Genomic DNA, 72,089 nt, shown 5'->3' on the forward strand with positions numbered 1-72,089 from the left:
TTTTTTTTTTTTTAGCTTTGGCCTTTGCAAGCTCTTTCAGTTAGCTCCTATGACTCTAACATACCTCCATCAGTGTCATTTTGGTTTTTTGTTTGTTCATTTTTTTTCCTTTGTTTTTTGGGCATTCCTTACTTTCCGGAACTGTAAGATGATCCTGGCTCATCTTGTATATCCCTTTTCCAGTTCTAGAATCATCTGTATCTACAAAAGAGCTCTGATTCCTTTTACTGGAGAATGGTAATTGAAGGTCTGGGCACTGAGTGTGCTCATTATTGATGGGCTGTCATTGCTTCTAAGGACTTCCTGACAATTAGGATACAAATGTGTATATACTAAACTGTGTATGTACACTTATCTATAATATCTGTCCCTAAGTATCTACTAAACAAAAAGAGAAGTACATTGTGACCTCTCCAACTCTCATCTTTTACCACCTGCATCATTCCAGCCTTGTTCCCATTGCTTATCTGCAGTCCTCTACTCTGAGAGCAAGAATCCACCAGCCACTTACTTAATTCTTCAGTTGCAGTATATATGCATAGTTGTTCCAAAATTATTAACCTGTACCTAAGATATATTTTTCAAAGAGTTATAACATAGCTAAAAGCTAATAGCTAGAAGTTTAAATGACCAATAAATACATTAATTAGTATTCTATTTACACTTTGCTCTTCAACTTTCCTCATTTATATTAAATAATACTTCTATACTTTTTATTCAGTCTTCAGTGGTCATCAATTTATATTAGTGTGCCTCAATTCCACTTGTCAGCCAGGACCTAGAATCAGTCAATATTTTCATGTAAGAATGATTGTAATCACTACACAGGATCTCATTTAAATTAACAAATTGATGTTTCTCACAATAGATGTATAGATAGCATCCTGATGCCTCAAATCACTAATTCTCCCAAGCTTAAAATAGTAACTTTAGATACTTGGAAAGAGACACAAAAAATGATGTTTTTGTGTGCTTCAAACATTTTTCCTGCCATCATAATGAAAGCATTTCAAATTTTTAAAAATAGGGGTGCCTGAGTGGCTCAGTCGGTTGAGCGTCTGACTTTGACTCAGGTCATGATTTCGCGGTTTGTAAATTCAAGCCCCGCATAGGGCTCTGTGCTGACAGCTTGGAGCCTGGAGCCTGTTTGGTATTATGTATCTCCTCCTCTCTCTGCCCCTCCCATGCTCATGCTCATGCTCTGTCTCTCAATAATGAATAAACATTTAAAAAAATAAAATAAAAATAAACATTTGGGAAAAAATTTAATCTTTTGTACTGCTATAAATTCAATGCTACTGTGTAATCTCTTTAAGAATAGCAACATGTTTTCTTTTTTTAATGGAGAACATACTATTGGCCAGATGTTGTTCAGATGTTTTATTTAGTATGCACAATCCTGACACCAGGCCTACAAGGTAAATATACCATCCCTATTAAGAAAAAAAAAAAGAAATACAGAAATTAAATTAGTTTTCCAGGTTGAACAGCTAGTAAAAATCAAAACAAGTCTATGATTTCAAGGCTACACTCTTTCCACTGTGGCAGATGGAATATTACAAAGAGTATCCTGGGACACCAATGTCCATTTGTGCATACCCAACTCCTGTTCATCTAAGCAAAGAGACAAATTTAGAATGAAATAACATATTCACTCTTTCCCTAATTTCAGTTGGGACCTTGTGCAGGGAATAAGCTCAGCTCCCAGAAACAAGTAATTCTCACAAATGACTTTGGCAAAATCAGTCAATCAGTGACTCTATCAATATTCATTTTCATCGTCTCTAATTCAAACTGGAAAATAATTCTGGCAACACAATAAAATGGTTCCCACTAAAAGTTGAGTCTACTTAAATTCATCAACACTTTCCTGAGGTTTGCTTTCTGAAAAACTCCACAAGGGAATGAGAATAGCTGAATGAGAATTTCAGCGTTAAAAAAAAAAAGTACAAATATCTCAAGCAAAGAAGTTTTTTAATTACCACTTGCTTACAGTGCAAGCTAATTTTAATTTCCTTGCTTTTTTATTCCTTAACAAATAGCTTCTGTTTTGTTTGGGCCAAAATAAAATATAAAGTATATAAATGAATTAAAATGGTTTCTCTTCACACATTTAGTGTGAATAACCTCATTGTACTAAAAACTTGGGAAGAGGAAGGACAAAAACATGTCAGCTATAAAGCATGAACTCTTCTCCAAATTAATTCAAAAAGCATTATGAATTTTGTTTGCTCTTATGAACAGAGTATTCATAAACTGCCTTTAACATTACAACCAAATCTTTTTCTTTACATAAGAAAGAAAAATAAAGGAGATGCAATCTTGGGCAAAGTAGATAATAGCTGTGTACCTGGATACACTGAGAGTGCCAGGGTCTAGTTAGAAGCCCAGTGTTGTTTCATCTATAATTAAGAAGAAAATCTCAGATAAACTCACATTCTTGGATCCTTTTTGACTATGCCAATTATGAGTCTAATCTTCCATTTAAAATGACTAATCCAGGGTGAAGAAAATGTTTTTTTATACTTGCATAAATAAGCTACATTTCAAACTGGGTAACTGTGAAAGGCCACATGAAAAGAACCCTATAATAGAGGATTAGAATAGACCCCATGAACTCAGTTTCTGGATGCCCGTGCTATTTAAAGAGCTTAGTCTCTTCTGTAGTTGTGCTTGACTCTTCGGGGGTGGGGCACAGAATTTGAAAGGTACTCACTGTAGACGTACGCTTAAGGGAACAGTCTGGTTAGATAAAAGAGAAAAATGGTAACAAGCATATGGAGACAGTATAAATTGGGGAAATTAAACAAAAATTTGCCAGATCTAAAAATAATTAATCACAGATGTAAAGATCTACAGCGTCAATGGAAGCAGCTTACATTTTTTTTTTAATTAAAAACAAACAAAAAACCCCAGCTCATTGTCAGTGAATGGCAATTCATTATTTAAAGCTATTTAAAATAGCTTTATTATTTGATGCCTTTTTATTTGATGTAAAAGGAAAGTTTTAATTGTTGAGTGTAGCCTAGAATATCCTTGTCCAATAGAACTTTCTGCAGTAATGGGAATGTCTGGTAACAGCTATGCTACACTGAGCCCTTAAAACATACCTTTTGTGGGGCACCTGGGTGGCTCAGTCGTTGGGAGTCTGAATTCTGCTCAGGTCATGATCTCACATCTCATGGGTTCGAGCCCCACGTGGGGCTCTGTGCTGACAGGTGGGAGCCCAGAGCCTGCTTCAGATTCTATGTCTCCCTCTCTTTCTGCCCCTTCCCTGCTCAAGCTCTGTCTCTCTCTCTCAAAAATAAATAAACATTTTAAAAAAGTAAAAAAAAACAACAAACATGTAGCTGTTGTGACCAAGAATCTGAATTTTAAATTTCAATTAGTTTAAATTAAAATACCAACATATGGCTAGTGGCTATCATTTTGGATAGTGGCAGCCTATAAACCAACTATAGTTTTATCTCCTAAGGGGAATATAAACATATATTGAACACTAAAATCCCAATTACAAAAAAGAGCAATACCTTTGTGTTAATAATATAGATTAATATAAATAACTAAGCCTTACCAGAGTTATTTATTCATTTCATTCATCTTTTCCTTCCTTCAATAAATATTTATTGGGCACCTACTATGTAAAAGTTGATGGCCGGGCACCCAGATCATTTTGTTAAGAGAAGTAAAAGTATGTAGATTAAAATTTTAAGACATGTTGATTATCTGGTTGAATGAAATGCAAAATATTCTATTCAATACCGTCAAAATTCTGATCAAGACAGAAAACTTGCTTATTACCCACATATGTCAGTTTTTCTCTTTAAAGACTCCATGACCTTTCTCCATACTAATGCTATTGTTTCACAAAATTTTACTTCCCAACAACAAGCACTGGTGATCAGATCTTAAAATGTTCACAAGGAGACACCCAGTAGCTCCACATGCATTCAGTCTAAAAGAGGCTTATAAGCAATCCTCCTGGATTTCTATCATCTTTTGAAATATAAATACAAAGTGCTCTAGGAAACCATTCCACCAGCAGATTTACCTCACCCTTCTAGTAGGTGATTAAATAAAATTTGAGGCTCTGTCAAAGCTGTGGCCTCAATAGACTATATAAATTTGCTGTGGTGAATGGAACTTTTCCAGTGAGACATGTATTAAGAAAAAAGCTACTTAGTAGTCTAGACGAAAAACTTGAGAGACCTTGGCTAGGAGTTCTACCAAACTTATACTCTTTAGTGACACCTGAAAAATCTTTCTGACCCTGAGTTTTCTCATTTCAGAAATAACCTTATCTAGAAATCCCACTTAAGAGACTTCAGCAGAAGAAAAAAACACATAAGAAGAAAATGTAATTTTAAGGGGTAGGATTTCATAGTAGCCCCACATGTGTACACTATCAAAAATTGGAAAGAACCTATACGTCCATGAAATTCTATACTTCATTTTAAATTACCTGTATGTATTATCATAGGAAAAAAAAACACCTCATGATATATTGTTGACTAAAAAAAAAAAAAGTAGGCCATAAAGAGTGTGGAGAGAGAAAGAGAAAGTTTCAAAAAGATGTTCACCAAAATAGTAACAGTGGTTATCACAGGGTTGTGATACTTAGGGTAGTTTTTACACATTGCTTTTACTTCCCTGCATTATCTGAATTTTTATATCTAGGATAAATCATTTTCTTCAAAATTCATAATACTGTGTTCACAAATAAGAAAGAACGAAACACATGCTTATTGGCTGTATTAGACAGGCCACTCCAAACAAATAGGACCAACAGTATATGGAAAGAGAGAGAAAGAGATTGAGATTTATTTTAAAGTACTGGATCACAATTTAAGAATTGTGGAGGCTTGGTTACTCCAAAATCTGTATTTAGACCAGCAGGGTGGAGACCCAGGGAAGAGTCAGAGGTCAAGTCCAAAAGCACACTGTTAGTAGAATTCTTTCTTTTTCAGGAATGATCAGTACTTTTCCTACAAAAACCTTCACTGATTGGTTGAGGCCAACCCACATTAAGCAAAGATGTCTGCTTTACTCAAATTACTCAGCCATTAAGCCACCAATTAATCTCATAAAAAAAAAACTTTTACAGAAACATCTAAAATAGTATTTTACCAAATATCCTGACACTGTAGCTTAGTCAAGAAAATTAACCATCACACTGGTTTAAATCCTCTATGGTTCCAATGGAATATAAACATTAGAGTAATATAAAAATATTAATTGAGTTTCACACAACCCTGTCAATGCTTAGAAGAAATATCAGTTTGTATTAAAGTCTTATTCAAACCTTTTATCATTAAAGAATTTCAAAACTGTGTTTCCTATATTTTCTCTCCTCTCTTTAAACCTCCAACTCCATCCTCACACCTATCCCCATTCCCTTTACTTCCAGAGGATGCTCTTGTCAAATATTTCATAGAGAAAACAAAAACCATCGGGTAGTGTATTTGTTTGCTAGGGCTGCCATAACAAAGTACCTCAAACCGGGTAGGGTAACAATGGAAATTTATTGTCTCACAGTTCTGGAGCCCAATATCTGAGATCAAGGTGTCAGAACAGTTGGTTCCTTTGAGAACTATGAGAAATAATTTGTTCCATGCCTCTTTCCTCACATATGTGGTTGTTTGCTGGCAATCTGTAGTGTTCCTTGGCTTATGGAGGCATCACCTCAATCTCTGCCTTCATCTTCAAATGAACATTCTTTTGTATGTATGTCTTTGGGTACAAATGTCTCCTTTTTATGAGGACATAGTTATGTGAGATTAGAACACTTCTAATGATCTCAACTTCATCATCTACGTTCAAGGAAAGTCACATTCACTGGGACTGGAGGTTAGGACTTCAACATTTTTGTGGGAAATACAATTCAACCCAAACATTCCCTTAACCTGGAGTTATCAACTCTACTAGCTTCCATCTTTTCAGCTTTCTTTCTGTCTCCTGCTGTAATAGAAATCATGCCCACCCTCCTAAAGAAACCAATCCATTCAAGTGTGTTCTTGATCCTATCCCTCATTAATCCATTTATTAAATCTCCACTATCCTGTATTTTCACTTTTTGCCTTTTTATTGGATACTTCTCATATACCTTCCCATCCATCTTGAATTTACGAAAAGAAAAAGCTCATCTTTCCTGAATCCCCCAGCTCTCCTACTATCTTTCTCCTTCAAGTCTGTGCCACCTTTCTTAACAACGTTTCAACAAAATGCTTTTACTCCTTCAAATTACATTTGCTCTTCATCCTACTCTAATCTTGCTTCCATTAACACACCTCCATTGAAACTACTCTGGTTCAGGTCATAAATGACCATGTTACTAAATCTAAAGAACAAGTTTCTGTCAACTTACTTGATCACTGATAATCTTTAGGCCAGAAGTTTATCACTTGTAATTGTAGGACCACTCTCTTTATTTGGCTACCCTATCTTGGTTTTCATCTTTCACATTCACTATATGCTTGTTCATTAATAACTTTTTTAAATAATAGTTTTAGATTTGTATAATAGTTGCAAAGACAGTACTGAGAATTTCCATAGACCACATACCCAGTTTCCCTTACTATTAATCAGGTATAGGGGTGCCTGAGTGGCTCAGTTGGCTGAGCGTCCGACTTCAGCTCAGGTCATGATCTTACAGTTTGTGAGATTGAGCCACACATCTGTCTCTCTGCTGCAGCTCGGAGCCTGGAGCATGCTTTGGATTCTGTGTCTCCCTCTCTCTCTGCCCCTCCCCCTCTCATGCTCTGTCTCTCTGTCAAAAATAAACAAACACTAAAAAAATTTTTTAATTAAAAAAAACAGGTGTATTTGTTATAATCAATGAACCAATATTGATATGTTATTATTAACTAAAATTCATACTTTTTTCAGATTTCCTTGGTTTTTACCTCAGGTCTTTCTTCTGTCCCGAGTCCCACCCAAGTTATCACATGCATTTTGGATATCATGCCTCCATAGGCTCTTCTACATGAGGTCAGTTTACCAGACATTACTTGTTTTTGATGACCTTGGCAGTTTTGAGGAGTACAGGTGAATATTTTTAGAATGCCTCTCTATTGCAATTTTGCTGATGTTTTCCTCATGATTAGACTTGGGTTATGTGTTTTGAGGAGGAGTACTACAGAAGTTAAGTGACATTTTTATCACATTGTATCAAATTTACTGTCAACATGACTTATCACTATTGATGTTGACCTTTATCACCTGGCTAAAGTAATGTTTGTCAAGTTTCTGCATTGTAAAATTACTCGTTTTATTTACCTCCTTCTTTGGAAGGAAAACACCATGGACAAGCCACATTTATGCAGTAAGGAATTATGTTCTATGTCTTTGATGGCAGAGTATCTACATATATTATTTGGACTTCTTTTGCACAGGGGAGTTGTCTCTTTTTTCTTTCTTTTTTATTTATCTTAACAAAATGATCTGGGCGCCCGGCCATCAACTTTTACATAGTAGGTGCCCAATAAATATTTATTGAAGGAAGGAAAAGATGAATGAAATGAATGAATAACTCTGGTAAGGCTTAGTTATTTATATTAATCTATATTATTAACACAAAGGTATTGCTCTTTTTTGTAATTGAGATTTTAGTGTTCAATATATGTTTATATTCCCCTTAGGAGATAAAACTATAGTTGGTTTATAGGCTGCCACTACCCAATATGGTAACCACTAGCCATATGTTGGTACTTAAATTTAAACTAATTAAAATGTAAAATTCAGATTCTCAGTCACAATAGCTACATTTTAAGGGCTCAGTGTGGGATAGCTGTTATCAGACATTCCCATTACTGCAGAAAGTTCTATTTGACAAGGATATTCTAGGCTACAATCACTAAAATTTTTCTTTCTTTCTTCCTTCCTTCCTTCCTTCCTTCCTTCCTTCCTTCCTTCCTATCTTCCTTCCTCTTACTATGGGCTCATAGTTTTTTTATTTTGGGACATTATAATCCAATACCACTATATTTATTTTGTTGCTCAAATATCCAGCTTTGTTGATTACTTTAGGGAACTACAAATTACTCCAGGCTCACCACATATATTTCCTACAACCAGCCACTTCTCCAAGGAACGTTTCTTACTTTTATTCTATTCACTTTTTAGGAGCCACTGGTCCCGTGATCTCTAAAAGTTACAGTTTTGGAGGATCTTTCCATAGCCTATCTTAACTTCTCTGTTTATATTCTCTTCCTTGTCATGTCTCAACCACTTCTATGACCTCTATCTAAATGAATTCCAATTGGATATCTTTGAGACCTCTCTTCTGAATTCACCTATGGATTTAACTTCCTATTCACTTTTGCACTGATATGCCATCAATAACTAGAACTAAGCTTAGGTCTTCATAACTGCTTCTCCTGTTCCTTTTCTATTCTTCTTTCATTGTTTGCTATCTTGCCACTATCCATCTAGTCATTCCCGCCAAAAATATAAAATTAATTTCTGATACATTTCTCATTATTATCACATATAATCATTACCCAGTCCTGTTTATTCCCATTCTCTGATTCCATTACAGCTACCCAAATTCAAGGTACAATAATCTCTAAGAGAATATTAAAATGTTTTTCTAACTTGTTTCCAATGTCACAGTTTTGTCCTTTATTTCCCACATGTCAACCAGAGTATTCTTTCAAAAATCTAAATCTTATCATACATGATAAGTCAGCTTTTGCTATGTTTTGCTGCAGTAACAACCCAAAATTTCAATGGCTTGAAACAATTATATGTCAGCTGCAAGTCAGAATTTCTCTGCTCTACATGTTTTTTTTATCCTCAACTCTCCTGTACTTATACTCCACACCTAAAGAAAGCCTCATTAAGAAAACTCCTCATCAGTAGGATAGAACAGTGTACACCTCCCACAGAAGGCACTACAAATTTGAGGCAACGCAAATTATGTTACAAACAGTGAATATGCACAATTCTTTCTCAAGAAAGTCAGCAAATGACTGGAGTCAATAATACAATTCACTACAATCCATCATCTTACACACCAATGTTTGAAGACTTCCCTTTGGCATCCACAAAGTTTAAAAGTTGCTAAGAGAGTAAATCTTTAAGGTTCTCACCATACACACACGCACACACTCACACACACACACACACACACATACACACACACACACACAAAAGTAACTATGTGACATAATGAATGTGTTAGTTAACCTTATTGTGGTAATCATTTTTAAATATATACATATATTAAATCATGTTGAGCAGCATAAATTTACACAATGTTATATGTCAATTATATCTCAACAAAGCCAGGAAAATAATTAAGTAAAATAAGGTTTTCTAAAAAGAAAAGAGAATGCAAGGCACATAGCTATTCCTGACCCACAGCAGTTTTGAAATCAAAATAGGGTAATTTTGTCCTCAGGGTCCTTCTCTAGGGGTAAGAAATAAGAAATGTTCCCTTTTAGACCCTGGTCTTATCACCATAATCTGTTGTTGTCTGTGATTCTTAGCTTTACACTTTGGTACCTTCTTCCACTTCCTTTTTTTTCTTGATCATATCTATGAGGAGCATTACAAGGCTTCTTGCCTGTATAATGTTGGAGGCTCAAAGGTTATTTTAAACCTAGAATAGTCACAGCCCCTTTAATACAAGATAGAGGATTTTTTTTTTGGCTATATACATTGTGTCAAAAGCTTGATTTCTTTTTTAATTTTTTTTATATTTGTTTATTTTTTAGAGAGACAGAGGGTGAGTGGGGATGGGGGCAGAGAGAGGGGGACACAGAATCCTAAGCAGGCTCCAGGCTCTGAGCTGTCAGCACAGAGCCCGCACCCGGGGCTCGTACTCACAAACCATGAGATCATGACTTGAGCCAAAGTCAGATCCTTAGTTGACTGAGCCACCCAAGTGCCCCAAAACTTAGTTTTTTAAACTATTTGATTCCATGTACCTCAGTTTGCCCAAAGATGCAACCACATTTCTTTGTGAAAGTTGTTGCTTTTTCACCAGACTTAATTTTAAATACTTTGAGCTCATTAACCATCTGTGAATTATGCCCTTAGTCTGTTTTCCTGATCCATTTACTACACATGAAAGCATTTATACTTAAAGTTGTCTTTATCAATTAAGGGGTCTTAATAAAAGGCAAGATTCCTGTCTCTCAAAGAATTTCTTAATTTTGGATATAAGAAATAGTTGTATTTTGCAATGACCCAGAAAAAAAAAGCGGGGGGTGGGGGCGGGGAGGGAGGGAAGGAACTAGGGAAACAAATCATATATATGTTTTAGTCATTTCCTTGCAGACCATGCCCTAATATGCCCCAAATTCTTTTCTCATTTTCAGATTTAGCATGGACTTGCTCTTTCTACAGGTGATTTTAAACCAACCTTAGGCCAATTGCTAGCTCCTCTCTCCTCTTTCCTGCAGTTTTTTAAAGCCTGTCTCTTAATGCCACAAAGCCTTGCAGGAGGGCAGGAAGATAAGAGATCACTCACTGGGATTTGATCTTTCTCTTTTTTTTTCCTTTTTTCTTTTTACTTTTAGTTATTTTGAAATTTGGGCATTCTCTGACTTCAAGTTATTTTAAGTGATTTTTGTACAGTTTTATTTTTTTACCATTCTGTGTTATTTGGGGATGAAATTTGTATTATAGGGAACTAGGCAGCTAGAATTGTCTTTGGCTACCCTACTACTACATTTAAATCTGTATATACATATATATTATCTTATCAAATCTAAAAATCCATCAAATGTAAGGGGCACCATTATTCTATGTACTACTGAGAAATAAAACATGTTTCCAATTAAGCCACAACATGACATGAAGCCATTTTTAGTAATGTCAAAATTGGTGAAAGGAGGAGATATGTCTTAGAGCAGTGAACAAGTGTATATACATTTTAGAGGTATATATTAATAAAATTTTATGGTAATACATCAAAAATTCATCTCTTACATATTACCAAAACCAGGACCTAAAAGGCATGTTGTACCTTTTTGAGTATTGTTTATTAATATTCCATTTGAGCTTCAATACCACAAGAAAAACCAAACATCCAATAGGATTATTGCAACTTCCAGCACCACTGAGACACCCAAGGTGAGGGGTTAAGACTGAATTCTACAAATATTCTCGAGCAATGAGACTGGGGATATTCTGGATTTGTGAACATATATACATTCTGGGAAGATGATATACCCCATATCCACGGAGACAAAGGCTCCTGCATTCAAGACCCTTCCAGAGCCCACTCTAAGAAGTACGTCTTCACCCAATTGTTCATTTGTATCCTGTATAATAAGCAAGTAAACGTTAAGTAAAATATTTTCCTGGGTTCTGTGAGTATTCTAGCTAATTAGTATATCTTAGGGGGGAATTATGGGAAACTCCAAATCTGTAGTCAATGAGACCTAAGTTTCACACACTTCCATGTGGGTAGCCTAGCACACCCTTTGCAGCTGGCTTCTGAAGTTGCAGGCAGCCTTGTGAGGTTTGATGTTAACTCCAGGTAGATACTGTCTAAAGTGAATTAAATTTTAAGACCCTTGGCGTCCAAGAATTTGAGAATTAGTGTAATAAGACACCACATATTTGGTGTCAGAAAGAACCTCAGAGGGCTATAAAAAGAATAGTATCTTTTGAATCCTCCAGGAAGTATTCTTAAAGTGAGGAGGCACACCATTATCCTTTCCTCTTTTCTGATGCCAGGAAAGCAAACATAATGTTTGGAGCTCGAGAAGTCATTCTGTAGCCTGTCCTTAAGAATAGAACTTATATGTGGCAGACTCATAGGATGAAAGGAACCTGGTCTATAAACTACAACTGCCATACTAGCTCTCAAGTGCCTATTCCTATATGATATGGAAAGAAATTTTATCTTGCTTAAGCCAGTATTTGTGTAGATTTGTGTCAGATACAGAGCCAAATAAAAACCAAGTGATAAAGCAAACCCTAGAACAAAAGCTTTGAGACCTTAATATGGGATTTTTTACTACCCATGCAATGCTCTAAGTATTCAGCACAGAAAAAGGTCCATGAACAAATTCAAGTTAGAAGAAAGGAAGAGCATACACAGAATCTTCCTAAAACACTAGAGTATGCTTTGTTTTTATTTGGTTTCAGTTGTTTTTTGTTTCTTGGGGTACCTGGCTGTCTCAGTGCACACAGCATGTGAGTTTTGACCTCAGGGTCCTGAGTTCAAGCCCCAAGTTGGGTTTAGAACTTACTTAAAACAAAACAACAAATTAAAAATTAAGAAATCAAGGGTTTTTGTTTCTTAATTATATCTATCTCTCACCCATTATATCTATCTCTCCATTGTATTCTATCAGCCCAGGAGTCCCAATAGCCTAACTCTATCTTGGTCCCCTGCTACAGAGGTCAAGAGAACAAAATCTAACTGGCAACACAAAACAATCAGTGAAGAGCCCAGCATGTTCAATAGCTCATACCCTAAGTATCTGTTGTTCTTAAGGAAATACTCAGCAAGACTCAGGAGCCTAAATAAATGTATCAATATTAATAATTATAATTAACATATATTGAGTAATGCCATGTGCCATGCACTGTACTTAATTCTTTACTTTTATTTTCTCATTTAATTCACAAAACAACCTGTTGAAGAGAGAGATATTATTATTTCCGGACAGAGAGGAATAAAATGAGAGATACAAAAAAGGCAAATCAAGATCTTTGCCCACGTGACAGAGCTAACAAGTCTTAGTACCTGACTCCACACAATCTGCCTCCAAAGACCACATTAGCCACTACACTACACTGCCTCCCTAAGAGAGCTGAAGATCATATCACATGGTCCTAATTAGCACTTGTACTCAGGAGCTTTATGGTTTTTTTAGGCCACCTTCATTTTCTAGACAATTTTTTTCTCAAAATGTGTTCCACAGAGTAGTGGTAGTTCCAAGGGTCAAGCAGTCCTCAGGCAATTTTATTTCATAGACAAAAGCAATGGAACAATGCTGTTCACATTCATTTAATTACTTTCACAGTGTGCATAAAAGATGGCCATAACATGTTTGACATTTCTGCCACTAAGAGGTAGTATAATTCTACTGCCCTTGAAGCCAGCCAGGTCTTAGTGACTTATTTCATTAATAGAACATAAAATTGACTATCAGGGACCTTTAAGTCTGTGTTACACTACAAGTCTTAAATGTTTCACCTGCATCTCTTGAAACAGTCACTCTTGCGTCCTTAAACCACTTTATTAGAAACCACCTACCTACTCTGTTTTACACCCCACAAGCAAAGATTTTATGACACTTGGAAAAAGAGGAGGTCCCATCTAATCCCAGTTTTCTAGTCACTCCCACTAAAGTACCAGTCATATCAGTGAAGCATTTTGGAACCCCCAGCCCAGCCATCATCACTGAATGCCAAGGAATAAACCCAGTCAGTGCCATGTGGAGCAGGAAAGTCAACCAGCCAAGCTGCTCAAATTCAAAGTCACAGAACTGTAAGATGTAGTTTGAGGTTGTTTAAAGGCACTGAGCTTGGAGATAGTTTTTTATACAGCACTAGATATCCAGAACAATAAAATTAGTAATGATTTTCACAGACTTCCTTTGAGATTCTTACCAATCGTTAGGTCTGTAAAAGTCACAGAAGGGCTTCAAAGAGGACACTGGTTAGTTTATTTTGGCTGATATTTGTTGACAGTATACAGTCAGTCTGTGCCAAAGTATTCACATTTGTCTGTAATTGTTTCCAGTTGTTAAATTTATACTTTCATTGGTACTATAGTACATCATTATGCCACCAATTTCCCCAAATAGAACAATGGCTCTAATGTTGTACGTGGATGAATAAACTTAAGTTTGAAAGCTATAATGTAAAAAGTGTAACCCATAAGAATGTCATGAACATAGTTGAACTTGACTTCAGAAAGACCATAGAAAGTGAATCTGTACATGCTCAGTCAAGTGAATCTATCTGTAAGTATGAGGATTTAGCATAAACAGTCAAAACAGCAGAGTAGGAATACAAAGTACAATGATAATTATCTGAAAATTGGATTTTCCTGGACTGATGATCCATTCCACTGTGCATTGTCTGTACTGAAATGTCAAAGAGTAACATGTAGCCATTTTAGCCATTTTCAAGCAAAGCACGTCAACCTTTCCGGCAAACCAATTAAGTATGTCCAGAACAAGGACTAAATGATTGTACTGGTTATGGTGCTTGGTTTAAAGCAACAGAAACTGACTCTGTCTATAATAAGTATATGAGGATTTTTTGAAGGACAATTAAGAGCTTAGTAAAGAATCAGTACAGCCTGAGGAAACAGACTTGAAAATGGGTTGATACAAAAGCATTCCTGGGGGTTCTGCATTAGATGCTAATGCAAAAAAAAAAAAAAAACACTCTCCTTCTCTGAGTCAAGAGATCTAGGTAGAAAATTATCAAAGTTATTACTGAAAAAGCTGTGTTGGAGATGATGACTTTAGACAACAATCTTCTCAAATTAGACCTATTACCTCTCTTATTCCAAAGCTGTACAGCCACAGGTCTCCCTGGAAGAGGCAAGGCCATTCTTACAAGGCAGGAGCAGAGCTGAGGGCAGCTCTCCAAAGAGCAAAAAACAGGGCTGACATGAGCATACCCATATCCTTCTTCAAACTCCCAAATCACATAGTCCTCTCCTTCCTAACAGGAATCAGAGTCAGTACAGTGTAATGAGAAAGGCCAGGAATATTTTACCACATGGAGCCATGAAATGTGGAGCTGAGTATTATTCCCTGTTACAAGAGTCACTCTACAGAAGACTCTGAGCTCTTGCTGATGCTGTCAAAGCCATAGCCATGAATCTTACCATCCCACCTAAATCATACCCTATGTCCCTATTTACTTCTTATCACGAGAAGCCCTAGACTCTAGGCTATCCCTTTTCACCTGAACTCTCACCTGGTTACAGTTTTATACCCTGCCTACCTTAGACCAGCCACCTACCCCACACATTCTAAAAGCCTTTGATCATCTAAGTAATCACCTGTCATCAGGAAAATGCCATCTATCATACCACTTCACCCCAAATACATGTTTCACCTTCTTGCTCCAAACAAAATCTTTCTGTCTCCCAACAACCTTCTTTAGTAATTACTATTTTTCCATATTCAATGACATGAGGCCTTATAGTTTCCTAAAATCTTCATAAATCCTCCTAAAGTTTCATGCCATCAGATCATAGCACTACCAACCCGTCATTACTGCTGTTAACTACAGACATCAGAGTAATTCTCTCTCCTTCCCTAAAGACTCCAGCTCTTGGTTCCCACTGTCTCTCTACCACTACTCCTGTCCTAATTTTTTATTATTTCTGCATCCACATAAGTTGTCATAACAATAACCTGCCCTGTAAATTCACTGACATTATTTTAGTAATCTTACCCTCCATCACACCTTAGTCACCTATTCTGTTACTGTATCTTGAAGCTTGTACTCATAACCAAACACTTTCTACAACAACAATTTCAAAATCCCACCTATCAATCCACCTCACCCCCTCAAGGACCAAAATTATCCACACTGAGAATGACAATCCACTGATCCTACTATCTTTGACTCATCAAATCCAAACTGTGAGGATGGAGCCCCGTAATCTGTGTTAATGAGGACCCATGCGATTCTGAAGCTCAAGTTTGAGAAACACTGCCTTAGACCAAACTATCATCAACTTTAATCTAGACTATGCTTAACAGACCTATCAGACACCACATAGCTCCTACCCATGCCTCCTGCAGACTATTATTCACATAACAGCTCAAGTCATTTTTCGAAAATGTATCACAGTTTATGTGACTCCTCTTCAAGCCCCTCCCCCACTGTTTCCCTTGATACTTAGAATAAAATAGAAACTCCAAAACTCCTTATCATGCTCCACAAAACTGTACATAATCTGCCCCCTATTATCTCTCTGACCTGATCTACTACCCTTCCCCTCAATCTACCCTGACCCCATATGGTATGTATGCCATTAGACATTTAAACTTAGAGTTATACAAAATCACTTACGCTCAGAGTGTGAATCTGCTGTTGACATAGATATAATTCATGTACAAGGGAAATGTGCCAGGTAACTTTTTGTTGACTGAGGGAAGATACATCAGAAATAGTACTGATCAGCATCTACTATGTATACAGCATGGAATAATATTACTAAGGGGAGAAATAGTTTTTCCTGAATGTCATTCCGTAAACAGCCTTTTCAAAGAACAGGTTTTGGTCCATTGTTCTTAATTCAGTATTAAAGGAAATAGCATAGACACAAATAGAATTAAATTGAAGCCACTTAGTCTATGACATTTCAGTGGCTTTGGAAAAAATAAACATCAATGCACAACTCTGCTGGTCAACACTGGATTATAGTGGCTGTTGAGTGGAAATGTACTTACATGAACTTTTTAAAAAATAGAGAAAAAATAGTATTCCTTCATTACAGTAATAATTTAAAAAATTCTATTACTTCATATGACTTGATTAGGTCGCATACTTCAGTAATATATTCAGAATATTTAGTAGGTTGAACCTAAGGTTTCTAACATATTATGATTTTGTAATATGTTGAAAATAAGATACTTTCTTAAAAAGACAAATCTGTGATATGAATGGCTCAATCTAAGATAATTTCATTCCTTCCTAACACTTGCTTTGTTTCACCCATTGGGAAAAGAAGATGATAGTGCATTCTTGGGCATATTTTTTAGGCAAAACCAAACATTTCAAAAGAGTGTGAAATTTTCCAAAGCTGAATGAAACCAATGCTGACTATCATTCACCATCTATTCTAAGAAACGTTCAATCTTTCTGCTTTCAAGGGTGATATGTTCATTTTGAGCATTTAACCCAAAGCTGAGGTCTTTGCTTACACATCTCCCCATAATTTTTAGATTTATATTCTATCCTAAAAGTTGAACTATCTGACAGTGCCACCTTATGACAGTCGCCTTTTTCGATGATCTCTAATACTTAGTGTTTTCTAATGTAGAAGAATAAAAGGAGTAAGAGAAAAAAATATCTGGATGTGAAATGTGATCTATGGCTTCAGGTAGCTATAATTTAATAATATATACGTTATTCAATGACTCAAATATCATCCCAGTAACTAAATAAAAATTATTTTTATTTTATAAATATTATGCATGTATTTTTATTGCTCTAAACTTGTTTTTTTTTAATTTATCCAAAATTGGTGATTTTGTTGTATATTAAAACATACACTATGACCATTATTTAGTCTATAGATAGAAGTTTAAGAAATATTTTTCTAGATTCTAAGCCAATTTTGTGATTTCATCCAAATTTGTTAATTCCTTTTAGAAGGACTTACTAGCACAATCATTTTCATCACAGTAAACTAATTGCTCAAAAAAATGAGTGCCTGGAAAACACTGAATGTTTTAAATTTTTATTCTAAAATCTCCCACTTCCTTCACTTTTTCCTTACTGTTTTTCATGGCTTCCTGCCATACATTCTCACTGAGATATTAGTTCAGTAACTTCTCATCCATTTGAAGCACAGTTGCTTACCTGCCCAACTTCCTACCTTTGTTTGTATTCTCTGAATTCCAGATGGTCTTCCTCTCATGTATTTTCCCAAAATGGCTATAGCAGTATTCCCAGTCCCACATGCTTTCCAGAACCTTGTCACTCCCCACCAAGAGTTATAGTTTATTTTTTTCGGTCCTTAAACGTGGTTAGAATTTTATTACTGCCTCAATGAATAAAATGTGCCATAAATAATGCTGAATGACTTCCAAAGCTAAGTCATAAAAGATTATTTGGTTTCGACCCACTCTTGTTTTTGGATGCTTGCTCTTAGAGCTCATTCACCAATGTCTGAAAAAGTCCAAACTAGCTCATACTGAAAGACCACACACACACACACAAAACCCACCTGGCAAAGACTGAGACCCCAGGCAATAGTTATCATCCAACACTAAACTCGTGATTGAGAAATTTGTTAGTTGATTCTCGGCCTTAACTTTTGAGCTGCCCCACCTAACATAAAGTAAAATAGGAATGAACTATCCCATGAAGTCTTATGTAAACTGCAGTCTCATGAGCAAAAGGAATGTTGTCATTGTTTGAAGTCACTGAATTTGGGGGGTTGGTTATGCAGCCATATCTGGAACACAACCAAGAGGTAGCTTGAACTAAGAAGCTTAATAAACCCAAGCCCTTACCAACCTACAATAGAATTAACTATTACTGCTGGTACTGGAAAGACAACACCCTGCATAATAACCAGAAAAAGACATAATGATGTAATTAAAATACTCCACGCATGACAATCAACACTTAGCTTATACTTTACATAAAAAGAAAATTCACACAGTAAAATTGGTTTAGCCAAGTACTGAGTATCATGTAAATCAATGGCATTTTCATCAAGAAGTCTTTGACTCCATTCCTTGATGGGCACAGTTGGTTGCAAGAGATAAATAAGGCTGACATGGATAGACAAGTTCCACAAAGAAAATCTGCCAACATTTTTCCCAACTGTTTTTACACAACACTAGTCATGCAACCTAGCCAGGTCTGTGTGTCAATTCACACAGTTGCAGTTCATAAATCAGGTATTGTAAATTTAGTAAAGGCAACAACCAGATGCTGATATTGTTAACATTTTATATTTATATTAACTTTTAACTCCTGGAACAGTATGACAATAAGTTAAGTTCATCTTCTAAGGCATTCCTGGATCTGGGGAGGAAAATGATCAAGACTATTGTTAACCCATTCACACCCATATGTACACACACACACACACACACAGGAAAATTTTCTCCAATATGAAAAAAAATGTCAATACCATATACTGTATATATGAACACCACAAATCACAAATTTAAAAACTCAGATTAGGGGCATCTGTGTGGCTCAGTCGGTTAAGCGTCTGACTTTGGCTCAGGTCATTAACTCGTGGTTCCTGAGTTTGAGCCCCGCATAGAGCTCTGTGCTGTCAGCTCAGAGCCTGGAGACTGCTTCGGATTCTGTGTCTCCCTCTCTCTCCGTTCCTCCCCTACTTGTACTCTCTCTCTCTCTCAAAAATAAATAAAGATTTAATTTTTTAAAAAAAATCTCAGATTAGACAAAATGAAAAGACATAGGAATGTGTCCCAAATGAAGGAACAATACAAAATCACTCACACACACACACACACACACACACACACACACAAACTAAATAAAACAGAAATAAGCAATATACCTTATAAAGACCTCAAAATAATGTCCATAATGACATTGATGTCACTTGAGGAAATTGAAAGAATTCACTGAGAACTTAAAAACAAAGGAAAGAAAATATTAAAAAGAACCAGTTAGAGCAGGAAAATGCAATAATTGAAATGAAAAATACACTAGAGAGAATCAACAGAAGATTAGAGGATGTAGGAAAACAAATCAGTAATTGGGAGACAAGGCAATGGAAGGCAACCAAGATGACCAACAAAGCAAAACAAGAATAGTAAAATGTGAGAATGGATTATGGAACTCTGTGACATCATCAAGTATAATAACATTCATTTTATAGAAATCCCAGAAGGAGAAGAGAGAAAAAGGGGGGCAGAAAATTTATTTGAAGGAATAAAAGCTGAAAACTTCCCTAATCTGAGGAAGTAAACATACATCCAGGTCCAGAAAAAGATGAACTCAAGGAGGTCCACACCAAGATACCTAATAATTAAAATGATAAAATGTAACGATAAAGAGAGAATCTTAACAGCACAAGAGAAAAGAAAAGACATACATTCAAGGAAAACCCCCCTAAGGCTAGCAGTTAATTTTTCAGCAAAAATTTTGCAGAGCAGAAGGCAGTAGCATGATATACTCAAAATGCTAAAAAGAAAAAAACCCATAACCAAGAATTCTGTACTAGCAAGGTTATCATTTAGAATTGAAGGAGAGATGAACAGTTTCCCAGACAAACATAAGTTAAAGGTAATCACTACTAAATCAGCCTTACCAAAAAAAAAAAGTTAAAAGGAAATTTTTAACCACAAAGAAAAGACTGTAACTAGAAGTAAGAAGATTATGAAAAGAAAAAATATCACAGATAGAAGCTAAAATATAATAAAGGCATTAGATCAATTACTTATCAAGCCAGTTTAGAGATTAAAACACATAACTAGAAAAATCCATTTTATATGAAAATTAGATACACGGAATAAAAAGACAAAACATATGACATCATATACACAAAACATTGACAATGGAGGAATAATTTAATAATTTTATGATATGTTTGAACTTATGTGACCATCAACTTTTTTTTTATGTGTATTTATTCAGAAAGAGTGAGGGGGTGGGGAAGGGCAGAGAGAGGGAGAGAGAGAGAAATCGAAGCAGGCTCTGTGCTTTAAGTGCAGAGCCCAATGCAGGGTTCCATCTCATGACTGTGAGATCATGATCTGAGCCGAAATCAAGAGTAGGACATTCAACCAACTGAGCCAGCCAAGCACCCTGATCATCAACTTTTATATACTACTATTACATAGGATCTTTTTTGTGAACCAAGTGGTAACCACAAATCAAAAGCCTGTAATAGATACACAAAAAAAATAATGAGAAAGGAATCCAAGTATAAAACTAAAGAAAACTGTCAAACCATATGGGAAGAAAGCAACAGAGTAAAGAATCAGAGAACTACAAATGTAATAAAAAAAAATACACAAAATTCCAGTAAGTACATATCTATTAATAATTACTATAAATGCAGGGGTGCCTGGGTAGCTTAGTTGGTTAAGCATCCAGCTTCGGCTCAGGTCATGATCTTGCAGTTAGTGAGTTCAAGCCCCACATCAGGCTCTGTGCTGACAGCTCAGACCCTGGACCCTGCTTCAGATTCTGTGTCTCCCTTCCTCTCTGCCTCCCCCCCACCCCCGCCCCACTCATGCTGTCTCTCTCTCTCTCTCTCTCTCTCTCTCTCAAGAATAAACATTAAAAAATTTAAAAATAATAATAATTACTATAAACGCAAATGGACAAAGTATCTCAAACACAAGGCATGCAGTGTCTGAATGGGTCAAAAACAAAAACCAAAAAACAAGACCCATCTATGTGACATTGTGCTGCCTGTAAGAGATCCACTTCAGACCTAAATACATATAGAGACTGCAAATGAAGGGATGGAAAGGGATATTCCATGCAAATTAAAGCAAACAAAAAAAAATCAGGCAAAATAGTCTTTAAAACAAAGACTGTAATGAGAGACAAAGAAGGGCATTACATAATGATAAATGGATCAGTCCAACAAAAGAATCTAAGAGTTGTAAATATCTAGGCACCCAACATAGGAACACCTAAATACATAAAGCAAATATTGACATATAGGGGGAAAAATGACAGTACTTTGTAATAGTAGCAGACTTTAACACCCTACTTGCATCAAATGAATAGATCATCCCAACAGAAAATCATAAGGAAATAATAGCTTGTTCCCTTGAAACAATGAAACACAATGAAATACAATGAAAAACAATGAAATACAGCCACATTAGACCTGATGGGCTTAACACATATATACAAGAACAGTTCATCAAAAAATAGCAGATACACATTCTTTGAAGTGCACATGGAACATTCTCCACAATAGTTAACATGTTAGGTCATAGAACAAGTCTCAATAAATTTAGTAAGACTGAAACCATATCAAGCATTTTTTCCAACCACAATGGTATGAAACTAGAAATCGATTACAAGAAAAGTTCCAGGAAAAAACACAACATATGGAGGCTAAACAACAGATGGGTCAACCAAGAAATCAAAGGGGAAATTTTTTTTAAAGTACATGGAGAGAAATGAAAATGAAAACACAATAGTCCAAAATCTTTGGGATGCAGCAAAAGCAATCCTAGAGGGAAATTTATAGCGATACAGGACTATCTCAAGAAATAAGAAAAGCTGGGGCGCCTGAGTGGCTCAGTCAGTTAAGTGCCAGACTTCGGCTCAGGTCATGATCCTCACAGCTTGTGGGTTTGAGCCCCATATCAGGCTCTGTGCTGACAGCCTGGAGCCTACTTCAGATTCTGTGTCTCCCTCTCTCTCTGCCCCTTCTCAGCTCACACTCTCTCTCAAAAATAAACAAATGTTACAAAAAAAAATTTTTTTAAGAAACAAGAAAAGCCTCAAATAAACAATCTCAACTTACACCTAAAGGAACTAGAAAAAGAAGTAAAAACAAAGCCAAAAAAAAAACAGAAAACAAAAACAAAAAAGAAACATAAAAATAAATCAATGAAATTAACAGCTAGTTCTTTGAAAAGATCATCAAAATTGATAAACCTTTAGCCACACTCATGAAGAAAGAGAAAACTCAAGTAAATAAAACCAGAAATGAAGAGGTAACAACTGACACCACAGAAATATGAAGAATTATATCAGTACTGTGAAGAATTATAGGGCAACAAATTAGACAACCTAGAAATGAATAAAATTTCTAGAAACATATAATCTTCCATTACTGAATCAGGAAGAAACAGAAAATTTCAACATACCATTTACTAGTAACAAAATTGAGTAAGTAATCAACAAACTCCCAACAAACAGAGAAGTTGAGGACCAGATGGCTTTACATGTGAATTCCACAAAACCTTTCACAAAGAGTTCATACTTTTCTTCCCAAACTATTCCAAACAAATAGAAGAAGGAGGGAAATTTCCAAATTTGTTCTATAAGGCCAGCATTACCCTGATCCCAAAACCATATAAAAACCCTACCAAAAAAAAGACAACTTTAAGTCACAAGCTTGATGAACACATATGTAAAAATCCTCAACGAAATATTAGCAAACCAAATTCAACAATACATTAAAAAAAAATAATTCACCACAATCATGTGAGATTTACTCCAGGGATGCAAGCATAGTTCAAAGTTCATAAATCAATCAATGTGATACATCACATTAACAAAAGAAAGCATAAAAACTGAGTGAACATCTCAATAGATACAGAAGAACCATTTACAAAGTATAACATCTATTCATGACAAAAAAACTCTCAACAAGATGAGTTTAGAGGAAACACACCTCAAATAATAAAGACCATATATGAAAATCCCACAGCTAACCTCATCCTGAATAGTAAAAAAAATAAATAAATAATTAAAAAAAGAGGTTTTCCTCTAAGATCCTCTAAGATCAGGAGCAAGACAAGGATGTCCATTCTCACCACTTTTATTCAACATAGTACTGGTAGTTCTAGCTGCAGCAATTAAGGGAAAAAAAAGATATAAAAGACATCAAAATTGGTAAGAAAAAGTAAAACTTTTTTCTATATTCTGTATAGAAGCACCTTATCAGATATATAATTTGAAATCATCTTCTCATATTATCTGAACTGCATATTTACTTTCATGGTAGCATTTGAGCAAAGTTTTTCATTTTAATAAAGTCCAATTTATCCATTTATCTTTTGTTGCTTGTGTTTTGATGTCTTATCTAAAATACCATTTCCTAACTGCAGGTTGTAAATACACTAGCCCTTCTTCTAAAAGTTGTATAGTTTAAACTCTAATATTTAGGCTCATGCTCCATTTTGAGTTAATTTTTTGTGTCTATGATGAAGAGGCCAACTACATTCTTTTGCATGTGGATTTTCACTTATTCCAGCATCATTTGTTGTAAAGATTATTCTTTCCTCATTGAATGTTCTTGGTATCTTTGTTGAAATTAATTGATCCTAAATGTAAGGATTTCTCTCTAGACTCTCAATTCTGTTCCATTGATCTACATGTCTATTTACCTTAGATCCTAGTACCATATTGTCATGATAGTCCCATATTGATAGTACCATACTGCCTTAATTACTGTAGCTTTATAATAAGTTTTGAAATCAGAAAATGTGAGTATGCCCACTTTGTCCTTCTTTTTTAAGAATGTTTTGACTAATCTGGGCCTCTGAATTTCCATATGAATTTTAGGATTAGCTTGTCAATTTATATGCTCCCCCTCCTCTGACCAAGGAAAAAACGGTATGCCTTTTTTTTGATAGGTACGCTATTGTATCTGAAGGGAAAAATTGGCATATTATCAACATTAAGTCTTCCAGTCTATGATCATGCTATCTTCTTTAAGTCTTCTTTAATTTCTTTCAGAAATGTTTAGGAATTTATTAAAGTATAAATCTTGCACTTCTTTTGTTAAATTTATTTCTAAGCATTTTACTATTTTTGATACCATTATGAATGGAATTGTTCTTTTTATCTCATTTTCAGATTTTTCATTGCTAGGCTATAAAAATAGAACTGATTCATGTATGTTGAATGTGTGTCTTGCAAAGTTGGTGCAGTCATTGATTAGTTCTAATAGTTTTTGGTGAAGTTCTTAGTGTGTTCTTATATACTATCATGTTATTTGCAAAGAGATAATTTTACTTCTTTTATAATTTGTATACTAGACACATATTTGGACGGGTTCGTTTGTAGGCATGTGCTTTTATTTCTTTTGCATAAATACTTAAAAGCTGATTGCTAATTTATACAATGAATTTGTTTATAAGATGTTGCCAAACTAATTTCTAAAAATACCCGTTTTAATTCTATACCTGCAATGTATAAGAGTTCCAGTTGCTCCATGTATTCACCAATACTTGGTACTGTTGTTTTGTTGCTGTTTGTCATTCCAATGGCTGTTTATATTGATGTCTTTTTGTAATTTTAATGTTAATTTCCCTGATGATCAATAATGTTGAATTTTTTTTAATGGACACATTATCATTTTACAGCATCCTTTGTGAAATGTCTGCTCAAGTCTTTCTCTCATTTTTAATTATGTTGTTAACTTTTTATTATTGCATTGTAGGAAATTTTTATATATTTAAGATATACGTTCCTGGCCATATTTATGTATTGTGGATACTTTCTCCTAATTTTTGGCTTTCATGTTCATTTTCTTGATAATGCAAACTTTTTAAATACTTTTTTTTTCAAAAATTTTTTTTTTCAACGTTTATTTATTTTGGGGACAGAGAGAGACAGAGCATGAACGGGGGAGGGGCAGAGAGAGAGGGAGACACAGAATAGGAAACAGGCTCCAGGCTCTGAGCCATCAGCCCAGAGCCTGACACAGGGCTCGAACTCCGGGACCGCGAGATCGTGACCTGGCTGAAGTCGGACGCTTAACCGACTGCGCCACCCAGGCGCCCCTAATATTTACAAAGTCCAATTTATCACTTTTAAAGACTAGTGCTTTCTGAGTCCTGTTCAGAAAATTTCTAAGGCTTAAAATATTCTCCTATGTTTCATTTTATAAGTTGTATAGTTTTGCACTTCGTGTTTAGGTGTATGATTCATATCACATTAATCCTTATATGAGATTGAGATTGTGGTTTATATTTTTCCATTTGGATATCTAGTTGTTCCCTCATTATTTGTTAAATAAACTGTTCTTGGGGTGCCTGGGTGGCTCAGTCGGTTGAGAGTCCAACTTTGGCTCAGGTCATGATCTCACAGATCTTGGGTTCAAGCCCCGTATGGGTCTCTGTGCTCACAGCTCAGAGACTGGAGCCTGCTTCAGATTCTGTGTCTCCCTTTCTGTCTGCTCCTCCCATGCTTACACTCTGTCTCCCTCTAGAAAATAAATACAAAGCAATTAAAAAATTTTTTAAAATAAACAAATAAACAAACTGTTCTTTTCTACACATTTTGGCATAAATTCCAGACCCCATTTCATTTTCAATGATGTTTGATAGTTTTCATGTCAATACTATCTTAATCAGTGTAGTTTTATAATAAATCTAAAATAAGGTAGAGGAAAATACTCAAACTTGGGTTTTTTTAATAGTTTCATATACTCTTGGTTTTCTGCATTTCAAAATAAATTTGAGAGTTTACTTGTCATTCAACAACAAAATATTGATCAGATTTTGACTGAGACTGTATAAATTTATAGATCAATTTGTATATAATTGATGTCAACAATAATAAATTTTCCATGCCATTAATATATTGCCATTTATTTAGGTCTTCTTTAATTTCCCTCAACAGACATTTGTCATTTTCAGTGTAAGTCTTCTACATCTTTAAATTTATCCCTAAACTTATTTTTATTATTTTTATTAGTATGATTTCTTTCCTAAAGACCCAAAGGGATTCAGCAAAGATTTCCAGTTTCTTTACTAAGTTACACCCTCTCCTCCGGTATTCTGCCCATAAATTCCAAATGTCTCAGCAGCCCTGACTCTGATTTTTGTCTTGTTACCTCATTAAGACACTGAACCCTGTTTGGACTCTACTGGCTCGTGCCACAGTTGGGAAACTGACTCCACGCAAAAGTTAGGCTAATCTTATGTGATTATATTCCCTCAGGGGTCAAAGTCCTGTACTGCTTGTTGATCAGTATCTGAAAACAGTTATTTCATACACTTTGTCCAATTTTCTAGTTGTAATGATGGTAGGGCTCAGTTTAGTACTAGATTCTTTATCATGGCCAGTGGCAGAAATCCATCAGGTTGTTTATTTACTTTGATTTTTTTATTTAAATTTTTAATTAACTAATTCAATCTCATAGTTCAAAATTTAAGTATTATAAAGAGTACCAAGTATTATAAAGAGTACCAATACATGCTGGTTTGTTCAGCATGTATGCCAACAGGATGGAAAACTTAAGACTACATTTCAATATACCCTTAAGTCTGGGGTTGTAGATGTGAATTACATTCCACCAATCGGATATGCTTTTATGGAAAGTGCATTTGAAGTTGTGCTATGTGAGCATAGAGATAGCATCGAAGTTTTCGTGGTGGAAATAGTAGTGGGCTCACGTGTAGATTGCAGCTAAGGCAAGGATGGCCTATAGCCAGCAGTTTGTCTACCACTTCCTGATTTCTGGACTGAAACTAAATTGGTTTGAATCTGCAGTCAGAAGTTAAATGAGCAGTTTTCTGATTCCCCAGTTTCCTGACAGAGGAAAATGTAATATTTCTATTAATAGTCTTAGTGCTTTTCAGGGAGTTTCTTCTAAAGGTCTACCCTCGAGTCCACCGAAGTGTTTTTTTTAAATGTTGACAATCTGCAGCAAACCCAAATGACAGCCTGATTTCTCCTCAGATTATTTTTCTGCATCTTGTTCATTCACTGTATGTCTCAGATAGGCAAGGAAAATAATAAATGGTGTAAGAAATACTAATTTTCGGGGCGCCTGGGTGGCTTAGTCGGTTGAGCGTCCAACTTCGGCTCAGGTCATGATCTCGCGGTCTGTGAGTTCCAGCCCGCGTCCCGCTCTGTGCTGACTGCTCAGAGCCTGGAGCCTGTTTCAGATTCTGTGTCTCCCTCTCTCTCTGACCCTCCCCCATTCATGCTCTGTCTTTCTCTGTCTCAAAAATAAATAAACATTAAAAAAAATTAAAAAAAAAAAAAGAAATACTAATTTTCCCCCAATTTCATGACAATTGCTAAATACTATCATTTCATAAGCATGATCTGTTAAGCTCATGATATAGGAAAAAAAACCCAGTAAGATGAATTACAACAACCCAAGTAGATGAAACCTTTCGTAAATTTATAAATAGGTTTAATTTAATATTCCAAGGAAATTGATATGACCATTATCTAGTGATGGTATATTTAATTTCTGGATTTATAGAAGCCCAACCTCACAGAAGAGTTGATCTCATTGCAATGACAAAATTATTTCCTGTTTCTATTTACATTATTCTGAATCATCCTACAGATCAGGTCAGAAAAAAAATGAGCCAATTCTTTAATATAAAAAAATTCCTGTATGATCCACATCATCCTCACATTGCAAGAGCAGTTGAGAGGGGAAAAAGTGGATTTTAATGACAACAATGTCTAAAATTTCTGACAAGTTTAACTTGGTCTTAAGATTTGATTTGCACAAATCTTCACGAAAAGGCCATATCAACTTGGAAAACTAAATTGTACTCATAAAATAATTCAAGCAGACCCAAGAGGTTTTTTGCATCCAACTAAAATCTTTCCATTTCAGTTATTGATAATCATAGTCTTTATATAGTGAAGCTTTCATAAATACTGTTCAGCCTTATCATTTGCAGACCAAATCTGCCTTTGCAGAGTCACATCCATCAAAGTCCCCAAATCTAACCTAGACATTGAGTCCAAATAAGGAATATGCATAAAGTTTCATTTGGCCCTTTCTGAATCAGACCATACCAGGTCTTGTTCTTAACAACTCACATTGTCATTAATTGCCACGTTAGAGAAACATACACACTCACAGTCCACTGCAGAGAAAGTTCCCACCCAAGTCTATAATGGGTGGACAGACACTTACTTTTCATCATGAAGTCAACATAGTAACACTGACAACAAAACAGTGGCAACGCTCTTCTACAGTTTGCTTAGATGGAAATCTTATCTCTTCTTGGAAAGGCAGCATTTGAAAGAGGTACACTGTGAATTTCACCTTTGGTAAATGAATGACATCTTTCATAATATACTGGTCTTTTAGGATTAAGATGGTGTTCAATGGAATGAAAAACCAGACAACAGAAACATGAAAAATAGGCCAAACGTACTATGTGTAGAATAGACCAAACAATGCTGAGTAATCTTTGTTGGTTAAAAGTTTCAAGTACTTGATTGCATTTACATATATTATCCTACTGTAGCTTAGATTATAAGCTTTCCCTGTTACTTTGTTTTCTAACATCTCTCCTGATATGTCCCAGCCAAGTGGTATTATTTGACTACAAACAACCCACATCTCGAAACTGGGCTGAGTTGGTCCAGAACACTAGACTCAAACTGCTATCTTGCTCATTCTATTATTAAAAGTATTATTCAACCATATTTATATTCTCTTTTTTTTTTTTTTATGAAATTTATTGACAAATTGGTTTCCATACAACACCCAGTGCTCATCCCAAAAGGTGCCCTCCTCAATACCCATCACCCACCCTCCCCTCCCTCCCACCCTCCATCAACCCTCAGTTCTCGGTTTTTAACAGTCTCTTATGCTTTGGCTGTCTCCCATTCTAACCTCTTTTTTTTTTTTTTTCCTTCCCCTCCCCCATGGGTTCCTGGTAAGTTTCTCAGGATCCACATAAGAGTGAAACCATATGGTATCTGTCTTTCTCTGTATGGCTTATTTCACTTAGCATCACACTCTCCAGTTCCATCCACGTTGCTACAAAAGGCCATATTTCATTTTTTCTCATTGCCACGTAATATTCCATTGTGTATATAAACCACAATTTCTTTATCCATTCATCAGTTGATGGACATTTAGGCTCTTTCCATAATTTGGCTATTGTTGAGAGTGCTGCTATGAACATTGGGGTACAAGTGGCCCTATGCATCAGTACTCCTGTATCCCTTGGATAAATTCCTAGCAGTGCTATTGCTGGGTCATAGGGTAGGTCTATTTTTAATTTTCTGAGGAACCTCCACACTGCTTTCCAGAGTGGCTGCACCAATTTGCATTCCCACCAACAGTGCAAGAGGGTTCCCGTTTCTCCACATCCTCTCCAGCATCTATAGTCTCCGGATTTGTTCATTTTGGCCACTCTGACTGGCGTGAGGTGATACCTGAGTGTGGTTTTGATTTGTATTTCCCTGGTAAGGAGCGACGCTGAACATCTTTTCATGTGCCTGTTGGCCATCCGGATGTCTTCTTTAGAGAAGTGTCTATTCATGTTTTCTGCCCATTTCTTCACTGGGTTATTTGTTTTTCGGGTGTGGAGTTTGGTGAGCTCTTTATAGATTTTGGATACTAGCCCTTTGTCCGGTATGTCATTTGCGAATATCTTTTCCCATTCCGTTGGTTGCCTTTTAGTTTTGTTGGTTGTTTCCTTTGCTGTGCAGAAGCTTTTTATCTTCATAAGGTCCCAGTAATTCACTTTTGCTTTTAATTCCCTTGCCTTTGGGGATGTGTCGAGTAAGAGATTGCTACGGCTGAGGTCAGAGAGGTCTTTTCCTGCTTTCTCCTCTAAGGTTTTGATGGTTTCTTGTCTCACATTTAGGTCCTTTATCCATTTTGAGTTTATTTTTGTGAATGGTGTGAGAAAGTGGTCTAGTTTCATCCTTCTGCATGTTGCTGTCCAATTCTCCCAGCACCATTTGTTAAAGAGGCTGTCTTTTTTCCATTGGATGTTCTTTCCTGCTTTGTCAAAGATGAGTTGGCCATACGTTTGTGGGTCTAGTTCTGGGGTTTCTATTCTATTCCATTGGTCTATGTGTCTGTTCTGGTGCCAATACCATGCTGTCTTGATGATGACAGCTTTGTAGTAGAGGCTAAAGTCTGGGATTGTGATGCCTCCTGCTTTGGTCTTCTTCTTCAAAATTCCTTTGGCTATTCGGGGCCTTTTGTGGTTCCATATGAATTTTAGGATTGCTTGTTCTAGTTTCGAGAAGAATGCTGGTGCAATTTTGATTGGGATTGCATTGAATGTGTAGATAGCTTTGGGTAGTATTGACATTTTGACAATATTTATTTTTCCAATCCATGAGCAGGGAATGTCTTTCCATTTCTTTAAATCTTCTTCAATTTCCTTCATAAGCTTTCTATAGTTTTCAGCATACAGATCCTTTACATCTTTGGTTAGATTTATTCCTAGGTATTTTATGCTTCTTGGTGCAATTGTGAATGGGATCAGTTTCTTTATTTGTCTTTCTGTTGCTTCATTGTTAGTGTATAAGAATGCAATTGATTTCTGTACATTGATTTTGTATCCTGCAACTTTGCTGAATTCTTGTATCAGTTCTAGCAGACTTTTGGTGGAGTCTATCGGATTTTCCATGTATAATATCATGTCATCTGCAAAAAGCGAAAGCTTGACTTCATCTTTGCCAATTTTGATGCCTTTGATTTCCTTTTGTTGTCTGATTGCTGATGCTAGAACTTCCAGCACTATGTTAAACAGCAGCGGTGAGAGTGGGCATCCTTGTCGTGTTCCTGATCTCAGGGAAAAAGCTCTCAGTTTTTCCCCGTTGAGGATGATGTTAGCTGTGGGCTTTTCATAAATGGCTTTTATGATCTTTAAGTATGTTCCTTCTATCCTGACTTTCTCAAGGGTTTTTATTAAGAAAGGGTGCTGGATTTTGTCGAAGGCCTTTTCTGCATCGATTGACAGGATCATATGGTTCTTCTCTTTTTTTTTGTTAATGTGATGTATCACGTTGATTGATTTGCGAATGTTGAACCAGCCCTGCATCCCAGGAATGAATCCCACTTGATCATGGGGAATAATTCTTTTTATATGCCGTTGAATTCGATTTGCTAGTATCTTATTGAGAATTTTTGCATCCATATTCATCAGGGATATTGGCCTGTAGTTCTCTTTTTTGACTGGGTCTCTGTCTGGTTTAGGAATCAAAGTAATACTGGCTTCATAGAATGAGTCTGGAAGTTTTCCTTCCCTTTCTATTTCTTGGAATAGCTTGAGAAGGATAGGTATTATCTCTGCTTTAAACGTCTGGTAGAACTCCCCTGGGAAGCCATCTGGTCCTGGACTCTTATTTGTTGGGAGATTTTTGATAACCGATTCAATTTCTTCGCTGGTTATGGGTCTGTTCAAGCTTTCTATTTCCTCCTGATTGAGTTTTGGAAGAGTGTGGGTGTTCAGGAATTTGTCCATTTCTTCCAGGTTGTCCAGTTTGTTGGCATATAATTTTTCATAGTATTCCCTGATAATTGCTTGTATCTCTGAGGGATTGGTTGTAATCATTCCATTTTCATTCATGATTTTATCTATTTGGGTCATCTCCCTTTTCTTTTTGAGAAGCCTGGCTAGAGGTTTGTCAATTTTGTTTATTTTTTCAAAAAACCAACTCTTGGTTTCGTTGATCTGCTCTACAGTTTTTTTAGTTTCTATATTGTTTATTTCTGCTCTGATCTTTATTATTTCTCTTCTTCTGCTAGGTTTAGGCTGCCTTTGCTGTTCTGCCTCTAGTTCCTTTAGGTGTGCTGTTAGAGTTTGTATTTGGGATTTTTCTTGTTTCTTGAGATAGGACTGGATGGCAATGTATTTTCCTCTCAGGACTGCCTTCGCTGCGTCCCAAAGCGTTTGGATTCTTGTATTTTCATTTTTGTTTGTTTCCATATATTTTTTAATTTCTTCTCTAATTGCCTGGTTGACCCACTCATTCGTTAGTAGGGTGTTCTTTAACCTCCATGCTTTTGGAGGTTTTCCAGACTTTTTTCTGTGGTTGATTTCAAGCTTCATAGCATTGTGGTCTGAAAGTAAGCATGGTATAATTTCAATTCTTGTAAACTTATGAAGGGCTGTTTTGTGACCCAGTATATGATCTATCTTGGAGAATGTTCCATGTGCACTCGAGAAGAAAGTATATTCTGTTGCTTTGGGATGCAGAGTTCTAAATATATCTGTCAAGTCCATCTGATCCAATGTGTCATTCAGGGCCCTTGTTTCTTTATTGACCATGTGTCTAGATGATCTATCCATTTCTGTAAGTGGGGTGTTAAAGTCCCCTGCAATTACCACATTCTTATCAATAAGGTTGCTTATGTTTATGAGTAATTGTTTTATATATTTGGGGGCTCTGGTGTTCGGCGCATAGACATTTATAATTGTTAGCTCTTCCTGATGGATAGACCCTGTAACTATTATATAATGTCCTTCTTCATCTCTTGTTACAGCCTTTAATTTAAAGTCTAGTTTGTCTGATATAAGTATGGCTACTCCAGCTTTTTTTTGGCTTCCAGTAGCATGATAAATAGTTCTCCATCCCCTCACTCTCAATCTAAAGGTGTCCTCAGGTCTAAAATGAGTCTCTTGTAGACAGCAAATAGATGGGTCTTGTTTTTTTATCCATTTTGATACCCTATGTCTTTTGGTTGGCGCATTTAATCCATTTACATTCAGTGTTATTATAGAAAGATACGGGTTTAGAGTCATTGTGATGTCTGTATGTTTTATGCTTGTAGTGATGTCTCTGGGACTTTGTCTCACAGGGTCCCCCTTAGGATCTCTTGTAGGGCTGGTTTAGTGGTGACAAATTCCTTCAGTTTTTGTTTGTTCGGGAAGACCTTTATCTCTCCTTCTATTCTAAATGACAGACTTGCTGGATAAAGGATTCTCGGCTGCATATTTTTTCTGTCTAGCACCCTGAAAATCTCGTGCCAATTCTTTCTGGCCTGCCAAGTTTCAAAAGAGAGATCAGTCACGAGTCTTATAGGTCTCCCTTTATATGTGAGGGCACGTTTACCCCTCGCTGCTTTCAGAATTTTCTCTTTATCCTTGTATTTTGCCAGTTTCACTATGATATGTCGTGCAGAAGATCGATTCAAGTTACGTCTGAAGGGAGTTCTCTGTGCCTCTTGGATTTCAATGCCTTTTTCCTTCCCCAGTTCAGGGAAGTTCTCAGCTATTATTTCTTCAAGTACCCCTTCAGCACCTTTCCCTCTCTCTTCCTCCTCTGGGATACCAATTATGCGTATATTATTTCTCTTTAGTGCATCACTTAGTTCTCTAATTTTCCCCTCATACTCCTGGATTTTTTTATCTCTCTTTTTCTCCGCTTCCTCTTTTTCCATAACTTTATCTTCTAGTTCACCTATTCTCTCCTCTGCCTCTTCAAGCCGAGCTGTGGTGGTTTCCATTTTGTTATGCATTTCGTTTAAAGCATTTTTCAGCTCCTCGTGACTGTTCCTTAGTCCCTTGATCTCTGTAGCAAGAGATTCTTTGCTGTCCTGTATACTGTTTTCAAGCCCAGCGATTAATTTTATGACTATTATTCTAAATTCACTTTCTGTTATATTATTTAAATCCTTTTTGATCAGCTCATTAGCTGTTGTTATTTCCTGGAGATTCTTCTGAGGGGAGTTCTTCCGCTTGGTCATTTTGGATAGTCCCTGGCGTGGTGAGGACCTGCAGGGCTCTTCCCCTGTGCTGTGGTGTATAACTGGAGTTGGTGGGCGGGGCCGCAGTCAGACCTGATGTCTGCCCCCAGCCCACCGCTGGGGCCACAGTCAGGCTGGTGTGTGCCTTCTCTTCCCCTCTCCTAGGGGCGGGATTCACTGTGGGGTGGTGTGGCTCGTCTGGGCTACTTGCACCCTGCCAGGCTTGTGATGCTGGGGATCTGGTGTATTAGCTGGGGTGGGTAGGCAAGGTGCACGGGGGCAGGAGGGGCAGGCTTAGATCGCTTCTCCTTAGGTGATCCACTTCAGGAGGGGCCCTGTGGCAGCGGGAGGGAGTCAGATCCGCTGCAGGAGGTTTGGCTCCGCAGAAGCGCAGAGTTGGGTGTTTGCGCGGAGCGAGCAAGTTCCCTGGCAGGAACCGGTTCTCTTTGGGATTTCGGCTGGGGGATGGGCGGGGGAGATGGCGCTGGCGAGCGCCTTTGTTCCCCACCAAACTGAGCTCTGTTGTCAGGGGGCTCAGCAGCTCTCCCTCCCTTTGTCCTCCAGCCTTCCCGCTTTCCGAGCAGAGCTGTTAACTTATGACCTCCCAGACGCTAAGTCGTGCTTGCTGTCGGAACACAGTCCGCCCGGCCCCTCCGCTTTTGCCAGCCAGACTCGGGGGCTCTGCTTGGCCGGCGAGCCGCCCCTCTGCCCCGGCTCCCTCCCGCCAGTCCGTGGAGCGCGCACCGCCTCGCCGCCCTTCCTACCCTCTTCCGCGGGCCTCTCGTCTGCGTTTGGCTCCGGCGACTCCGTTCTGCTAATCCTCTGTTGTTTTCTGGGTTATTTAGGCAGGTGTAGATGGAATCTAAGTGATCAGCAGGACGTGCGGTGAGTCCAGCGTCCTCCTAAGCCGCCATCTTGCCGAAAGTCTCCATATTTATATTCTTTTATTAACTTGACTATGCTCCCCAAAACTGTCCAGAGTGGACCTTCAGTAAAGCAAGCTTCTCACAAACCTGGCACCCAAGTCTCATTTCAAAATATATAAATAAGTTTAAATAAAAATCTACAAACTTGGAATGGTCTCAAATTATTGTTAATTTTGATCAAAACATAGTAGATCCCAACAAAGTAAGTTAAATAAATAATCTGAACAAAATCATAAACTTCCCAGGTATATTCTTCCTATCTCTGCTCACAACTGAAAGGGAACAGAAGAGCAACTTCTGGGGCACCTGGGTGGCTCAGTTGGTTAAGCCGCCAACTTTGGCTCAGGTCATGCTCTCGGGTTCACAAGTTCAAGCCCTGCATTGGACTCTGTTGTCAGCACAGAGCCCACTTTGGATTCTCTGTCCTCCTCCGCTGCTCACACTCTCTCTCATTCTTAATTTTTCAATTTATTTTTATTTGTATTATTTAAAATAAATAAACATTAAAAAAAAGAAAGAAATAGAACTTCTTCCTCAGCCTGACTCAGGTGCCCATTGCCCAGCCAGTGGAGATCGAGGCATGTACCTCCTCAGTGTTCCAGTCATACTGCTAACTTTGGTCCAAATTCATTTGGATTCCTTAAATGTATTATTTCAAAATACATGTCCCATTCATGTTCAAACTAGGACTCATAATGAGCTCTACCAACTGAGAATTTCAGAACAGCAGTACAGTTGTAAATACATTGATAGAATAACTGCCCTCACATAAAATGTAATATTTTACATAATATGTTTATATATAGCCAGATGCAAAGGTGATAGAATATGCGCAATCTAAATTTAGAAAATCTGTCACTGTCCAAACATCAGACCATAATAGGACCCTGATAACTGTTAGTGTACACCCTACAAAATACATCCTTTATGTGGCTGACCTCAATATCTTGCATGAAAAGATTATGCATGCAATTGTTCTTTGGAATCCTCACACCAAAAGGTACCTCCTGTTTAAAAAATAATAATGTAAACATTCCGGTGTAGCATTATGGTGGGATTGAACTGTGTCTCTGGGCTGGGGTACAAGGAATACAGCTGGATATACAAATTAGGTCTCTTACTGAAAAGAGGATAATCACAAATCTGCATTCAGAACAGTGAATCCTCCACTTCTCTGACCACTTTGAGTCCTAGAAAATTTTCCCCAAGGTTGCTATCCCATAAAGGAGATTGAGGGGTCTTCCCAAGAGAAATGACTGACCTAAAGATATATATAATGAGATTAAAATTTAGATACTCCTTAACAAAATAGCTTGGTTACTCTGACCCACAAGACTCACCCTACAAATCTAAATTTTTTTAATGCTTATTTATTTTTGGGAGAGACAGAGACCGAGCACAAGCAGGGGAGGGGTGGAGAGAGAGGGAGATGCAGAATCCAAAGCAGGCTCCAGGCTCTGAGCTGTCAGCACAGAGCCTGACACGGAGCTCGAACTCACCAACTGTGAGATCATGACCTGAGCCGAAATCAGACACTTAACTGACTGAGCTACCCAGGCACACCACACAAGACTCACTCTATAAGAAATACATCTATCATCCAGCCTTGCCCGAACAGTGAGCTTTCCATTCTTAAATGTCAATGGAAACTAGAATCAGGAGACATTTGAGGCACACTTCTCACATAAGGCAGAAAGAAACTAAAAACAAACAAACGAAAATAACAGTGATGACACAAAGGCAGTGAAGACAGAAGAAACCTTAAAGGGCAAAACTAGTGTTATAGTCAGGAAAACAACACAATATGACTAAATGAGAGAGAGAGAGAGAGAGAGAGAGAGAGAGAGAGAAGAGTTAAAAACACAAAGAAAGCTCCAAGAAATTTCAAAATATCATGGTAGATAATTATACAACAAAATTAATTAAAATTTAAATGTAACACTGAGAAAGTCTCCCATAAAGAAAAATATGAAGGCAGAATATTCAGAAATAGTGAAAAGATATGAATACAAAAGGATATCACAAGTAGTCCAATCTTCGAACAACAGGAGTTATAGAAAGAACAGAAAAAATAAGAGAACTTTTCAAGGAAGCAATTCAAGAAAGTTTCCCAGATCTGAAAGTCATGAGTTTATAGATTCAAAGAGCCAACAGAGTGACCCAAAGTATAAATTTTAAGAGACCTATATCAGGGCGCATAATCATGAAATATCAAGGCACTAGGAATAAAAGGAATATTCTCAAAGCTTGTAAAGAAAGGTTTAAATGTGCAAAGGATTGGGAATCAAAATGGCAAAAGAAGTTTTGGCAACAAAACTAGAAGCTGGAAGACAATGGAAAATCAACTTTAAACTGTGGAGAAAAAAACTATTTCCAACACATTTCCATAACAAATCAAGCCAGCTATCAAATTTGAGCACAGAATATACATATTTTCAATTATGAGAGGCTTTCAACAAATTTATCTTCTCTGAATTTCTTAGAAAATTATTGGAGAGTATGTTCTATTCAAAAAAGTTGAATAAATCAATAATGATAAATATCTAATATCTAGGATACCAGGAATCTGTATCAAGCTCAAGTCAAAGGGGGTTGCTAGAATAATGAATGACAATGGTGTACAGAAAACCTCAAGAGCTCCAGGAAGAATGTACTCAAAAAAAAAAGTTCTAACTGATAGATTTTCTGATATCCATAACCACAATAAAGGTGTTATAGAGTTCTTTCCAGGAATTTATATTGAAAATAATTATGACTTCATAGAAATAAAATCAAATATTAAAAAAATCAAGAAATAGGAATAGGAACATATTATGTAATAGAGATATAATAAATAGAAATATAAATTCCAGACCAAACATCTAAAACTGTTAGAAGTAATTACTTTTGTGGAATGAGCCTTGAGAGAAGAATTCTATAATTTTTTAACTTTTATAAAATTATGTATTTTGGTAACTTTAAGAAAAGAATATTAACAGACATAACCTTTTTTTAATGTTGTATTATTTATTTTTGAGGGACAGAGGGTGAGGGGGGAAGGGGCAGAGAGAGACAGACACAGAATCTGAAGCAGGCTCCAGCCTCTGAGCTGTCAGTACAGAGCCTGATGCAGGGCTCCAAATCACCAACCGCAAGATCATGACCTGAGCAGAAGTCAGATGCTTAACCAACTGAACCACTCAGGCACTCCTAAATGGATGCAATCTTTAAGGCTCATGTCTACTTCCTGAATATTATCTTATGGGGAAAAAATGAAGGCAAACACAAAAGTACACCTAAAGTCATGTTCCTTTTAGCATTATTTATTATAGGAGCAAACAAAAAATAGTCAAAATATCCAGAAACAGGACAACAGTTCAATTTATTCTAGTATGTATTATTGAATAGCCATATTAAATATGAAACTGCAGATAAATTTTGTTATTGAACACTTCTCACTATGCATTAAGTAAAGATGCTATGCACATCATCCTATCTTTATAAGCAAGAAAAAGACAGGGCCTTTAATGAACAAAGACATTAATCATCATTAAATGTGAGTAGAAGAAGTATAGACTTCTTTCTTTTTTCAGGCAATTTTGTTTCTCTTTATCCTTACACTAGAAATAGGGTCATGGACTGGAAAATAATAATATCGTACAGCTCTTGTTGTTGAGAGATGAAGTCTATTTCCTTGAATCCAAGCTGGCCTGTGACTTGCTTTCACCAAGAGAATGTGGCAAAAGTAACATTGTGTCCCTTCTAAATCTAGGCCTTGTAGGGAGGAAAACTTTTTCTCTACCAATTTAAGGTGATTGGGGACCTGAGAATTAATTGACAACATACAGATTAACAAGAGAAAAATTTAACTCACATCCATGTGGGATCACTCCATAGGGAATGGATCACCTAAAGGTTTATATACCAGCTTTACAGGGGACGTTAGGGGAGATAGGGCTTCTTTGGGAAACATAAACACTTCTAGGGGAACCAAATGGAATATGGAAGCTTCTGATAATGTTTGTTTATGCAATTTCTCATCCCAGTGCTAATGGTCAGTTTCCTTCCTGGCTGGAAGCTCCCTCAGAGAGAGGATTTATGGCAGTTTCATTCTCAGAAAATTCTGTATTTAATCAGATGAGGCAGGCTTAGGAAAAGCTTCTTTCTATATCTGCTATACCTCAGATTTCTTCAGTTTTAAGTAATCTTTATACCATTTCAGGTCTCTTCAGCCTCAAGAGACTGTGAGTTTCTGCTGTCTTTTTCACTCTCTCATGCTTGCATGCTGGTCACCATGGGAACAAGCTTGGGCTAGCTTGCCAGAGAACAACATCAGATGGAGAGAACCCCAGTCATCCCAGCCAACCAAGCTGAGGAAACCAACTAACCCCAGCTGCCGCAAGAGCTGAATTTAGACCCATGAGCCAAACCAGCTGTGCACAGTATGAAATACAAGGCCCAGATAAGAAAAATCACCAACTCAGCCTAGCCTAAATCGCCAACTATCTCATCATTGTTTTAAGCTACTAACTTTTTAGTAGTTTGCTGTAGCAAGAGACACTTGATAGAAAAAATGTATTATTTTTGAGACAATAAGGCAATAAATGATTTACTAGAAAACTACTGATTGTTTACTCACAAAAGCTAAATAGTCGATGACATAAAAAAGTTCATCTCAAAATATTGGGCAAGTAATGTATTAACATTTTCCCTGGTTGTCTCTATATTGAGAAGAGTAGAAATGATATTAAATTTAAAACCAATAAAAAGAACCTTTCTTTGTAATGCAATGCATTAATGTGAGGGCCTTACCATACCCACTGGGTATTACAGCGTCTTCACAAAAATCCCCCAAGATGGAATAGCCTTTCCATACAAATTAAGACAATGCATTTGAGAGCTTAAAGAAGATAAAAATCATAAGGGTAAAATCCTTAGATATTAAAAGAGGAAGGGATGGAGAAAAGAATATGGCAACCACATGCACTGGGTTTGCCTTCAACTGCTACAGACTCCAAGGGGTCATTACTGAGAAGAGCATTGTTTCTCAGCCTCAGGTTTCATGCAGAGATTACTAGCCTATTTTTTATTTTTATTATTAGCACTATATACCTCAGCCATTACTGTTGTGTAGGATTGGACAAGTGGGTATACTGATGGAATTTTAAGCCTTTCCTAGATGCATCTGGCATTCAACATTGCCAGTTGGGATGGAAAACTAGATGAGAAAAGCAAGCCATTTCTCCTCCCTTGTGGTCACTTTGAATCACATTACTACTCAATCAAGATCTTAGGAACCAGTTGCTTGTTTAAAAAAATTAAAAGATTTAGTGAGTTTTCTCTTTCCTGATTCTGCAACAGGGATGCCAGGAAGCATAGTATGTACACAAAATGCACTGTATTGCAAAGTTTGTATTTTTGTTCCTTGCCAGAGACACAGCATTGTTTTGTTTTGCCATTCATGTGTGTATGAGAGAGAGAGCTAGTGTTTTATTTTACAGAGATTTATGGGATTAGTCCCAATCATTTCCATTTTAAGGCAGGGTGGTTGTTCCAAGTCTAGTTGTTCCCTGAAATGACATGCTACATCTTCTGGTGGTGAGGATGAGGCACTGTTAGTGATAAAGCTCCTTTCACAATAGAGAAAGGACCACATGGTAATTAGAAATTATACTGTATCACAGTATGAAATACGAAACTGTATCTATCCTTTAATTATAACCTCTAAAGATTACACAGGGGTGTACAAAGTCTGTAAATGTTACTAAAAGCATAAATATGGGGTACCTGGGTGGTTTAGTCAGTTAAGCATCTGACTCCTGATTTTGGCTCAGGTTATGATTTCACAGTTTGTGAGTTCAAGCCCCGCATCAGGCTCTATACTGATGGTGCAGAGCCTACATGGGATTCTCTTTCTCCCTTTCTCTCTGCACCCCCCCCAACCCAGCTCGCTCTCTCTTGCACGCACACAAAATAAAAATTTTAAAAAACCATAAGTATGTTAATCTATTAGTGAATAAATTCACTTTAAAATTCTTATTGTTAATAGTGTTCATACAATATTTTCTTCAAAATAAAATTTTGAAGTACCCAATGATAGCAGTATACACTCTCTTAAATACTTAAATTAACTATTGTTAATTCCAACTTAATGTTTCAAATTACTGCTTTGAGACATATTGAAGGGCTTGGTGTTAACTTCTTTCTGATATTCTTACTCTTTTATTCTATCCTAAAGTTCATAAAGAAGCACTGAAAATCCAAGGGGCCTGAATATGTACTACAGTAAGTTTCTCAAAGTACTTGCTTCATCTAGGTCTAGGAAAAGTCATGAATATTCAAGATATAAGGAAAATGTATGTAAATTTTTTTTAAATCAGATTAACATCTTGGGGTGCCTGGGTGACTCAATCGGTTAAGCGTCCAACTTCGGCCCAGGTCATGATCTCACAGTTCGTGGGTTCGAGCCCCACGTGGGGCTCTGTGCTGACAGCTTAGAGCCTGGAGCCTGCTTTGGATTCTGTGTCTCCCTCTCTCTCTGCCCCTCCTCAGCTCATGCTCGCACTCTGACTCTGTCAAAAATAAATAAACTTAAAAAAAATTTTAATCCGATTAACATCTTGATGAAGCACGATTTTTTAAACTGTAAATTTCTGCTGTCTCAAGACTATAATATTCCTTCTGGGACCCAGGAGTAGTTTATAAAGCAATGATCTACAGAAAGGAATGACTTCCTATAAATGGGAAGTTTTTATTACAGAAATCAAGAGCTTTTAAAATTATTTCTACACATACTTTAACTTGTGGTGCTGATCACAAACGTCTTTTTAAGCAGTTGTATCTTCTTTCTTAATTCTTTCACATTCAAGATCATGAATCATTTACTCCACATCACCTGTATGGAAGTCATTTATTATTTTTTAAAAAGTCATGTTTGTAAAGTAATAGCAACTATTATTGAAGGTGAGAATTACCCCATCAGGCATGTTACATAATCCTCACAATAACATCTTGAGATAGTTTATTACTCTTACATTATATATACAATGTACATGAAAATTAAACCTCAGTAAAGTTAAATAATTCACCTAAGGACAAACAAGTAGTCAATGGCAAAACCAGAATTTAAAACATGTAAAACTCTAGAATGATTATATTCTATCAATTCCATTGGACAACCTCTCATCTCTTTAAGTAGTTCAAATCCACAGATTCTGCATTAAATTACACAGTTGAAGAAATTAATTCACCTTTGACCCCACAATTTGACTTCTCTCGATAAGGGAGATGAACTATGTCCTGGTGGCCTATGATAGTCCCATATTATGCCTATGATTCTTCTGTAATTATTAAACATGGCTTATTTCACTCTGAAGAGCATTCTATTTATGGTCACTCTACTCATGAGAGCTATTTTTTATGTTTCAATAACTGTGTGCAGCCTAGTAGAAATTAAATTCACAGAAAAACATTCTAGGCTCATGCATTAACAGATATTGTTAAACGTCTATATTAGGAAAAGCAACCTACACATTTAATGAAATCCTTTTCAAAATATCAACAACATTTTTCACAGAGCTAGAGCAAATAATCCTAAAACTTATATGGAAATACAAAAGACCCCAAATAGCCAAAGTAATCTTGAAAAAGAAAAACAAGTCAGAAGGCATCACAATTCCAGATTTTAAGTTATATTACAAAGCTATAGTGATCAAGACAGTGTGGTATTGGCACAAAAATAGACACATAGATCAATGGAACAGAATTGAAAACCCAGAAATGAACCCACAACTATATGGTCAGTTAATCTTCAACAAAGCAGGAAAGACTATCCAATGGAAAAAAAGTCTCTTCAACAAATGGTGCTGGGAAAACTGGACAGCAACATGCAGAAGAATGAACCTGGACCACTTTCTTACAGCATACACAAAAATAAACTCTAAATGGATTAGAGACCTAAATATGGTACAGGAAACCAGGGAAATCCTGAAGGAAAGCACAGGCAGTACCCTTTTTGACATCAGCCATAGCAAATTCTTATTAGATAAGTCTCCTGAGGCACATGAAACAAAAGCAAAAATAAACTATTTGCACTTCATCAAGATATAAAGCTTTTGCACAGCAAGAAAAATAATCAACAAAACTAAAAGGCAGCCTACAGAATGGTAGAAGAGATTTGCAAACGACAGAGCTGATAAAAAGTTAGTATCTAAAAATATATCAAGAACGTAAAAACTCAACACCCAAAAAATAAATAATACATTTTAAAAAAATGAGCAGAAGGGGTGCCTGGGTGGCTCAGTTGGTTGAGTGTCTAGCTCTTGATTTTGGCTCATGTCATGATCTCAGTGTTCATGAGATCAAGTCCCACGTCTGGCTCTGTACTGACAGCAAGGAACCTGCTTGATAATCTCTCTCTCCCTCTCTCTCTCTGCCTCTTCCCAGCACTCTCTCTGTCAAAATAAATAATAACTTTAATAAAAAAGGAGAAGACATGAATAGACTTTTAAATAAGACATCCAGGTGGCCAAAAACACATGAAAAGATGCTCAACATCACTCCATCAAGGAAATAGAAATCAAAACCATGATCAGATGCCATCTCACACCTTTCAGAATGCCTAAAATTAGTAATACAAGAAACAACAGGTGTTGGTGAGGATGTGGAGAAAGGGTAACATTGTTAGTGGGAATGCTAACAGGTACAGTTATTGTGGAAAGTAGTATAAAGTTTCCTCAAAACATTAAAAATAGAACCTTACAATCCAGCAATTGTACTACCAGGCATTTACCCAAAGAACACAAAAATACTCAATTCAAAGGAATACATACACCCTGATGCTTATACCCACATTATCAATGACAGCCAAGTTATTGAAAGAGCCAAAAGGTCCATCAACTGATGAATGGATGAGGAAGAAGTGGCATATATATGTAATGGAATATTATTCAGCCATCAAAAAGAATGAAATTCTCCCATTTGCAGTGACATGGATGGAGCTAGAGAGTATTATCCTAAGCAAAATAAATCAGTCAGAGAGACAAATACCCTATGATTGTACTCATGTGTGGAATTTAAGAAAAAAATAAACATGGGGAAAAAGAGAGAGAGGTAAACCAAGAAACAAACTCTGAACTATAGAGAACAAACTGATGGTTACCAAAGGGGAGATAGGTGGGGAGTGGGTTAAACAGGAGATAGGGATTAGGAAGTGCACTTGTTATGATGAACACTAGGTGTTGTATGAAAGTACTGAATCACTAAATTGTACACCTGAAACTACTATTACACCATATGTTAATTAACTGGAATTTTTTAAAAAACATTTAAAAAGAAGTTAATTTCATGATGGTATTGGTAAATCTATATATGGAAGTTTCTGTTTCATGTAGCCAGGCAGACCAGATACCCTGACTCACTTGATGGAAAAAAAAAAGTACCAGATAAAAATAGTTTTAAAGTCTTTCCTCACAAAAGTTGGTCATTACCTAGAGGGCAATAGTGAAACTAAATGAACTTGGGTTTTCAATTTCACAGAAAACAAAGTACTGGAGAAAAACCGAAATATAAAATTTAATAGGATAAGGTATTCCCAAAAGCGTGCCAGGGCCACCATTCAATATTGAGTAGAAAGTAACTACTCCACCAGGGAATCTAAGGAAACCCTAATAGAAATTTGAGTGCTGAGTACTTTTTTACCTTGAAGTGGTATCCCAATGATTTTCCAGTCTCAGTTCATGCTACCTTAACTAAAAGTAATCACAAAATAGAGAAATGAGAAAAATGATACAAATCTTTAGAAAAACCCACCTTCAAAACAAACCTCAAAAGATTCCCACAGATTAAATTCTTGGAGACATGAGATCAAAGTCAAAAATCATACAACATTTCAGGGAAAAGGGCACCATGAGTGAAAACCAACAGAAACAGGAGCAGAATTGGACCCAAAGGCATCTAACATTATAATTATCAAAACTAGAATATGAAATATAACTAGTATGTTCTTTAAAATTATGAAAAACACAAACAAACACCAAAAGACCAAAAGAATGACTAGAAAATTTGAGGGAAAAAAGTTAGAAGTACTTCCAGAAATGCCAAACATAATAGTTAAAATTTTAAAACTCAATGACTTGCTTTAATAATATCAAAACATTAAAATAAACTATAGTGATCAGAAAAGTATAATAGTATCACTAGGGGCCGCACTAGGAGCCGCTGAGTGGCTCAGTCAATTACGCATCTGACTCTTGAAGCCACATTTAAAAATGAAATCAATTTTAATAATACTCAAATTATCATTTCAACATGTAATTAATATAAAATATTATTAAGCCACCCAGTGTGTGGTAATTTGTTACAGTAGCCACAGGATACTAATATACTCACCAAAACAAACAAACAAAAAGATACAAACTACTAAAATCAGGAATAAAAGAAGGAACATTGCTATTGACCTTACAAAAAGTAAAACACTAAAAAGAGGGGTGCCTGGGTGGCTCCCTTGGTTAAGCATCCAACTTTGGCTCAGGTCATGACCTCATGGTTCATGACTTTAAGCCCCATATTGGGCTTATGTCAACAGTGCAGAACCTGCTTGGGATATTCTCTCTCTCTCCCTCTCTCTCTGCCCTACCCTCATTAGTGGGCTCCCTCTCTTTCTCTCTCTCAAAATAAATAAATCAACTCTAAAAAAAAATAGCACAGAGTTAAAAAAAAAAACCTTAGGGTACAAGATGACAAGGTAGGAAGACTTTGTTCTTCCCCCCTACATGGACACACTGAGTCTGCACCTACATATAGAGCAATTATCCTATGAAGAAGAACTGAGGGTTGACTTAACAACTTCAACGTGAAGGACAGAGGGACCACAAAGAGAATGGCAGGAAAAACAGAATTATGGTAACTATGGGAACCCCACCTCCCGCCATGGGAACTGCAGTAGGGAGGGATGGTACTTAGGGATCTTGAGCAGATCCACCTGCCCTGGGGCATAGAAAAAAAAAAAGCCACAGTTTAAAAGGGCAACTAGAACATAAAGGAAAATCCCAGAACATCTCCCAAAGGGAGATATGGAGTCAAAGAGGCAGGAAAGCATCATTGTCTATGACCCCCACCTCACTTGATATTATAGATGGAAGCAAGGTCCTGGTGTCCTAGCCAGCCTGCTGCCTCAGCAAGCCATATGTCCCTAGGCCACACCAGCCCTAGACAATTTCCCAAGGTAGCCCCATCACCTACATTCACTGGAGCTTCAGCCATCCCACAAAGGCAGACCCAGTTCAGCACATTCTGGGACACCTCGGCAGTATCCACTACAGTTCCAGTTATCTTGCCAAGGTGGCAGAGGGACAAAACACCCCAGGAAACACCAGGCCCACACCTACTTCAGTTCCAGGTGACTCATCAGGGCATCCCTGTGTGGAGCACCATGGGACCACCTGAACTGCTCCTGCTTCAACTCTTTCTGTTCCACCAGGGAGCCCTCTGCATGGATCACATCAAGACCACCCAGCTAGTGCCTACTTCAGCTCCAGTCTCCCCACAAGGGTGCCTCTTGAGTAGACTGTGCCAGGACCCCTGTCTGGTGCCTGCTTCAGCTCTAGCCATCCTGCCACGGGGCCCCCTGTGAATACCCCAAGACCCCAGCCTGCACCTCATTAAGCTTCAGCTGTTCTGCCAGGGTGCCCTCTGTGTGGGGAACCCTGGGATCCCACGCCCCATGCTTTACTTCCAGCTATCTCACCAGAGTAGCCCCAGTACAAAGTATACCAGGACCCCCAGCCTCCACCCCCTACAGCTCCAGCCATCCAAAGCTTTCAACATGTAGTCTACATGGAGCCTTTCCTTCAAGACTAGGTAAAGTAACTCTTTTGCCTATTCATGAAAACAAACCAAAAAGAAAAAATATATAATGAGGAGACAGAGGAATATCCTCCAAACAAAAGAATAAGACAAAACTTTAGAAAAGGAACTAAACAAAACAGAGATGTGCAATCCACCTGATAAAGAGTTCAAAGTAATAGTCATAAAAATGTTTAATGGACTTGAGACTGAATGAACTCAGTAAGAATTTCAACAAAGAGATAGAAAATATGAGAAAGAAGCAATCAGAGGTGAACAATACAATTACTGAAATGAAAAATACACTAGAGGGAATCAAGAGCAGATTAGAAATACAGAAAAACAAATCAGTGATTTGGAAGACAGGGTAATGGGAAGGGCTCAACCTAAAAAACAAAAAGATTTTTTTTTAATGGAGGATTTTTTTTAATGGAGGATAGGTTGAGATGTCTGGAACAACATCATTCAGACTCACAGTCACATTACAGGAGTCCCCGAAGGATAAAAGAGAGAAGGGGGCAAAAAATCTATTTGAAGAAATAATAGCTGAAAACTTCTCCAATCTGAGGAAGGAAATAAATATTCAGGGCCAGAAAGCACAAGAGCCTAAAATAAGATGAACCCAAGGAGGCCCAAACAAGACACAAAATAATTAAAATGCTAAACCTTAAAGATAAAGAGAAAATCTTAAAGTAGCACGAGAAAAGCAACTAGTTACAGACAAGGGAAACCCCACGAGGCTATAAGCAGATTTTCAGCAGAAATTTTACAGGCCGGAAAAGAGTGGCATGATATATCCAAAGCACTGTAAAGAAAAAGTCTATACCTAGCAAAGTTGTAACTTAGAATTGAAGGAGAGCTCTAAAACGCCTCCCAGAGATACAAAATTAAAGAAGTTCATCACTACCAACCCAGACTTACAAGAAATGTCAAAGGGACTTCCTTAAGTGGAAAAGAAAGGCCATAATGAGAGTAAAAAATACACATATGAAAGAAAAAAATTCATGAGTTAAAGTGAAGGAAAAGGTAGTAGATCAATCACTTATAAAGCTAGTAAACAGGTCAAAAGGCAAAAGAAGTGAATTCAATTATATCTAAATATTAGCTGACACTAACAAAATTTAAAAATGTAAAATATGACATCATACACATGAAACACGGAGACAGGGTAGTAAAATTAGTGTTTTTAGAATGTGTTCTAACTTAAGTAACCATCAACTTTAGGCTGCTTTATATTAAGGATATTATATATAAACCACATACCAAAAACTTAAAAAAGATAAACAAAAAATAAAGAGAAAAGAATCTAAGCATAACACTCAAGGAAGTTATTAATAATAAGGGAACAGCAAGAAAAGTAGAAAGGAACATCAAAGAACTACAAAAACAAAAATAAAACAATCAACAAAATTGTACTAAGTGTACATCTATCAATAATTTTTTATATACCTATCAATAATTTACTTTAAGTGTAAATGGTCTAAATTCTCCAATCAAAAGACACAGGATGAATGAGTGAACAAAAAACAACACCAACTATGAGACTCTCTTTAGACCTAAAGACACATACAGACTGAAAAGGAAGAAAAAAGATATTCCATGAGATTGGAAGTAAAAAAAATAGGTAAAAGTCAGAGGGACAATACTTTTATCAGACAAAACAGACTTTAAAATTTTTTTAATGTTTTCATTTATTTTTCGCAGGGAGAGAGAGAGAGACAGAGCATGAGCAGGGGAGGGGCAGAGAGAAAGGGAGACACAGAATCCAAAGCAGGCTCCAGGTTCCAAGCTGTCAGCACTGACCTGAGCTGGAGTCAGACGCTTAACCGACTGAGCCACCCAGGCACCCCTAGACAAAACAGACTTTAAACAAAGACAATGATAGACAAAGAAGGGCATTACATAATGATAAAGGTATTAATCCAACAAGAGAATAGATCTAACAATTGTAAATACCTATGCACCTAACATAGGAGCACTTAAATCATAAAGCAAATTAATTAACAGACATACAGAGAGAAAATGTCAGTAATATGATAATGAGGAACTTAAACATCACACTTACATCTATCTGGATAGATCATCCAAATAGAAAATCAATAAGGAAAATGGCTTTGAATGACACATTAGACCAGATGGACTTAACAGACATACACAGAACACGATACACATTCTTTTGAAGTGCATGTGGAACATTCTTCAGAATAGATCACATGTTAGGCCACAAAACAAACCTCAATAAATTGAAATCATATTAAGCTGATTTTCCAATTACTACAGTATGAAATTAGAAATCAATTGCAAGAAAAAAATTGGTAAAAAACACAAAGATGTGTAGGACAAAAAATAAATGCTACTAAATAATCAGTGGGTCAACTAAGAAATCAAAAAATAACTAAAAATATTCAAGGATACAAATGAATATGAAAATACAATGGTCTAAAACTTTTGGGAGCTCAAAAAACAAGGAAAATCTCAAGTAAACTATCTAACCTTACACCTATAGCAATTAGAAAAAGAATAAACAAACCCAAATTTAGCAGAAGAATGAAAAATATAAAGGTTAGAGTGGAAATAAATAAAGACTAAGAAAACAAAGGAAAAGTTCAATGAAACCAAGAGCTTGGTCTTTTTCAAAGTTAAATAAATTTGATAAGCCTTTAGCCACACTCCTCAAGAAAAAGAGAGAGAACTCAAATAAATAATATCAGAAATGAAAGAAAAGTAACAACAGACAACACAGGAATACAAAAGATTGTAAGAGACTACTAAAAAATATTGTATGTCAACAAATTGGATAACCTAGAAGAAATAAATTCTCAGAAACACACAATCAATGGAGTAGGACAGAGAACCCAGAAATAAGCTCTCACTTATATGGCCAATTAATCCATGCCAAAGAAGGCAAGAATATACAGTGGAAAAAGTCTCTTCAATAATCGGTATTGGGAAAACTGTACAGCTTCATATAGAAGAGTGAAACTGGACCACTTTGTTGTACCGTATACAAAAGCAAACTCAAAATATATGAAAGACCTAAATGTGAAACCTGAATCTGTAAAACTTCTAAAAGAAAACAAAGACAATAATCACTTAGACATCAGCCTTAGCACTCTTTTTCTAGATATGTCTCCTCAGGCAAGGAAAACAAAAGCAAAAATAAATTATTAGAAGTACATCAAAATAAAAACTTTTGCATATAAAAGGAAAACTATCAACAAAACAAAAGGCAACCTACCAAATGGGAGAAGATAACTGCAAATGATATATTTAATGAAGGGTTAAAATCCAAAATATGTAAAGAACTCAGACAACTCAACACCACAGAAACAATCTGATTAAAATATGGGCAGAGGACCTGAATAGACATTTTTCCAAAGAAGTCATACAGATGGCCAACAAACACATGAAAAGATGCTCACTAATCATCAGTGAAGTGCAAAAAAACTACAATAAGATACCAATGGACACCTGTTAGAAGGGCTAGTATCAAGAAGACTAGAAATAGCAAGTGTTAGCAAGGATTTGGTGTATTGCTGGTGGAAATGTAAACTAGTGCAGCCTCTCGGAAAACAGCATGGAGGTTCTGAAAAAATTAAAAATAGAAATTCCATATGATCCAGTAATTCCACTACCATGTATTTACCCAAAGAAAGCAAAAATGCTCATTCAAAAAGATATATGCACCCCTATGTTCATTGCAGCATTATTTATAATAGCCAAGATATATGTGGCATGTGTGTGTATGGAATATATATATATATATATATATAGTATACATATATGTGGAATATACATATATATGGAATATACATATATATGGAATATATATATATATATATAAAACTATGACCACAATCTAAATTTTTATCATTTTCATCACTTCAATAGATACTCGTACCCATGTGCAGTCATTCTCCATGTTCTATCCCAACCCATCCCTCACCCCCTACAGCCTCAAGCAACCACTAATCTACGTCTCTATACATTTGCCTACTCTGGGCATTTCATACAAATGTAATCATATAATATGTGGTCTTCTGTAATAGGCTTCTTTATATTTTATTATTATATAATATAAAATAATATAATATAAATCAAATATTACTGAGCCATAAAAAAGAATGTAATCTTGCTATTTACAACAACATGGATGGGTCTGAAAAGTATTATGCTAATTAATAAGTCAGAGTGAGAAAGGTAAAGACCATATGATTTCATGTATATGTGGAATCTAAAAAACAAACAAAACCACAGGAACAGAATCATACAGAGAATAAACTGATGTTTGCCAGAGGGGAGTCAGCTGGATGCATGGGAAAAAGAGATGAAGGGGATTAAGAGGTACAAACTTCCAGTTATAAAATAAGTAAGTCATGAGATGAAAAGCACAGCAGAGGAAATATGTCAATAATAGTATAGTAACAATGTATGATAGATGGTGACTACACTTAATGTGGGGATCACTGAGTAATGTGTAGAATTGTCAAATTACTATGTTTTGTACTCTAATGATTGTACTTCAATAGCAAAACATTTTTAAATAACAATATAAAAATAATAAATAAGAGTAGAACAGAGCACCCGAAACATATGGAATAGAGAGATCACACATATATGAACACTTGACATATGAAAACGGCAGTGCCAAACTCTGGAGAAACAGATTTTTTAAAAAATGATGCTGGAACAATTGGGTGTACATCCAGAAAAAAATAAAACTTGACTCACACTTTACATGCTAATCAAAACAATCTATTTCAACTGGATTAAGTACCTAAATATGAAAGGCAAACTGTACAGAATTTATAGGGTAATATAGAAGAATATCTTTATGACCTCATGATAAAGAAGATGTTATTAAACACAAGGTCTAATAATAAATTTAAATATTGATAAATCTGACTACCTTAAAGTTAAGAACTTCTTATATGCATAAAAATATTAAAATCAAGAATTAAGAATAAAAAGCCAACCCAGAGAGCAGGAGATTATATTCCCAATCACCATCAAGGAGAGGAACACTTAAAGAATGCATTAAAAAAGTCCTGCCAATCACTGAGAAAAAAGGTAAGAAAAAGGAGGACAACCAACACAACTTAAAAATAGGCACAAAAGTCTTAGACATGCCAGGGGCACCTGGGTGGCTCAGTCGGTTAAGCGGCCGACTTCGGCTCAGGTCGTGATCTCGCGGTCCGTGAGTTCGAGCCCCGCGTCGGGCTCTGTGCTGGCAGCTCAGAGCCTGGAACCTGTTTCCGATTCTGTGTCTCCCTCTCTCTCTGCCCCTCGCCCGTTCATGCTCTGTCTCTCTCTGTCTCAAAAATAAATAAACGTTAAAAAAATTAAAAAAAAAAAGTCTTAGACATGCCTTATTTTTTTGTAGATGAAAGTTTTAATAAGGCAACTTATATACAAGGCTTGTCTTGAATGGCCATGAGACAAGTAGAAGTTTGCACCTGCCCACAAAAGCCTTTGTTTAGAGGCTTTAACAGGGTTCACATATACCCGTCCAGATCATCTCAACAACACATTACTCTCTTAAGTCTGTGTTTTTGAAAAAGGCTCCAGCTGTGGGAATGATGGATGGAAAGGAGAACCCAAGGACAGTGGAAAGGGTGAGAAGCCTCAATGACCCAGATCCAGCACATCAGTCAACCATAAGTCATGTCTTCTCAATATCCTACAACACTTCACCCCTTGGGATTGACTCTTTCAATCTTACAACCCCTCTCCTACAGTGCACCTTAAGCAGTCAGCAAAGGGTTTCACTAGCATGAAGGTGACTCATTTGGCATCTATTTGGCTGCATTGGAGATACCTATCACAGCAAGAATATTGGCACATGGAAGAGAAAACACAGAATAAGATAACAATTCCCAAAATAATTTAAAAAAAAGTTTTCTACCACGATCCCTATGATCTTAACCACTGATTTACTAAGTCCCCTAGGGTGGGGGGTCAGATCACTCAGGGCATTCACTTAAGTACTTAAGTGATTTAATAAAGATGATACATCAGCAGACTCATCAGGTATAAATACAGGTATGAATACACGTATGAGTATCTACTCAATATTTCTTTTAAAAAATAAACTATGACTGAAGATTTTTGAGATTGAGGAATTGTGAAAGAACATAGTACATACATGGTACTTCTTACAATCGGTCAGCACATCACCTTTCCATGGTAAGTGACCAAAAGCACAAGTCAAGAAGCCTTGTATAAATTACAATACTGTGATTAAGACCCCCTGACTTGTGGTAACTACCTTGTCTCTAGTTCCAAAGAACTAGATTAGTTGTTTTCAGTTCATAGTCAACAGATAATATCACATTTGATGAGTGTTCTACATTTACATCCTGAGGGGTTTGGGGAGTATTTTAGAATCTCTAACAAAGGTAATTTCACTGTCTCATCAATGCAAAACTGCAAAGACAGTATAAAGTGCTAAGAATCCTGGGAAATAAGTGGCTTAAGTAGAGTGACCAACAAGTTTCACCAAGTTTCTCTTTGTTTAACCTGGCAGTGAGTATTCATCAGATCTGTCTTGCTGAATTACAAATAGAGTGATAACGCTAGATTAAGAAATTCCCAAAGTCTCAGTTCACATAGTATTATGTTTTCTCAAAGTCTAGTTCAATACCTAAGAAGCACTTAATAAATGCTTCTTGAATAAATATATAAACAATGATAGAATGGGAGACTCCCTTTATTCATCATTTCCATGCAAACACCACAAAGAAATAAAATTTTTAAAAAACACCCACAAGTACTTTGCAATGCATACACACACACACACACACACACACACACACACACACACTTAAAATCTTAAAAATTCATACAGAAATGAAAGAGGATCTATCTCTTTGCCAGTTCTTTGATATATGTTACTTTTTCTGCATAATATAGCATCTCTAAAGCACAAGAAGCTGTATGAAAAAGCATTACCAATCAAGATCCAGAGTGAAGAGAGGTTTGTAAGCTGAAAAGGATATTCCTTCCCCTCTGAATTTTTAAACCCTAATGGACAAATCTTCTAAAACTACACAGAAGTGATTTTCAACTACATTGCTTGAAGATTCACCACTCAAATCAAAGACAGAAAGTATTGTTGCCTGATTGCCACTGTTGAAATGGAACAACACTGTAGCACAAAAAATAGCCATATATTATTTTTAATGGATTTAATGATATAATTCATATGCTAAAAACTTTACGCACTTAGAAGTGTATGGTTTTTTAGTATATACACAGCTTTGTGCAACTATGACCACAATCTAAATTTTTATCATTTTCATCACTTCAATAGATAGCCCGTACCCATGTGCAGTCATTCTCCATGTTCTATCCCAACCCATCCCTCACCCCCTACGGCCTCAAGCAACCACTAATCTACATCTCTATACATTTGCCTACCCTGGGAATTTCATACAGATTAATCATATAATATGTGGTCTTCTGTAATAGGCTTCTTTTACTTAACCTGTTTTCAAGGTTTATCTATTCTGTACTATGTGTTAAGGAAGAAACTTCCTTGTTATGGCTGAATAATATTCTGTTACATTGATATATTTGATTTTGTTTATCCTTTCACCAGTTCTTTGAAAATTGGGATAATTCCAGTTTTTAATAATTATAAATAATACTGCCAAGGACATGTTTGTACAAGTTTTTGGATAGACATAGGTTTTAATTTGTCCTGAGAATGTACCCAGGAGTAGAATTTCTGGAACATAGGGTAACCCTATGTTTAAAATTTCAAGGAAAGAATGATTTCCAACACAGCTGTTCCACTTCAAATTTTCAACAGCAACAGAGAGAGTCCCGATTTCTCTACATGTTTGCCAACACTTAACTATTTTTTGTCTTTTTGATTACAGCCATGCTAATAGATGTGAACTGGTATCTCATTGTGGTTTTGATTTGCATATCCCTCATGACTAATGATGTTGGTCACCTTTCACATGCTTGTTAGCTATTTGTAGTTCTTTTTAGGGAAGTGTCTATTTGTATCCTTTGCCCAGTTTTTAACTGGATTTTCTTATTATTGAGTTTTAAGTATTCGTTATTATTCTTCATATAAACCTCTTATCAGAGACATGATGAGAAAATATCTTCTCTCATTCTATGGGTCATCTTTGCACTTTCTTTTTTGTTGTTTATTTATTTATTTTGAGAGAAAGACAAAGAGTGAGTGTTGGAGGGGCAGAAAAAGAAAATGAGAATCCTAGGCAGGCTCCACACAATCAGCCTGGAGCCCAAGGCAGAGCTCAAACCCACAAACCATGAGATCATGACCTGAGCTGAAGTCAGACACTTAACCAACTGAGCCACCCAGGCACCCCTGTCTTTGCACTTTCTTGACGATATTTTTTATAGCACAGAAGTTTAATGTAAGGTAGGCAATTTAAATATTTTCCTTTGTTTCATGTGCTTTTGTGTTATAATTTAGAAATCATGTGTAACCAGAGGTTCTAAAGATTTATTACTATGTTTTCATCAAAGAATTTTCTAGTTTTAGCTCATGTGTTTAAGATGTTGATCTACTGAAAAAAACCTCTTTTTAAAGTTTATTTATTTTTGAGAGAGAAAAACAGACAGAGTGTGCGGTGGGGAGGAGCAGATAAAGAGAGGGAGACACAGACTCTGAAGCAGGCTCCAGGTTCTGAGCTGTCAGCACAGAGCCCAATGCGGTGCTCAAACCCACAAATTGCGAGATCATGACCTAAGCCAAAGCTGGACGCTTAACCAACTGAGCCACCCAGGTACCACTGAAAATAACTTTTATATGTGATATGAGGTAGGGATCCAACTTCATTCTTTTGCATATGGATATCCACTTGTCCAGCACCATTTGTTGAAAAGTCTGTTTTTTCTCCTATTTAAATGTCTTGGCACTCTTGCTGAAAATTAATTCACCATAAATATAAAAGGTTTACTTCTGGACTCTCAAGTCTACACCATTAATCCTTATATCCATCCCTATTCTAGCATCACAATGTCTTAACTTTGTGGTAGGTTTTGAATTCACAGAGGGTGAGTTTTGAAGCATAGTTTTTCCTTCTCAAGTTGCTTTGTTCTTTTCCATTCTGGACCCCTTCTATACTATATGAATTTTATGATCAGCTTGCCAGTATTTGCAACAACAAAAAAAAAGGTGGGGTGGGGTAACTGATATTTTTAGAAATTTTATTAAATGTGTAGAGCAATTTTGGGAGCATTCCCATTTAACAATACTAAGCTTATCAACCTACAAACCAGGAATATCTTTCCATTTATTTAGATATTTTTTAAAATTTCTTTCAACGTGTTGTGGCTTTCACTGTACAATTTTTGCCATTATTTTGTTAGATTTTTTTATGTTATTGTAAACCAATTTTACTTAATTTTTTCAGATTGTGTATCAATAGCATATAGAAATAAAAATGATTTGGCACATTGATTTTGTATTCTGCAATGTCATTGGACTTGCCAATCAGTTCAATTTTTAGTGTGTTCTCTAGGATTTTCTATATATGATATTATGTCACTTGCAAATAGAAATAATTTTGCTTCTTCCTTTCCAATATGGATGCCTTTTATTTCCTTTGCTGCCAACTTTCCCTGGCTAGAATCTATGACACAATGTTGATTAGAAGTGATGGGAGCAAACATCCTTATCTTGTTTCTGATCCTAGTGGGAAGGAATTCATGCTTTCACATGAAGTATGATGTTAATTCGGGGTTTATTGCAGATATCCTTTATCAGATTAAGAAAATTCCTTCTCTATCTACTTTACTCATTGGTTTTACTATGAAAGAATGTTATGTTTTATCAAATGCTTTTTTTCTCTATCTATTGAGATACCCATGTAGTTTCTGTCCTTTTTTCTATTTATTTGTTGATTTTATGTTAAACCAGCCTTGCATTATTGGGATAAATCTCACTTGGTCATAGTTTATAATCTTTTTAAATTCCCACTCACGATCTCATTTATCCCTACTAAAACCACAGCCTTAAGCAGCTGTGATGTTGCTAGCTATTACTATTTTCAGTAAAATTCTGGGGGCAGAGCCTTCCCACCAAACTGAACGCTAAGTTAAATCAAAAAACCATAATACCCTGAAAAAAGAGGTTTTACAGGAAGCCACAAATTTAGAATATATATATTTACCGGGGATAAAGCATTTAATAGAGCTCTAAAAGATGTCAGTCCTCAGTGGTTACAAGGTTACCAGCCACTACTATGCCACTAAGCTAAGAAAGTAGATAGGATGCGAATAGCTTGAAGTTAAAACATCAAGGACCTTCCTATCTTACCTAAAACCAATAGTTTCTCTTAAATATATGCTTGATGGTTTCTTCTATGTCTTTGGTTAATTTCCAGAGCTCTGAAATTGTTGTTTTGCCACATGTTCCTTTGTTTTTGTGGGAGACTAAGTTTACTAGTTGGTTCACTCTCTACCAGTCCAGAAGTTAATCCCACCCACATACACTACTGCCTGACTTAAGGGAATGGTGTGTGCACAACTGAACACATGATCGCTGTTTTGACTCATCACAATTATTTTGTATATTTGTTACAGGAATCCAAAGTTGATCTATACAAGACCATTTTTCTTAACTTATTCAACAAACACTTGTAAAGTATCTATTAAATATCAATGAATAAAATGGGGGTGGAGGGAATGGTAGAATCTCCATCTAAAAGATAATACCCGAAGTTGAGTCATGAAGGATAAATAAGACATTTCCAATTAGACCCAGTTCAAGAGAACATTCCTTGGTAAAAACAACAGGGAGTTTAAAAAATAAAAGATCACATTCAATAAAGAATTATTATTTAAGGTCTGATAGTTTAGTGTAACTCAACACAATGTGGAATCAACATTTTTTTTAAGGCTGCATATCTACATCTCTACTTGACCAACATTTTAATCCCTGATAACAAAATCTTCAGATAATTAAAAAATAAATAAATAACTTTGTTAACATTACATAAACTTAAAAGTTTCCTAATAATTAGGAGATGATGACTGACTGTGTTAATTATGCTATATAATCATAGTCAACTGTAGAGTTTGACAATGTATAAATCCCTGATTACCTCTGGTAAGTCAAAACTATTGCTAAAACATATCAAACTCCTTAAAATGATTAGATCCAATTTTGTTTGAAAAATAATGTGGGAGGAATAAAAATAAGAAAATCAGCTTGGTTTTGACCTTCCATCATATACAATCTGAGCTGCTCTAGTTAATGAGAACATTACCCAACTGGAAGAAGAGATTAAAGAAGCTCTTTGACCTCATAGAGCTGGAAAGACTTCATGTGGGAGTTGCAAGTAAAATTTCAAAATCCAAATGTATCTTTGTCATTATTTCCTATGGCATGGTGTGCACCTCATGGAAGGAAAGTGAATCCTGCAAACTGACATTTGCACCAAAGCTGCCTTTGGTAAAAACAAATTAGAACACATGTTTCACAAGACTGGAAATTCATGTTGTAATATTTTCAAGTGCTATCAGTGATATTATCCTCTCATCTCAAATGTATGAAACCAGTTCCAAATGAATTGAATTCCAAAGCATGCCAGTGGCTGGCAGTATAAACAACACTGAGTATAATCATATTCAAGACAAAATTAGCATAGGTAGAGGGAAAAGATAAAATGCTCACTGTGCCAATTAAAATGTCTTCAGTAATAAGCAACAATATTTATAGCCACATAAACAGATCTTAAAGAGTAATAGCAATTATCAAAACTCTATCGAAATACCAATACTATTTTTCATCGAACTAGAATAGTACTAAAATTTATATGGAAGCACAAAAGATCCTAAATAGCCAAAGCCATCTTGAGAAAGAAGAACAAAGCAGGAATTATGACAAGATATCAATTTCAAGATACAAAACTATAGTAATCAAAACAGTGTGGTACTGGCACAAAAGTAGACACATAGGTCAGTGGAACAGGATAGCAAGAACAGAAATAAATGCATACTTGTATGGTCAGTTAACCCACAACAAGAACCAAGAATATACACTGAGGAAAATACAGCCTCTTCAAATAAATGGTGCTGAGAAAACTGGACAGCTGCAAGCAAAAGAATGAAACTGGACCACTAACACCATTCACAAAAATAAACTCAGAACACATTAAAGACCTAAATGTGCAACCTGAAACAATAAAACTTTTAGAAAAGTAGGCAGTTATTTCTTACACATCAACCTTAGTAATATTTTTCTGGATATGTCTCCCGAGGTAAGGGAAACAAAAGCAAAACAAACATTTTGGATTGCATCAAAATATAAAGCTTTTACTTAGCAAAGAAAACCATTAACAAAACAAAAAGGTAACCTACTCAATGGGAGAAGGTATTTGTAAATTACTTATTTGATAAAGGGTTGGTATCCAAAATATGTAAGGAATTGAAATAACTCAACACCAAACAAACAAAAAATCTGATTAAAAAGTAGTCAGAGGATCAGGGCACCCCAGTAGGTTAAGTGTCTGACTTGAGTTAGACTCAGGTCATGATTTCATGGTCATGAGATCAAGCTCTGTATCAGGATGCAGTGTGCTTAAGATTCTGTCTCTCCCTCTCCCTCTGCTCCTCCCCCACCTCTATCTCAAAAAAAAAAAAAAGTGGTCAGAAGACCAGAATAGACATTTTTCCAAAGAAGACATACTTATGGCCAATAGACACCTGAATAGATGCTCAACAGCACACATCATCAGGGAACAACAAATCAAAACCACAATGAGTTATCACCTTACACCTGTCAGAATGGTAGAATTAGAAAGACAAGAATTAACAAGGGTGAAGATGTGGAGAGAAAGGACCCCTTGCTCACTGTTGGCAGGAATGTAAATTGGTACACAGTATGGAGGTTCCTCAAAAAATTAAAAATAGAAATACAGTAAAACCTTGAATTATGAGTAACTTGTTCTGTGAGTCTTCCACAAGATGATCAAATATTTCTAATAAATTTTAACTTGATAAACAAGCGATGTCTTTAAATACAAGTATGTGACACCAAATGTCACATGATCACAACTGAACCAATGATTCTTCTCTCCCTCTCCCTCTCTCTCTCTCTCTCTCTCTTTCTCAGTCTCCCCCTCCCTTCCTCCCTCCCTCCCTCTCTCACTGTTGGGATTGTGGGTGATTGTCTCCCATGCTTGGGAGCTTGGTCTCAGGCCACGGTGTTTGGCAGAAATCAGTGATTTTTTAGAATGTTGGAAGGTGCCCACAACTGGCACTAATTTTTTGTCACTTCAAAGCACCTATGGATAGTCCTTTTCCTGTAAGAGTAAGCTTAGGAATGCTCTGCTTCATTCTAGGTCAGGCTGCCTGCAAATATAGACCCTTTCCTCTGCTGCCATATTGTCAGTTACATTAAATACAGTATATGACCAGAGTTTATTAATACTGTACTGTAGTCAACATCCATGCAAGAGTATACAATGGCCCTCATGAAGAAAAAGGTTGAAAAGAAAGGCAGTAAGAAGGAGGAAATGATCACGATGGAAGTTAAGAAGGAAATCATTGAGAAAATGAACTAGATATGCAAGTGGCCGAAATTGCAAGATTTTAAAAGAAGTCCACATCTGCATCTTGTCTGTGGAGGAAGAGGAGAAAAAGGTGGAGGAATCCCTCACTTCAAATGAGATTAGGGAGATGTGTAAAACATGGGAAACTGTACAAAATTTTGTTGAAAAGCACCACCAGATAAGGCTGTAGGGGTGCAAGCAATGAATCTGTTTAATAACTATGCAATGTCACATTTCCACGAAATCCTCAAAAGAAGGCAAAAACAAGCACCATTGGATAGGTTCCTTGTTACATGAAAAGAAAAAGATTCCATTGAGCCAATAGATAGCAGTGATTCTGTTACTGATAGTGAAAGTCATCCTTCACAATAACCCTCCTCTCTCTTGTCTCCCTCACAGCAGACATGAAGTATTTCAAAGGTAAATGCAGGTTAATTTATTTCTTTATATTTTGTATTTTATTTATTGTTTTGTATTGCACTATGGTATTGTAATCATTTTTGTGTATTTTTGGGTTGTGGAATGAATCATCTGAGTTTCCATTATTTCTTATGGGGAAATTTGCTTTGATATATAAGTGCTTTGGATTACAAGCATGTTTCCAGAATGAATTATGCTCACAAGCCAAGGTTTTAGTATACCATAAGATCTAATAGTTCTACTCCTGGGTATTTACCCAAAGAAAAATGAAAATGCTAAATCAAAATGGTATGTATGCACCCCTATGTTTATTGTGCCAAGATATGGAAGCAAACATGTATCCATCAATAGATAAATGGATAAGAAACATACATATACATACATACATTCATACATACATACATAGAGTGGAATATTACACAGCCATAAGACAGATGTGATCTTGCTATTTGTGACAACATGAATGGACCTAGCAGATATTATGGCAAGTAAAATATATCAGACTAAGACAAATACCATATGATTTCATTCATATGTGAAATTGAAAATGTGAAACAAATGAATAAATAAAAAAAAGCAGAATCAGACCTATAAATACATCAAGCAAATTGATGTTTGCCAGAGGAGATAGGGGTGAGTGATTGGCAAAATAGATGAGTAATATTATGAGATACAAGCTTCCGTTTATTAATAAGGCACAGAGATGAAAAATACAGCATAGGGAACATAGACAATTATAATAATGTCATATATAATGACAAATGGTAACTATACTTATCATGGTGAGGATTGTGTAATGTAAAAAATTATCAAATCACCATTTTGTACTCCTACTAATATAACATTGAATGTCAACTAAAATTTTAAAAAGCTAAAACCACTTATTATGTCACAAACAAGAATCTGTAGAGCGATTGGTCCAGAGCTGGTTCATTTTGTAACACAATGACAACATCAAGGACCTGAGGGCTCTCTCTACTTTGCCTTTTCCAGAATGTTGCTTTCATCTGCAAGGGTGTCACATCAAGATCACAAGATGGCTGCCATCACCCCAGACATCAACCCAACCAACAGCCAGATCCAAAGCCTAAAAGGTGAGCGACTTCACACACATGCCTATCAGGAAAACAAGACCAGAGCCTCCATATGTGACTGCACACGTTTCACCTCACAGTCTGAGGGCAGTCAAATTAACCATAATGAGTAGGTACCTTGTACAGACAACCATCTTTTGTAAACAGCTATAATAATGTTATAAACAGCTGCAGTAATATTTGATTATCAGAGGCTAAATAAATTCTGCTTCTATGTTAAGCCTACAGGTAACTTTAGGTGTCTTTCAAAGGATAAAAATTGTGTGTGCAAGTTTTAAGTAGAAATATATGGTAAGTCTATGGCCATCTCACCCTGAACGTGTCTGATCTTGTCTGATCTCAGAAGCTAAGCAGGGTCAAGCCTGGTTAGTCCCTGAAGGAGAGAAATATATGGTAATCAGTCATTTTAATTCTCACATATTAGTTCTCAGTTATTCAAACTCAACAATTCCAATACTTGCTTTTCTTTTGTCCCCAGAGAGCATCTGAAAATAAACATAATTGGTTCTATAATTTCAAGTCATTTTCTTTTCCATAACTGTAATCCTGCATAGCATAAGATTAGAGGTTCCATTTTTTCCTAAAATGGCATTAAACCACCTTTCAATTGTCATCTTTAAATCAAAACTACCCCTAAATATCAACTTATAAAAATTTGACAAGTCATTCCATTATTCAGGTTGTTCTTAAAGTGCTCAACAGTGGTCTCTGTGAGAGAATACACATTTTCTCTCATAAAAAACTAGTTTAATGGTCACAGCCACTCATTTTTTACAGAAAATATTTTCATTCCTGCTGCTATGTAATTTCAATCACAGCCAACCCCAAGTATTTAAACTCCGAGGACATGCTGAAATGAACTATTTATTAACTAAAGTGTATTATCAACCCGATCTATGCCTCCCCTAGATTACTAATTTGGTATTACTTCAGAAGGCAGAGGCACACAGTTATTGGTATCTTATTCAGGACTTAATAAGTATATAAACAGAGACAACCATGACAATTACTCTAGCTTTATAAAGTCTAATTTTTATGATTGCTATTCAAGTGTACCCAGGCCTCAGCATGGCTTGCAGATTTACTTAACAGCAGATGATAACAATCATGCAGAGTTAAAATATACCAAAATTAAGCTTAGGATCCATGGTTTATTTTTAGTAGACATTAATATCAAGGCTGGACATGTGAGTTTCTGTAATGGATACGTGACATAGGATTCCCAACCCATCCAAAAGAAAATGAGTTTGAATTCAGGTTTTGTGGCTTGCTTGTTTTAAGCAAAAAAAAAAAAAAAAAAAAAAAAAAAAAAAGCATATAAATGAGGGGACGGCTGACCCCTGTGTTCAAGTATTGGCAAAGATTTCTAACCCACAGGCAGGAAAGAGGGTTAGTACACCATTCAGTAGCAGGAAACCAGAGGAGAAAATTGGAGCAAATGACCCAACCAGCATGTTAGTTCATTTCATCTTTTAGGGCAGACCTTTTAAGAAATACTTTTCTACTCAATATATGCTCCATTTCTCTCCTCACCTGCCCCTATTCTAAACATGTAATCTATCATTTTAAAAATAATGCTGCATTGAGAAACCTAAGAAAGTCTCCAGTATCTTAAAATAACTCTGTGCCAATTGTCTGATTTTGAAACGCCTTACTATATATTGTTCTGTGCCACATAATAGTCACATTGCTATATTGATAACAAGTATTTTTCAGAGATTAATGGCTTTTTCGAAAATGTCCTCCTCATTTTTCTGAGCCATCTGGGGAGAATGTACATTTCCCAGTACCTTCTCCTCATGCACCAAGAAGAAAAAAATAGTTTCTGTGAGGTCCCACCCAATTGAGAGCTCACCTTTCACTGGGAATGCCAGACTTAGTTCCCACCCAAACCCTAGGTTTCAGAAAGAATTACTGACAATGTGCTCACATGTAGAGATAAGGAAGTTTAAAAAGTCCTTGAAATGAGACCAAGAAGAACTGATGATCTTGGCCTTTTAACCATGCCAGCTCCATGTGTACCTCCAGATCTAAATTCCTTAACATCTTCACAAATAAAATACTCTGTATACATCTACCAATTGAATCCTAGTGCTAGGCATATAGAGATTAAAGTCAGGTGTCTCAAAGTTAGGTTTCATTAACATTGATGACTCATCTTTTTTTCTTTCCTACTGATAACCAGAGTAATGTTTTCTTATGAGAGACAATTAAAAACACCAAGAAAAACCAATTATACAAAAATTAATGGTTACAAAGCAAACTAAAATCTAGTACCATTCTTGAGCAAGTCTTGTAGTATTGTAAAGAGGGAGAGAGAGGGGGAGACAGAATCCTTTGTACTTAATATCATGTTCCTTTGAGGCATGAGGTTAGTATCAACAGATTGCATTTCTTTTCCTAAGAGCCCAAATATACTGGTTCTACAGTAAACCACATTCACATACTCCTAATATTGTAAAACCTGCTTATTGGATTCTAGTTTTTAGACTCAACCTGTGAACAAAACATAGCATACTTGATAATAATCACATCTGAAAATAATATCTATACCTAGACCTCTAATGCCATACCCAAAACAAACTCCAAAGAAGACTTGATTTTTTAAGGTTTAAAAGACACCATTTGTGGGATACCTGGGTAGCTCAGTTGATTAAGTGTCTGACTCCTGATTTCAGCTCAGGTCACGATCTCAAGGTCATGGAATTGAGGCCCATATTGGGCTTACGCTGAGCATGGAGACTGCTTAAGATTCTCTCTCCTCCTCAGGGCACCTGGGCTGCTCAGTGTGTTAAGTGTCTGACTTCAGCTCAGATCATGATCTCATGATTTATGAGTTCAAGCCCCACATTGAGCTCTATGCTGACAGCTCAGAGCCTGGAATCTGCTTCAGACTTTGTGTCTCCCTCTTGCTCTCTGTCCCTTCCCCAACTCATGCTCGCTCGCTCTCTCTCTCTCTCTCTCTCTCTCTCTCTCAAAAATAAAAATAAAAATTAAAAAAACTTTAAAAATACATTCTCTCTCTTCTTCTCATCTGCCCCTCCCTTGCTCGCTCATTCTTTCTCTGTCTCCCAAAAAGAAAAGTTTAAAAAAATAATAAATGGGGCAACTGTGTGGCTCAGTCGGTTAAGCCTCTGACTCAGCTCAGGTCACAATCTCATGGTTCATGCATTCAAGACCTGCATCAGGCTCTGTGCTGACAGCTCAGAGCCTGGAGCCTGCTTCAGATTCTGTGTCTTCCTTTTTCTCTCTCTCTGCCCCTCCCCTGTTCATGCTCGCTCTCTCTCTCTCTCTCTCTCTTTCTCAAAAACAAATAAGCATTAAAAAATAAATTTAAATAAAAGAATTTAAAAAAATTTTACAAACACCATTTGTAAAACTAAAAACAAGTAGCAAACTGATGTGAATTACATTAAGAATTTCTCCAAATCAAGAAGATTGATAATTGAATAGATTGTTGAATTGAATGAATGTTATGAAATGACAATAAAAAAGAGAGTCTCAAATTTGCTGGTAATTATGGAAAATCAAGTTAAAACAATAATAAGGCATCATTTTTGCTGTAGCAGGTAGACAAAAATTAAAAAGACTATGATATCGAGTATAAAATGAGGATGTGGGGATCTGGCATTCTGACATGGGTATGTAAATTAGTAAAGTCCTTCTCAGAATAACACAGTGCTATCTAAACAATTTAAAATGTTCATTTCATACCCTTTACCTTTTATTTTTACATGTGGTAATCTATACTAAGTATTATTCCATCTGATAACAAAGAAGCATGTAAAAAAAAAGATTTTAAAACAATAATAATTGGAAAAACCTTAACTATCCCTTAAACAGATGAATGACTGCATCAATGATGAGGCATTCATTTTATATGCATTGACCTGAAGAGATATTCCTGAAATGGTACCTGAACAAAAACAAGTAACAGTGCAATGTAAAATGGGATTGTGTTTTTTAAGAACTGAACATGTATATGTATATTCTAAAATGGACATATTTCCAAGCCCTATTCATCATGTAAAAATGCAAGTCAGGGGGCACCTGGGTAGCTCAGGTGGTTAAGTATGCAACTCTTGATTTCAATTCAGGTCATGATCTCACAGTTACAAGATCGAGCCTCATGTCGAGTTCTGTGCTGACCGTGAGAAGCCTGTTCCGGATCCTCTCAGCCGTTCTCTCTGCCCCTCCCCCACTCACATTCAGGCACATACCATCTCTCTCAAAGTAACAAAACTTCTTTTAAAACATGCAAGTCATAATGCATGTTTTTAAAGATGTACAATTTTGTACACTCACGCATGCGCGCATACACACACGTGCACGTATGTGTATCAACTAGAATGATATGCCCCAATTTGGGGTTATTCTAGGTCAGTAAGGAAAGCACAATGGAGGATCACAGTTTTTAACAAGAATGTTTTCGTTACTTTTTTGCATATTAAGTAAAAGCAGAGTGAATATATTCTATGCAAATATAGATTAGCTATAAAGTTATCCCAAAATAAATAAAACAAACCAAGGGCATGGGTGAAGTGGAAAATAAACCCACCTGAATCCCAGAGTCTGGGCCTGACCTCCCCATCTCCATGCCCACAGTACTTATCTGACCTACAAATTGCCACCTTACTTTTCCCATATTCTCAATGGAAAGTTTTCAATGTCTCCCATCCAAGTACTAACCAGGCCCGACCCTGCTTAGCTTCTGAGATCAGATGAGATCGGGCACGTTCAGGGTGGTATGGCCGTAGACAAAAGTTTTCAATGTCAAGCATTATGTCTTTCAAAAATGACTTCCCCCTATTTAAATTCATCAAAATAAATGGTCATCTTTTTAATTTGTTATTCTTTTAAAAACTTTCATTCCCTGGCAATAAAAACCTGCACCAAAGGAAGCCGAAAATGAAGCAGAATGTATCATTTAAGAAAAAAGTTTATTGGAGTGTACTTGACATACAATGTTACATTAGTTTCAGGTGTACAATAGTGACACATCTGTTATGCTATGATCAAGTGTAGCTACCATACAACAGTGTTACAATAAAAATGACTAGATTCTTAAACTGTGCCTTTTATTTCTGCAATTTATTCATTCCACAACTGGAAGTCTGTACCTCCCAGTTCCCTTCATCCATTTTGCCCACCCCTATCTCCCTTCCCACTGGCAACCATCAGTTCTCTATACTTACAGGTCTGATTCTGCTTTTTGTTTGTTTATTCATTTGTTTTGTTTTTTAGATTCAATCTATAAGTGAAATCATATGTCATTTGTCTGTCTCTATTTGACTTATTTCACTTAGCATAATTTCCTCTAGGTCCACCCATCCCGTCACAAATGACAAGACCTCATCTTATAACGTTTATTTATTTTTGAGACAGAGAGAGACAGAGCATGAACGGGGGAGGGTCAGAGAGAGGGAGACACAGAATCCGAAACAGGCTCCAGGCTCCGAGCTGTCAGCACAGAGCCCGATGCGGGGCTCGAACTCACGGACTGCGAGATCGTGACCTAAGCCGAAGTCGGCCCCTCAACCAACTGAGCCACCCAGGCGCCCCACCTCATTTTTATAGATGCATAATATTCCATTGTATGTATGTGTGTTTGTGTGTATATATGTGTATGTATATATATATATATATATACCACATCTTCTTTTTCCATCCATCACTGGATGCTTAGATTGCTTTCATATTTTAGCAATTGTAAATAATGCTGCAATAAACATAAGGGTGCACATATCTTTTTGAATTCATGTTTTCATGTTTAGAGAGATAAATACCTATTAGAATTATTAACTTATATAGTATTTCTATTTTTAACCTTTTTGAGGAATCTCCCTTAACTAAGAAGGTGAAAGATCTGTACTCTGAAAATGGAAAACCCTGATGAAACAAATTGAAGATGACACAAACAGATTGGAAGATGTTCTATGTTCATGGATTGGAACAATTAATACTGTTAAAATCTCCATACTATTCAAAAAAAATCTACAGATTCAATGCAATCCTTATCAAAATCCCAATACTATTTTTGACAGAAATAGAACTAATACCAAGAGTGGCATGGAACCAGAAAAGACCCTAAATAGCCATCTTGACAAAGAACAAAGCTGGAGTTATCACAACTCCAGATTTCAAGATATACTACAAGCCTATACTAATAAAAACCATATGGTATTGGCACAAAAGTAGACACATAGATGAATGGAACATGAAAGAAAGCCCAGAAATAAATGTATACTTACATGGTCAATTAATCTATAACAGAGGAAGCAAGAGTATGAAATGGAGAAATGAGTCTCTTCAATAAATTGTGCTAGGCAAACTAGACAGACAGATACATGCAAAAGAATGAAACTAGACCACTTTATTACACCATGTACAAAAATAAACTCAAAATAGATTAAGAGCCTAAATGTGAAACTTGAACCATAAAAATCCTACAAAAGAACATCTTTGACATTGACCATAGAACATTTTTCTAAGTGTGTTTCCCAAGGCAAGGAAAACAGAAGCAAAAATAAATTACTGAGACTACTTTACAAAATAAAAAGGTTTGCACAGCAAAGGAAACCATCAACAGAACAAAAAGGCAACCTACTGAATGGGAGAAGATATTTGCAAATAATATATTTGATAAGGGATTAAATCTAAAATATATAAAGAACTTATACAACTCAACACCAAAAAAATACATATATATGATTAAAAATGGGCAAAAGAGCTAAATAGACATTTTTCCAAAGAAGACATACAGATAGCCAACAGACACATGCAAAGATGTTCAACATCACTAATCATCACGGAAATGCAAATCAAGCCTGAGATCACTTTACACCTGTGAGAATGGCTAGAATCAAAAAGATAAGAAATAACAAGTGTTGGTGAGGATGTGAAGGAAAAAAGTCCCCTCATGGTGGGAGCATAAACTGGTCCAGCAGAATGTATCACTTAATGAGAAAAAGAAGACAAGGCTTCTGCCTCAGCTCAAAAATATCAATTGTTGGGGTGCCTGGGAGGCTCAGTCAGTTAAGCGTCCAGCTCTTGGTTTCTGCTCAGGTCATGATCTCACAGGTTTGTGAGTTCGAGCTCCACATCGGGCTCCATGCTGACAGTGTGAAGAGTGCTTAGGATTCTCTCTCTCCCTCTCTCTCTGCGCGTCTCTCTCTCTCTCTCTCTTTCTCAAATAAACTTAAAAAAACTTTTTTTAAACATCAATTGTTTAACAGAAATGATATGGCAACACTAGATCAGCAAAGGAAAATAATACAATAAAAAGTCTAGTAACAAGGAAAAAGCTTTTACCAAATGGTTAAAATAAAACAATACGCAATTTTATTAATTTTGAGCTTGATCAAGACTTTTGAGTATTTTGTGCACTGTCCATTTAATAATGAACCAGCTAATCATGTGTTGCTCGACTGCAGTGGGCACACTTCTTTTTTTTTTTTTTTTTTTTTTTTTTTTTTTCATAGTTAGGTTATTTTATTTTATTTTATTTTTTTTTTATGAAATTTATTGACAAATTGGTTTCCATACAACACCCAGTGCTCATCCCAAAAGGTGCCCTCCTCAACACTTCTAACCAAAATAGTCACCTTCTTTGTGGTTTTCTAAAGTTTCAAATAGTTTAAGGTATAACGACAAGTTATAAACAGGTGGACAAATCTATAACTGGCAGTTTTTCAAACAATGTCCAACTATATTATGTCTTAACCATATTATATGACTGGAAATTGACGTAATCTGATTCTACCCAGTATATAACGAAAGACATGTTCTGCATCTGTCAGAGAGGCTTGACGGACGAATTTAGGGCAGATGACCGTAAACTCTCAAAAGATCTAGTCTCCTTCTAATTGAGACTAAGGACATTACTCATTTTATTCCACCTCACAGATACTTCGTTTTCCACAAGTTGCACATTTATGGCAATCATGCATCAGGCAAGTCTGTTGGCGCCATTTCTCCAACAGCAATTAGTCCCTTCAGGTCTCTGGGTCACATTTTAGTCATTCTCACAATATTTCAAACTTTTTCATGATTACTGTATTTATTATGGTCATTTGTGATCAGTCATCTTTGACTTTACCATAGTAATTGTTTCAGAGTGCCACAAACCATCTCATATAAGGCAGTGAACATTTTTGATGAATGCTTGTGTTCTGACTGCTCCACTGAAAGGCCATTCTGTCTCTCCCTCTGCTCGGGCCTCCCTATTCCCTGAGACACAACAATATTGAAATTCAGCCAACTAATAACCCTACAACAGCCTGTAAGTGTTCAAGTGAAAGGAAGAGTCCATCAGTACAGCAAACTTCACAGTTGTCTGATTTGAAGAAATCGCCAACACCTTCCCAGCCTTCAGCAACCACCACCCTGATCACTCCACAGCCACCAACAATGAGCCAAGACCCTCCACCAGCAAAAAGATTGTAACTCTCTCAAAGTTCAGATGATGACTAGCATTTTTTAGCAATAAAGTATTTTTTAATTAACATATGCACTTTTTTTTAGACATAATGCTATTATGTACTTAAGAGACTACAGTACAGTGTAAATATAACTTTTATGTTCACTGGGAAACCAGAAAAATAATCGGACTCACTTTATTACAATATTCACTTCGAAGTAGATATCTGGAACCAAACCCACAGTATCTGTGAGGTATGCCTGTATTAACTTGAGTTCTACTCCAACTGTGTTCTGGGGAAAATGTTTTAATAGATCTTATTTAATTGTAGCATAATGAAAATGGCCTTTTACTCAGATTCAAACATGAACTAGATGATACAGATGAAAGTTATAATCTTGAACACTTCTGAGGCATGCTTCTGCATTCAGAAAAAATGTTTTCAATCCCATTTTAAAGATGAAGGAACTTGAGTTGAAAGAAGAAATTACATAGAAAAATTAGTCTGAAAACCTCACTTTCAATAAGAGCACAAATTTGTCCAGTCTACTGTATTATGTATTGTTTCCTAATTCATTCCATGGCAATACTTTGCTGTACTACTTTAGCTTAGAAAAGCATTAATAAAATTAGTCAATAATGAGGTAGCACATAAGGACAGGCATTCAGTATCATCCATTTGAATTATGACAATCAGAATTCTCCTTGACCAGTCTTCTCAAGTCCTTGAACATAGGGTTCATGTAATTCATCCTGAGCCTGTATCTCCTGTGTTTATTTCTCTTAAGAGAATCCTGTAAAATGGTTAAGACTATTACAAGAACTAAAGTTAACTTTCCTTTCATCTAAAAGTGGGAGCCATTTCCTCCCCTCTCTCATGACTTGGGCTTCCATTCTTGAAAATGACCCACTTGCCCTGCTAGATTACTTGACTTATGTTGCCCTATCAGAAGGGACATGTTGGTTGATAAAAGGATATATACAAAAATCTTTCAAACATGTTTTGGGTTTTTTGCCATTTGTCCTTTTTCAAGTTCTTGCATGTTAAAAAAAAATCTTTGCTGGGTAATTCTGCATTGTTTCAATGTGTGAAATTCTAAAGAGATTCAAAGGAAGAAAACATTGTATTTCATATCAGATCAATAAGGAACCACCTAGCTTTGGGCTATAAAAAAGCACTTTGGGTTACCTGTTCTACCCTTTCCTTGTAACGGCCAAGAATCTCTGAAGAATGATGGTCCCAACTTTTACTTCCTCATCCACCTATCTTACAGAAGTGACTTTCACCTGCAGTTTTGATTACATAACAAGGGCACCTAGAAACAATGACATAAGAGTAAGAGACTAAAGCTGCTGAAATCTTGAACACACTTACCCATGTGTCCTGAAATAGATCAGTATAGTACAGAGAGAGCTTAGCAGACACGACCACTTCCACTTTAGAATTGAACTCAGCAAAACTCGCCTGCTCTTGAGTGCTATTTACCTTTGCTTTTACAACTCACATCCTGCCAGAATAAGGTTTTTCTGGAATTAGGTTGTGGTGATCATTATCTAGGTATTGGAAATCTTTGGTTACACAGAAGATTTTGAAATGGGATCTGACCTTTATGTTCTTCAAACCATTCAAAGGTAACAGAAAGAGTATAGCTAACAAATAATAATTAAGAGTACTAAACTTTATTATCTATCATTAATTTTTGGGTGCTAAAAAAATCAAGTGAGTACATTTAAAGATCAAACTGGATTTAGTCAAGGATTCTTGAATCAGGCAGCATCTCATCTAGCAAATAGAAAGGAGCTTCAAGGGGCTGTACAAAATCCAACTCCTTTATAGGCAGTAGAGGGGCAGTGACAAAGAAAAAGTAGAATTACCTCACCTCCAGAAGATGGAAAGGGTCTATCACATGGATTACCTCACTAGTGTTGACCAGAAAATCACGGACTGACTGGTCAAGATTACATTCCTAGGAGGCACTAAAACTACCATCAGGTTAGGTATTAAGTCCTGGTTTGTTGATTCGGGACTTAGTACAAATTACTCCATTTGAGGACTGTTGTTCCTTTTTCAACACATGTATCTGTATA

This window comes from Prionailurus viverrinus, chromosome A3, assembly GCF_022837055.1.
Source record: "Prionailurus viverrinus isolate Anna chromosome A3, UM_Priviv_1.0, whole genome shotgun sequence".
Lineage (NCBI taxonomy): Eukaryota > Metazoa > Chordata > Mammalia > Carnivora > Felidae > Prionailurus > Prionailurus viverrinus.